The sequence below is a fragment of the Schistocerca cancellata genome, unplaced genomic scaffold (genome assembly GCF_023864275.1).
Source record: "Schistocerca cancellata isolate TAMUIC-IGC-003103 unplaced genomic scaffold, iqSchCanc2.1 HiC_scaffold_1099, whole genome shotgun sequence".
In the NCBI taxonomy this organism is placed as follows: domain Eukaryota; kingdom Metazoa; phylum Arthropoda; class Insecta; order Orthoptera; family Acrididae; genus Schistocerca; species Schistocerca cancellata.
This window is the reverse complement of record NW_026047098.1, coordinates 1-71,373: the sequence shown is the minus strand read 5'-3', so window position 1 is coordinate 71,373 and position 71,373 is coordinate 1. Positions and strand designations below refer to the sequence as shown.

Here is a 71,373-nt window from a genome sequence, read left to right as displayed (position 1 = left end):
AGGCCGGGAGGAAGGTGCCTAGCGTGATACATTTTCTTTCTTCGGTAAGCATTATTTTGTGTTTGATACTTTTGGTATTTTGGTTTTGATGTTGATTTTAAAATGACCTTTTTCATGTTTGAAATGTACTAACTCATTTTTTCCTCACAGCAGGTCAACGTGTGTGTGGTTGCAACATTATGGTCCCATTGAGTACATTTTTGGAGAGAGGGACATCACTTGCACCACAGGGCGGGAGGAGGGTGCCTAGCACGATACATTTTCTTTCTTCGGTAAGCATTTCTTTGTGGTTGATACTTTTGGAATTTTGGTTTTTCATGTTGATTTTAGAATGACCTTTTTCATGTTTGGAATGTACTAACTCGTTTTTTCCTCACAGCAGGTCAACGTGTGTGTGGTTCCAATATTATGGTCCCATTGAGTACATTTTTGGAGAGAGGGACATCAGTTGCACCACAGGGCGGGAAGTGGCTGCCTAGGACGATACATTTTCTTTCTTCGGTAAGCATTATTTTGTGTTTGATACTTTTGGATTTTTTGTTTTTCATGTTGATTTTAAAATGACCTTCTTCATGTTTGGAGTATACTAACTCGTTTTTTCCTCACAGCAGGTCAACGTGTGTGTGGTTGCAACTTTATGGTCCCATTGAATACATTTTTGGAGAGAGGGACATCAGTTGCACCGCAGGGCGGGTGGATGGTGCCTAGCACGATACATTTTCTTTCTTCGGTAAGCATTATATTGTGATTGATACTTTTGGAATTTTGGTTTCTCATGTTAATTTTAAAATGACCTTTTTCATGTTTGGAATGTACTGACTCGTTTTTTCCTCACAGCATGTCAACGTGTGTGTGCTGGCAACATTATACAATTTTGAAGAGAGGGGCATCAGTTGCACCACAGGGTTTGAGGAGGGTGCCTAGAACGATACATTTTCTTTCTTCGGTATGCATTTTTTTTGTGTTTGATACTTTTGGAATTTTGGTTTTTCATGTTGATTTTAAAACGACCTTTTTCATGTTTGGAATGTACTAACTCGTTTTTTCCTCACAGCAGGTCAACGTGTGTGTGGTTGCAATATTATTGTCCCATTGAGTACTTTTTGGAGAGAGGGACATCAGTTGCACCACAGGGCGGAAGGAGGGTGACTAGCACAATACATTTTCTTTCTTCAGTAAGCATTATTTTGTGTTTGCTACTTTTATAATTAGGATTCATCATGTTGATTTTAAAATGACCTTCTTCATGTTTGAAATGTACTAACTTGTTTTTTCCTCACAGCAAGTCAACGTGTGTGTGGTTGCAACATTATGGTCCCATGGAGTACATTTTTGGAGAGAGGGACATCAGTTGCACCACAGGGCGGGAAGAGGGTGCCTAGCACGATACATTTTCTTTCTTCGGTAAGCATTATTTTGTGTTTGATACTTTTGGAATTTTGGTTTTTCATGGTGTTTTTAAAATGAACTTTTTCATGTTTGGAATATACTAACTCGTTTTTTCCTCACAGCAGGTCAACGTCTGTGTGTTGTTGCAACATTATTGTCGCATTGAGTACATTTTTGGAGAGGGACATCAGTTGCACCACAGGGCGGGAGGATGGTGCCTAGCACGATACATTTTCTTTCTTCGGTAAGCATTTTTTTGTGTTTGATACTTTTGGAATTTTGGTTTTCCATGTTGATTTTAAAATGACCTTTTTCATGTTTGGAATGTACTAACTCGTTTTTTCCTCACAGCAGGTCAACGTGTGTGTGGTTGCAACATTATACATTTTTGAAGAGAGGGACATCAGTTGCACCACAGGGCGGGAGGAGGGTGCCTAGCACGATACATTTTCTTTCTTCGGTAAGCATTATTTTGTGTTTGATACTTTTGGAATTTTGGTTTTTCAAGTTGATTTTAAAATAAACTTTTTCATGTTTAGAATGTACTAACTCGTTTTTTCCTCACAGCAGGTCAACGTGTTTGTGGTTGCAACATTATGTTCCCATTGAGTACATTTTTGGAGAGAGGGACATCAGTCAATACAGGGCGGGAGGAGGGTGCCTAGCACGATACATTTTCTTTCTTCGGTAAGCATTATCTTGTGTTTGATACTTTTGGAATTTTGGTTTTTCAAGTTGATTTTAAAATAAACTTTTTCATGTTTGGAATGTACTAACTCGTTTTTTCCTCACAGCAGGTCAACGTGTGTGTGGTTGCAACATTATGGTCCCATTGAGTACATTTTTGGAGAGAGGGACATCAGTCAATACAGGGCGGGAGGAGGGTGCCTAGCACGATACATTTTCTTTCTTCGGTAAGCATTATTTTGTGTTTGATACTTTTGGAATTTTGGTTTTTCATGGTGTTTTTAAAATGAACTTTTTCATGTTTGGAATATACTAACTCGTTTTTTCCTCACAGCAGGTCAACGTGTGTGTGTTGTTGCAACATTATTGTCGCATTGAGTACATTTTTGGAGAGGGACATCAGTTGCACCACAGGGCGGGAGGATGGTGCCTAGCACGATACATTTTCTTTCTTCGGTAAGCATTTTTTTGTGTTTGATACTTTTGGAATTTTGGTTTTCCATGTTGATTTTAAAATGACCTTTTTCATGTTTGGAATGTACTAACTCGTTTTTCCCTCACAGCAGGTCAACGTGTGTGTGGTTGCAACATTATACATTTTTGAAGAGAGGGACATCAGTTGCACCACATGGCGGGAGGAGGGTGCCTAGCACGATACATTTTCTTTCTTCGGTAAGCATTACTTTGCGTTTGATACTTTTGGAATTTTGGTTTTTCAAGTTGATTTTAAAATAAACTTTTTCATGTTTGGAATGTACTAACTCGTTTTTTCCTCACAGCAGGTCAACGTGTTTGTGGTTGCAACATTATGTTCCCATTGAGTACATTTTTGGAGAGAGGGACATCAGTCAATACAGGGCGGGAGGAGGGTGCCTAGCACGATACATTTTCTTTCTTCGGTAAGCATTATTTTGTGTTTGATACTTTTGGAATTTTGGTTTTTCAAGTTGATTTTAAAATAAACTTTTTCATGTTTGGAATGTACTAACTCGTTTTTTCCTCACAGCAGGTCAACGTGTGTGTGGTTGCAACATTATGGTCCCATTGAGTACATTTTTGGAGAGAGGGACATCAGTCAATACAGGGCGGGAGGAGGGTGCCTAGCACGATACATTTTCTTTCTTCGGTAAGCATTATTTTGTGTTTGATACTTTTGGTATTTTGGTTTTTCATGTTGATTTTAAAATGACCTTATTCATGTTTGAAATGGACTAACTCGTTTTTTCCTCACAGCAGGTCAACGTGTGTGTTGTTGCAACATTGTGGTCCCATTGAGTACATTTTTGGAGAGAGGGACATCACTTGCACCACAGGGCGAAAGGAGGGTGTCTAGCACGATACATTTTCTTTCTTCGGTAAGCATTTTTTTGTGTTTGATACTTTTGGAATTTTGGTTTTTCATGTTGATTTTAAAATGACCTTTTTCATGTTTGGAATGTACTAACTCGTTTTTTCCTCACACAGGTCAGCGTGTGTGTGGTTCCAACATTATGGTCCCATTGAGTACATTTTTGGTGAGAGGGACATCACTTGCACCACAGAGCGGGAGGAGGGTGCCTAGAACGATACATTTTCTTTCTTTGGTAAGAATTATTTTGTGTTTGATACTTTTGGAATTTTGGTTTTTCATGTTGATTTTAAAATGTCCTTTTCATGTTTGAAATGTACTAACTCGTTTTTTCTTCACAGTAAGTCAACGTCTGTGTGGTTGCAACATTATGGTCCCATTGAGTACATTTTTGGAGAGAGGGACATCATTTGCACCACAGGGCGGGAAGAGGGTGCCTAGCACGATACATTTTCTTTCTTCGGTAAGCATTATTTTGTGTTTGATACTTTTGGTATTTTGGTTTTTCATGTTGATTTTAAAATGACTTTTTTCATGTTTGAAATGTACTAATTCGTTTTTTCCTCATTGCAGGTCAACGTTTGTGTGGTTGCAACATTAAGGTCCCATTGTGTACGTTTTTGGAGAGAGGGGCATCAGTTGCACCACAGGGTGGGAGGAGGGTGCCTAGCACGATACATTTTCTTTCTTCGGTATGCATTTTTTTTTTGTTTGATACTCTTGGAATTTTGGTTTTTCATGTTGATTTTAAAATGACCTTTTTCATTTTTGGAATGTACTAACTCGTATTTTCCTCACAGCAGGTCAACGTGTGTGTGGTTGCAACATTTTGGTCCCATTGAGTACATTTTTGGAGAGAGTGACATCACTTGCACCACAGGGCAGAAGGAGAGTGCCTAGCACAATACTTTTTCTTTCTTCGGTAAGCATTATTTTGTGTTTGATACTTTTGGAATTAGGGTTCATCATGTTGATCTTAAAATGACCTTCTTTATGTTTGAAATGTACTAACTCGTTTTTTCCTCACACTAGGTCAACGTGTGTGTGGTTGCAACATTATGGTCCCATTGAGTACATTTTTGAGAGAGGGACATCAGTTGCACCACAGGGCGGGAAGAGGGTGCCTAGCACGATACATTTTCTTTCTTCGGTAAGCATTATTTTGTGTTTGATACTTTTGGAATTTTGGTTTTACATGGTGTTTTTAAAATGAACTTTTTCATGTTTGGAATATACTAACTCGTTTTTTCCTCACAGCAGGTCAACGTGTGTGTGGTTGCAACATTATACATTTTTGAAGAGAGGGACATCAGTTGCACCACAGGGCGTGAGGAGGGTGCCTAGCACGATACATTTTCTTCTTCGGTTAGCATTATTTTGTGTTTGATACTTTTGGAATTTTGGTTTTTCAAGTTGATTTTAAAATAAACTTTTTCATGTTTGGAATGTACTAACTCGTTTTTTCCTCACAGCAGGTCAACGTGTTTGTGGTTGCAACATTATGTTCCCATTGAGTACATTTTTGGAGAGAGGGACATCAGTCAATACAGGGCGGGAGGAGGGTGCCTAGCACGATACATTTTCTTTCTTCGGTAAGCATTATTTTGTGCTTGATACTTTTGGAATTTTGGTTTTTCAAGTTGATTTTAAAATAAACTTTTTCATGTTTGGAATGTACTAACTCGTTTTTTCCTCACAGCAGGTCAACGTGTGTGTGGTTGCAACATTATGGTCCCATTGAGTACATTTTTGAGAGAGGGACATCAGTTGCACCACAGGGCGGGAAGAGGGTGCCTAGCACGATACATTTTCTTTCTTCGGTAAGCATTATTTTGTGTTTGATACTTTTGGAATTTTGGTTTTTCATGGTGTTTTTAAAATGAACTTTTTCATGTTAGGAATATACTAACTCGTTTTTTCCTCACAGCAGGTCAACGTGTGTGTGTTGTTGCAACATTATTGTCGCATTGAGTACATTTTTGGAGAGGGACATCAGTTGCACCACAGGGCGGGAGGATGGTGCCTAGCACGATACATTTTCTTTCTTCGGTAAGCATTATTTTGTGTTTGATACTTTTGGAATTTTGGTTTTTCAAGTTGATTTTAAAATAAACTTTTTCATGTTTGGAATGTACTAACTCGTTTTTTCCTCACAGCAGGTCAACGTGTGTGTGGTTGCAACATTATGGTCCCATTGAGTACATTTTTGGAGAGAGGGACATCAGTCAATACAGGGCGGGAGGAGGGTGCCTAGCACGATACATTTTCTTTCTTCGGTAAGCATTATTTTGTGTTTGATACTTTTGGTATTTTGGTTTTTCATGTTGATTTTAAAATGACCTTATTCATGTTTGAAATGTACTAACTCGTTTTTTCCTCACACTAGGTCAACGTGTGTGTGGTTGCAACATTATGGTCCCATTGAGTACATTTTTGGAGAGAGGGACAACACTTGCACCACCGGGCGAAAGGAGGGTGTCTAGCACGATACATTTTCTTTCTTCGGTAAGCATTTTTTTGTGTTTGATACTTTTGGAATTTTGGTTTTTCATGTTGATTTTAAAATGACCTTTTTCATGTTTGAAATGTACTAACCCATTTTTTCCTCACAGTAGGTCAACGTGTGTGTGGTTGCAACATTATGGTCCCATTGAGTACATTTTTGGAGAGAGGGACATCACTTGCACCACAGGGCGGGAGGAGGGTGCCTAGCACGATACATTTTCTTTCTTCAGTAAGCATTATTTTGTGTTTCATACTTTTGGAATTTTGGTTTTCATGTTGATTTTAAAATGACCTTTTCCATGTTTGGAATGTACTAACTCGTTTTTTCCTCACAGCAGGTCAACGTGTGTGTGGTTCCAACATTATGGTCCCATTGAGTACATTTTTGGAGAGAGTGACATCACTTGCACCACAGGGCAGAAGGAGAGTGCCTAGCACAATACATTTTCTTTCTTCGGTAAGCATTATTTTGTGTTTGATACTTTTGGAATTAGGGTTCATCATGTTGATTTTAAAATGACCTTCTTTATGTTTGAAATGTACTAACTCGTTTTTTCCTCACACTAGGTCAACGTGTGTGTGGTTGCAACATTATGGTCCCATTGAGTACATTTTTGGAGAGAGGGACATCACTTGCACAACAGGGCGGGAGGAGGGTGCCTAGCACCATAGATTTTCTTTCTTCGGTAAGCGTTTTTTTGTGTTTGATACTTTTGGAATTTTGGTTTTTCATGTCGATTTTAAAATGACCTTTCTCATGTTTGAAATGTACTAACTCGTTTTTTCCTCACAGCAGGTCAACGTGTGTGTGGTTCCAACATTATGGTCCCATTGAGTACATTTTTGAGAGAGGGACATCAGTTGCACCACAGGGCGGGAAGAGGGTGCCTAGCACGATACATTTTCTTTCTTCGGTAAGCATTATTTTGTGTTTGATACTTTAGGAATTTTGGTTTTTCATGGTGTTTTTAAAATGAACTTTTTCATGTTTGGAATATACTAACTCGTTTTTTCCTCACAGCAGGTCAACGTGTGTGTGGTTGCAACATTATTGTCCCATTGAGTACATTTTTGGAGAGGGACATCACTTGCACCACAGGGCGGGAGGATGGTGCCTAGCACGATACATTTTCTTTCTTCGGTAAGCATTTTTTTGTGTTTGATACTTTTGGAATTTTGGTTTTCCATGTTGATTTTAAAATGACCTTTTCCATGTTTGGAATGTACTAACTCGTTTTTTCCTCACAGCAGGTCAACGTGTGTGTGGTTGCAACATTATACATTTTTGAAGAGAGGGACATCAGTTGCACCACAGGGCGGGAGGAGGGTGCCTAGCACGATATATTTTCTTTCTTCGGTAAGCATTATTTTGTGTTTGATACTTTTGGAATTTTGGTTTTTCAAGTTGATTTTAAAATAAACTTTTTAATGTTTGGAATGTACTAACTCGTTTTTTCCTCACAGCAGGTCAACGTGTTTGTGGTTGCAACATTATGGTCCCATTGAGTACATTTTTGGAGAGAGGGACATCTGTCAATACAGGGCGGGAGGAGGGTGCCTAGCACGATACATTATGTTTCTTCGGTAAGCATTATTTTGTGTTTGATACTTTTGGAATTTTGGTTTTTCATGTTGATTTTAAAATGACCTTTCTCATGTTTGAAATGTACTAACTCGTTTTTTCCTCACAACAGGTCAACGTGTGTGTGGTTCCAACATTATGGTCCCATTGAGTATATTTTTGGAGAGAGGGACATCGGTTGCACCACAGGGCGGGAAGAGGGTGCCTAGCACGATACATTTTCTTTCTTCGGTAAGCATTATTTTGTGTTTGATACTTTTGGAATTTTGGTTTTTCATGGTGTTTTTAAAATGACCTTTTTCATGTTTGGAATATACTAACTCGTTTTTTCCTCACAGCAGGTCAACGTGTGTGTGGTTGCAACTTTATGGTCCCATTGAGTACATTTTTGGAGAGAGGGACATCAGTTGCACCACAGGGCGGAAGGATGGTGGCTAGCACGATATATTTTCTTTCTTCGGTAAGCATTATATTGTGTTTGATACTTTTGGAATTTTGGTTTTTCATGTTGATTTTAAAATGACCGTTTTCATGTTTGGAATGTACTAACTCGTTTTTTCCTCACAGCAGGTCAACGTGTGTGTGGTTGCAACATTATACATTTTTGAAGAGAGGGACATCAGTTGCACCACAGGGCGGGAGGAGGGTGCCTAGCAAGATACATTTGCTTTCTTCGGTAAGCATTATTTTGTGTTTGATACTTTTGGAAATTTGGTTTTTCATGTTGATTTTAAAATAAACTTTTCCATGTTTGGAATGTACTAACTCGTTTTTTCCTGACAGCAGGTCAACGTGTGTGTGGTTGCAACATTAGGGTCCCATTGAGTACATTTTTGGAGAGAGGGACATCACTTGCACCACAGGGCGGGAGGAAGGTGCCTAGCACCATACATTTTCTTCCTTCGGTAAGCACTTTTTGTGTTTGATACTTTTGGAACATTTGGTTTCTCTTGTTGATTTTAAAATGACCTTTTTCATTTTTGAAATGTACTAACTCATTTTTTCCTCACAGCAGGTCAACGTGTGTGTGGTCGCAACATTATGGTACCATTGAGTACATTTTTGGAGAGAGGGACATCAGTTGCACCACAGGGCGGGAGGAGGGTGCTTAGCACGATACATTTTCTTTCTTCGGTAAGCATTATTTTGTGTTTGATACTTTTGGAATTTTGGTTCTTCATGTTGATTTTAAAATGACCTTTGTCATGTTTGAAATGTACTAACTCGTTTTGCCCTCACAGCAGGTCAACGTGTGTGTGGTTGCAACATTATGGTCCCATTGCATACATTTTGGGAGAGAGGGAAATCACTTGCACCACAGGGCGGGAGGAGGGTGCCTAGCACGATACATTTTCTTTCTTCGGTAAGCATTATTTTGTGTTTGATACATTTGGAATGATTGTTCTTCATGTTGATTTTAAAACGACCTTTTTCATGTTTGAAATGTAGTAACTCGTTTTTTCCTCACAGCAGGTCAACGTGTGTGTGGTTCCAACATTATGGTCCCATTGAGTACATTTTTGGAGAGAGGGACATCACTTGCACCACAGGGCAGGAGGATGGTGCCTAGCACGATACATTTTCTTTATTCGGTAAGCATATTTTTGTGTTTGATACTTTTGGAATTTTGGTTCTTCATGTTGATTTTAAAATAAACTTTTTAATGTTTGGAATGTACTAACTCGTTTTTTCCTCACAGCAGGTCAACGTGTGTGTGGTTGCAACATTATGGTCCCATTGAGTACAATTTTGGAGAGAGGGACATCTGTCAATACAGGGCGGGAGGAGGGTGCCTAGCACGATACATTTTGTTTCTTCGGTAAGCATTATTTTGTGTTTGATACTTTTGGAATTTTGGTTTTTCATGTTGATTTTTAAATGACCTTTCTCATGTTTGAAATGTACTAACTCGTTTTTTCCTCACAGCAGGTCAACGTGTGTGTGGTTGCTACATTATACATTTTTGAAGAGAGGGACATCAGTTGCACCACAGGGCGGGAGGAGGGTGCCTAGCACGATACATTTTCTTTCTTCGGTAAGCATTATTTTGTGTTTGATACTTTTGGAATTTTGGTTTTTCATGTTGATTTTAAAATAAACTTTTCCATGTTTGGAATGTACTAACTCGTTTTTTCCTGACAGCATGTCAACGTGTGTGTGGTTGCAACATTAGGGTCCCATTGAGTACATTTTTGGAGAGAGGGACATCACTTGCTCCACAGGGCGGGAGGAAGGTGCCTAGCACCATACATTTTCTTCCTTCGGTAAGCACTTTTTGTGTTTGATACTTTTGGAACATTTGGTTTCTCTTGTTGATTTTAAAATGACCTTTTTCATTTTTGAAATGTACTAACTCATTTTTTCCTCACAGCAGGTCAACGTGTGTGTGGTCACAACATTATGGTACCATTGAGTACATTTTTGGAGAGAGGGACATCAGTTGCACCACAGGGCGGGAGGAGGGTGCTTAGCACAATACATTTTCTTTCTTCGGTAAGCATTATTTTGTGTTTGATACTTTTGGAATTTTGGTTCTTCATGTTGATTTTAATATGACCTTTGTCATGTTTGAAATGTACTAACTCGTTTTTCCCTCACAGCAGGTCAACGTGTGTGTGGTTGCAACATTATGGTCCGATTGAGTACATTTTTGGAGAGAGGGAAATCACTAGCACCAAAGGGGAAGAGGAGGGTGCTTAGCACGATACACTTTCTTTATTCGGTAAGCATTTTTTTTGTGTTTGATACTTTTGGAATTTTGGTTCTTTATGTTGATTTTAAAATGACCTTCTTCATGTTTGAAATGTCCTAAGTCGTTTTTTCCTCACAGCAGGGCAACGTATGTGTGGTTGCAACATTATGGTCCCATTGAGTACATTTTTGGAGAGAGGGACATCAGTTGCAACACATGGCGGGACAAGGGTGCTTAGCATGATACACTTTCTTTCTTCGGTAAGCATTTTTTTGTGTTTGATACTTTTGGAATTTTGGTTTTTCATGTTGATTTTAAAATGACCTTTTTCATGTTTGGAATGTACTAACTCGTTTTTTCCTCACAGCAGGTCAACGTGTGTGTGATTGCAACATTATGGTCCGATTGAGTACATTTTTGGAGAGAGGGACATCACTTGCACCACAGGGCGGGAGGAGGGTGCTTAGCACGATCCATTTTCTTTCTTCAGTCAGCATTTTTTTTGTGTGTGATACTTTTGGAATTTTGGTTCTTCATGTTGATTTTAAAATGACCTTTTTCATGTTTGAAATGTACCAACTCGTTTTTTCCTCACAGCAGGTCAACGTGAGTGTGGTTCCAACATTATGGTCCCATTGAGTACATTTTTGGAGAGAGGGAAATCACTTGCACCACAGGGCGGGAGGAGGGTGCCTAGCACGATACATTTTCTTTCTTCGGTAAGCATTATTTTGTGTTTGATACATTTGGAATGTTGGTTCTTCTTGTTGATTTTAAAACGACCTTTTTCATGTTTGAAATGTAGTAACTCGTTTTTTCCTCACAGCAGGTCAACGTGTGTGTGGTTGCTACATTATACATTTTTGAAGAGAGGGACATCAGTTGCACCACAGGGCGGGAGGAGGGTGCCTAGCACGATACATTTTCTTTCTTCGGTAAGCATTAATTTGTGTTTGATACTTTTGGAATTTTGGTTTTTCATGTTGATTTTAAAATAAACTTTTCCATGTTTGGAATGTACTAACTCGTTTTTTCCTGACAGCAGGTCAACGTGTGTGTGGTTGCAACATTAGGGTCCCATTGAGTACATTTTTGGAGAGAGGGACATCACTTGCTCCACAGGGCGGGAGGAAGGTGCCTAGCACCATACATTTTCTTCCTTCGGTAAGCACTTTTTGTGTTTGATACTTTTGGAACATTTGGTTTCTCTTGTTGATTTTAAAATGACCTTTTTCATTTTTGAAATGTACTAACTCATTTTTTCCTCACAGCAGGTCAACGTGTGTGTGGTCGCAACATTATGGTACCATTGAGTACATTTTTGGAGAGAGGGACATCAGTTGCACCACAGGGCGGGAGGAGGGTGCTTAGCACAATACATTTTCTTTATTCGGTAAGCATTTTTTTTGTGTTTGATACTTTTGGAATTTTGGTTCTTTATGTTGATTTTAAAATGACCTTCTTCTTGTTTGAAATGTCCTAAGTCGTTTTTTCCACACAGCAGGGCAACGTATGTGTGGTTGCAACATTATGGTCCCATTAAGTACATTTTTGGAGAGAGGGACATCAGTTGCACCACATGGCGGGACAAGGGTGCTTAGCATGATACATTTTCTTTCTTCGGTAAGCATTTTTTTGTGTTTGATACTTTTGGAATTTTGGTTTTTCATGTTGATTTTAAAATGACCTTTTTCATGTTTGGAATGTACTAACTCGTTTTTTCCTCACAGCAGGTCAACGTGTGTGTGATTGCAACATTATGGTCCGATTGAGTACATTTTTGGAGAGAGGGACTTCACTTGCACCACAGGGCGGGAGGAGGGTGCTTAGCACGATCCATTTTCTATCTTCAGTAAGCATTTTTTTTGTGTGTGATACATTTGGAATTTTGGTTCTTCATGTTGATTTTAAAATGACCTTTTTCATGTTTGAAATGTACCAACTCGTTTTTTCCTCACAGCAGGTCAACGTGAGTGTGGTTCCAACATTATGGTCCCATTGAGTACATTTTTGGAGAGAGGGAAATCACTTGCACCACAGGGCGGGAGGAGGGTGCCTAGCACGATACATTTTCTTTCTTCGGTAAGCATTATTTTGTGTTTGATACATTTGGAATGTTGGTTCTTCATGTTGATTTTAAAACGACCTTTTTCATGTTTGAAATGTAGTAACTCGTTTTTTCCTCACAGCAGGTCAACGTGTGTGTGGTTCCAACATTATGGTCCCATTGAGTACATTTTTGGAGAGAGGGACATCACTTGCACCACAGGGCAGGAGGATGGTGCCTAGCACGATACATTTTCTTTCTTCAGTAAGCATTTTTTTGTGTTTGATACTTTTGGAATTTTGGTTCATCATGTTGATTTTAAAATGACCTTTTTCATGTTTGAAATGTACTAACTCGTTTTTTCCTCACAGCAAGTCAACGTGTGTGTGGTTCCAACATTATGGTCCCATTGCGTACATTTTTGGGGAGAGGGACATCACATGCACCACAGGGGGGGAGGAGGGTGCTTAGCACGATACATTTTCTTTATTCGGTAAGCATATTTTTGTGTTTGATACTTTTGGAATTTTGGTTCATCATGTTGATTTTAAAATGACCTTTTTCATGTTTGAAATGTACTAACTCGTTTTTTCCTCACAGCAGGTCAACGTGTGTGTGGTTGCAACATTATGGTGCCATTGAGTACATTTTTGGAGAGAGGGACATCTGTCAATACAGGGCGGGAGGAGGGTGCCTAGCACGATACATTTTGTTTCTTCGGTAAGCATTATTTTGTGTTTGATACTTTTGGAATTTTGGTTTTTCATGTTGATTTTTAAATGACCTTTCTCATGTTTGAAATGTACTAACTCGTTTTTTCCTCACAGCAGGTCAACGTGTGTGTGGTTGCTACATTATACATTTTTGAAGAGAGGGACATCAGTTGCACCACAGGGCGGGAGGAGGGTGCCTAGCACGATACATTTTCTTTCTTCGGTAAGCATTATTTTGTGTTTGATACTTTTGGAATTTTGGTTTTTCATGTTGATTTTAAAATAAACTTTTCCATGTTTGGAATGTACTAACTCGTTTTTTCCTGACAGCAGGTCAACGTGTGTGTGGTTTCAACATTAGGGTCCCATTGAGTACATTTTTGGAGAGAGGGACATCACTTGCTCCACAGGGCGGGAGGAAGGTGCCTAGCACCATACATTTTCTTCCTTCGGTAAGCACTTTTTGTGTTTGATACTTTTGGAACATTTGGTTTCTCTTGTTGATTTTAAAATGACCTTTTTCATTTTTGAAATGTACTAACTCATTTTTTCCTCACAGCAGGTCAACGTGTGTGTGGTCGCAACATTATGGTACCATTGAGTACATTTTTGGAGAGAGGGACATCAGTTGCACCACAGGGCGGGAGGAGGGTGCTTAGCACAATACATTTTCTTTATTCGGTAAGCATTTTTTTTGTGTTTGATACTTTTGGAATTTTGGTTCTTTATGTTGATTTTAAAATGACCTTCTTCTTGTTTGAAATGTCCTAAGTCGTTTTTTCCACACAGCAGGGCAACGTATGTGTGGTTGCAACATTATGGTCCCATTAAGTACATTTTTGGAGAGAGGGACATCAGTTGCACCACATGGCGGGACAAGGGTGCTTAGCATGATACATTTTCTTTCTTCGGTAAGCATTTTTTTGTGTTTGATACTTTTGGAATTTTGGTTTTTCATGTTGATTTTAAAATGACCTTTTTCATGTTTGGAATGTACTAACTCGTTTTTTCCTCACAGCAGGTCAACGTGTGTGTGATTGCAACATTATGGTCCGATTGAGTACATTTTTGGAGAGAGGGACATCACTTGCACCACAGGGCGGGAGGAGGGTGCTTAGCACGATCCATTTTCTATCTTCAGTAAGCATTTTTTTTGTGTGTGATACATTTGGAATTTTGGTTCTTCATGTTGATTTTAAAATGACCTTTTTCATGTTTGAAATGTACCAACTCGTTTTTTCCTCACAGCAGGTCAACGTGAGTGTGGTTCCAACATTATGGTCCGATTGAGTACATTTTTGGAGAGAGGGACATCACTTGCACAACAGGGCGGGAGGAGGGTGCTTGGCACGATACATTTTCTTTCTTCAGTAAGCATTTTTTTGTGTCTGATACTTTTGGAATTTTGGTTCTTCATGTTGATTTTAAAATGACCTTCTTCATGTTTGAAATGTACTAACTTGTTTTTTCCTCACAGCAGTTCAACGTGTGTGTGGTTGCAACATTATCGTCCGATTGAGTACATTTTTGGAGAGAGGGACATCACTTGCACCACAGGGCGGGAGGAGGGTGCTTGGCACGATACATTTTCTTTCCTCAGTAAGCATTATTTTGTGTTTGATATTCTTGGAATTTTGGTTTTTCATGTTGATTTTAAAATGACCTTTTTCATGTTTGGAATGTACTAACTGGTTTTTTCCTCACAGCATGTCAACGTGTGAGTGGTTGCAACATTATGGTCCCATTGAGTACATTTTTGGAGAGAGGGACATCACTTGCACCACAGGGCGGTAGGAGGGTGCTTAGCACGATACATTTTCTTTATTCGGTAAGCATTTCTTTGTGTTTGATACTTTTGGAATTTTGGTTCTTTATGTTGATTTTAAAATCACCTTCTTCATGTTTGAAATGACTAACTCGTTTTTTCCTCACAGCAGGGCAACGTGTGTGTGGTTGCAACATTATGGTCCCATTGAGTACATTTTTGGAGAGAGGGACATTAGTTGCACCACAGGGCGGGACGAGGGTGCTTAGCATGATACATTTTCTTTCTTCGGTAAGCATTTTTTTGTGTTTGTTACTTTTGGAATTTTGGTTTTTCATGTTGATTTTAAAATGACCTTCTTCATGTTTGGAATGTAATAACCCGTTTTTTCTTCACAGCAGGTCAACGAGTGTCTGGATGCAACATTATGGTCCCATTGAGTACATTTTTGGGGAGAGGTACTTCACTTGCACCACAGGGCGGAGGAGGTTGTTTAGCACGATACATTTTCTTTCTTCGGTAAGTATTTATTTGTTTTTGATACTTTTGGAATTTTGGTTCTTCATGTTGATTTTAAAATGACCTTCTTCATGTATAAAATGTACTAACTCGTTTTTTCCTCACAGCAGGTCAACGTGTGTGTGGTTGCAACATTATGGTCCCATTGAGTACATTTTTGGAGGGAGGGACATCAGTTGCACCACAGGGCGGGAAAAGGGTGCGGAGAACGATACATTTTCTTTCTTCGGTAAGCATTATTTTGTGTTTGATACCTTTGGAATTTTGGTTTTTCATGTTGATTTTAAAATGACCTTTGTCATGTTCGAAATATACTAACTCGTTTTTTCCTCACAGCAGGTCAACGTGTGTGTTGTTGCAACATTCAGGTCCCATTGAGTACATTTTTGGAGAGAGGGACATGAGTTGCACCACAGGGCGGGAGGAGGGTGCCTAGAACGATACATTTTCTTTCTTCGGTAAGCATTATTTTGTGTTTGATACTTTTGTAATTTTGGTTTTTCATGTTGATTTTAAAATGACCTTTTTCATATTTGAAATGTAGTAACTCGTTCTTTCCTCACAGCAGGTCAATGTGTGCGTGGTTGCAACATTACGGTCCCATTGAGTACATTTTGGAGAGAGGGACATTAGTTGCACCACAGGGCGGGAGGAGGGTGCCTAGGACGATACAATATCTTCCTTCGGTAAGCATTTTTTTGTGTTTGATACGTTTGGAATTTTGGTTCTTCATGTTGATTTTAAAATGTCCTTTTTCATGTTTGAAATGTACTAACTCATTTTTTCTTCACAGCAGGTCATTGTGTGTGTGGTTGCAACATTAAGGTCCCATTGCGTACATTTTTGGAGAGAGGGACATCACTTGCACTACAGGGAGGCAGGAGGGTGCTTAGCACGATACATTTTCTTTATTCAGTAAGCATTTTTTTGTGTTTGATACTTTTGGAATTTTGGTTCTTCATTTTGATTTTAAAATGACCTTCTTCATGTTTGAAACGTACTAACTCGTTTTTCCTCACAGCGGGTCAACGTGTGTGTGGTTCCAACATTATGGCCCCATTGAGTACATTTTTGGAGAGAGGGACAACACTTGCACCACAGGGCGGGAGGAGGGTGCCTAGCACGATACGTTTTCTTTCTTCGGTAAGCATTTTTTTGTGTTTGATACTTTTGGAATTTTGGTTTTTCATGTTGATTTTAAAATGATCTTTTTCATGTTTGAAATGTACTAACTCGTTTTTTCCTCACAGCAGTTCAACGTGTGTGTGGTTGCAACATTATGGTCCGATTGAGTACATTTTTGGATAGAGGGACATCACTTGTACCACAGGGCGGGAGGAGGGTTATTAGCACGATACATTTTCTTTCTTCGGTAAGCATTTTTTTGTGTTTGATACTTTTGGAATTTTGGTTTTTCATGTTGATTTTAAAATTACCTCCTTCATGTTTGAAATGTACTAACTCGTTTTTTCCTCACAGCAGGTCAACGTGTGTGTGGTTGCAACATTATGGTCCCATTGAGTACATTTTTGGAGGGAGGGACATCAGTTGCACCACAGAACGGGAGGAGGGTGTCGAGCACGATACATTTTCTTTCTTCAGTAACCTTTTTTTTGTGTTTGATACCTTTGGAATTTTGGTTTTTCATGTTGACTTTAAAGTGACCTTTTTCATGTTTGTAATGTACTAACTCGTTTTTTCCTCACAGCAGGTCAACGTGTGTGTGGTTGCAACATTACGGTCCCATTGAGTACATTTTTGGAGAGAGGGACATCACTAGCACCACAGGGCGGAAGGAGGGTGATTAGTACGATGCATTTTCTTTCTTCGGTAAGCATTTTTTTGTGTTTGATACTTTTGGAATTTTGGTTTTTCATGTTGATTTTAAAATGACCTTCTTCATGTATGAAATGTACTAACTCGTTTTTTCCTCACAGCAGGTCAACGTGTGTGTGGTTGCAACATTATGGTCCCATTGAGTACATTTTTGGAGGGAGGGACACCAGTTGCACCACAGGGCAGGTGGAGGGTGCCTAGCACGATACATTTTCTTTCTTCGGTAAGCATTATTTTGTGTTTGATACTTTTGGAAATTTGGTTTTTCATGTTGATTTTAAAATGACCTTTCTCATGTTTGAAATGTACTAACTCGTTCTTTCCTCACAGCAGGTCAACGTGTGCGTGGTTGCAACATTACGGTCCCATTGAGTACATTTTTGGAGAGAGGGACTTCAGTTGCACCACAGGGCGGGAGGAGGGTGCCTAGGACGTTACATTTTCTGTCTTCGGTAAGCATTTTTTTGTTTTTGATACTTTTGGAATTTTGGTTCTTCATGTTTATTTTAAAATGACCTTCTTCATGTTTGAAATGTACTAACTCGTTTTTTCCTCACAGCAGCTCAACGTGTGTGTGGTTCCAACATTATGGTCCCATTGAGTACAATTTTGGAGATAGGGACATCACTTGCACCACAGGGCGGGAGGAGGGTGCCTAGCACGATACATTTTCTTTCTTCGGAAAGTTTTTTTTTGTGTTTGATACTTTTGGAATTTTGGTTTTTCATGTTGATTTTAAACTGACCTTTTTCATGTTTGAAATGTACTAACTCGTTTTTTCCTCACAGCAGGTTAACGTGTGTGTGGTTGCAACATTATGGTCCCATTGCGTACATTTTTGGAGAGAGGGACATCCCTTGCACCACACGGCGGGAGGAGGGTGCTTAGCACGATACATTTTCTTTATTCGGTAAGCATTTTTTTGTGTTTGATACTTTTGGAATTTTGGTTCTTCATGTTGATTTTAAAATGACCTTCTTCATGTTTGAAACGTACTAACTCGTTTTTCCTCACAGCAGGTCTACCATTGTGTGGTTCCAACATTATGGTCCCATTGAGTACATTTTTGGAGAGAGGGACAACACTTGCACCACAGGGCAGGAGGAGGGTGCCTGCACGATACATTTTCTTTCTTCGGTAAGCATTTTTTTGTGTTTTATACTTTTGGAATTTTGGTTTTTCATGTTGATTATAAAATGACCTTTTTCATGTTTGAAATGTACTAACTCGTTTTTTCTTCACAGCAGGTCAACGTGTGTGTGGATGCAACATTATGGTCCCATTGAGTACATTTTTGGAGAGAGGTACTTCACTTGCACCACAGGGCGGAGGAGGTTGTTTAGCATGATACATTTTCTTTCTTCGGTAAGTATTTATTTGTTTTTGATACTTTTGGAATTTTGGTTCTTCATGTTGATTTTAAAATGACCTTCTTCATGTATAAAATGTACTAACTCGTTTTTTCCTCACAGCAGGTCAACGTGTGTGTGGTTGCAACATTATGGTCCCATTGAGTACATTTTTGGAGGGAGGGACATCAGTTGCACCACAGGGCGGGAAAAGGGTGCGGAGAACGATACATTTTCTTTCTTCAGTAAGCATTATTTTGTGTTTGATACCTTTGGAATTTTGGTTTTTCATGTTGATTTTAAAATGACCTTTGTCATGTTTGAAATATACTAACTCGTTTTTTCCTCACAGCAGGTCAACGTGTGTGTTGTTGCAACATTCAGGTCCCATTGAGTACATTTTTGGAGAGAGGGACATGAGTTGCACCACAGGGCGGGAGGAGTGTGCCTAGAACGATACATTTTCTTTCTTCGGTAAGCATTATTTTGTGTTTGATACTTTTGTAATTTTGGTTTTTCATGTTGATTTTAAAATGACCTTTTTCATATTTGAAATGTACTAACTCGTTCTTTCCTCACAGCAGGTCAATGTGTGCGTGGTTGCAACATTACGGTCCCATTGAGTACATTTTGGAGAGAGGGACATTAGTTGCACCACAGGGCGGGAGGAGGGTGCCTAGGACGATACATTATCTTCCTTCGGTAAGCATTTTTTTGTGTTTGATACGTTTGGAATTTTGGTTCTTCATGTTGATTTTAAAATGTCCTTTTTCATGTTTGAAATATACTAACTCATTTTTTCTTCACAGCAGGTCATTGTGTGTGTGGTTGCAACATTAAGGTCCCATTGCGTACATTTTTGGAGAGAGGGACATCACTTGCACTACAGGGAGGCAGGAGGGTGCTTAGCACGATACATTTTCTTTATTCAGTAAGCATTTTCTTGTGTTTGATACTTTTGGAATTTTGGTTCTTCATTTTGATTTTAAAATGACCTTCTTCATGTTTGAAACGTACTAACTCGTTTTTCCTCACAGCAGGTCAACGTGTGTGTGGTTCCAACATTATGGCCCCATTGAGTACTTTTTTGGAGAGAGGGACAACACTTGCACCACAGGGCGGGATGAGGGTGCCTAGCACGATACGTTTTCTTTCTTCGGTAAGCATTTTTTTGTGTTTGATACTTTTGGAATTTTGGTTTTTCATGTTGATTTTAAAATGACCTTTTTCATGTTTGAAATGTACTAACTCGTTTTTTCCTCACAGCAGGTCAACGTGTGTGTGGTTGCAACATTATGGTCCCATTGAGTACATTTTTGGAGGGAGGGACATCAGTTGCACCACAGAACGGGAGGAGGGTGTGGAGCACGATACATTTTCTTTCTTCAGTAAGCATTATTTTGTGTTTGATACCTTTGGAATTTTGGTTTTTCATGTTGATTTTAAAGTGACCTTTTTCATGTTTGTAATCTACTAACTCGTTTTTTCCTCACAGCAGGTCAACGTGTGTGTGGTTGCAACATTACGGTCCCATTGAGTACATTTTTGGAGAGAGGGACATCACTTGCACCACAGGGCGGAAGAAGGGTGATTAGTACGATGCATTTTCTTTCTTCGGTAAGCATTTTTTTGTGTTTGATACTTTTGGAATTTTGGTTTTTCATGTTGATTTTAAAATGACCTTCTTCATGTATGAAATGTACTAACTCGTTTTTTCCTCACAGCAGGTCAACGTGTGTGTGGTTGCAACATTATGGTCCCATTGAGTACATTTTTGGAGGGAGGGACACCTGTTGCACCACAGGGCAGGTGGAGGGTGCCTAGCACGATACATTTTCTTTCTTCGGTAAGCATTATTTTGTGTTTGATACTTTTGGAAATTTGGTTTTTCATGTTGATTTTAAAATGACCTTTCTCATGTTTGAAATGTACTAACTCGTTCTTTCCTCACAGCAGGTCAACGTGTGCGTGGTTGCAACATTACGGTCCCATTGAGTACATTTTTGGAGAGAGGGACTTCAGTTGCACCACAGGGCGGGAGGAGGGTGCCTAGGACGTTACATTTTCTGTCTTCGGTAAGCATTTTTTTGTTTTTGATACTTTTGGAATTTTGGTTCTTCATGTTTATTTTAAAATGACCTTCTTCATGTTTGAAATGTACTAACTCGTTTTTTCCTCACAGCAGCTCAACGTGTGTGTGGTTCCAACATTATGGTCCCATTGAGTACAATTTTGGAGATAGGGACATCACTTGCACCACAGGGCGGGAGGAGGGTGCCTAGCACGATACATTTTCTTTCTTCGGAAAGTTTTTTTTTGTGTTTGATACTTTTGGAATTTTGGTTTTTCATGTTGATTTTAAACTGACCTTTTTCATGTTTGAAATGTACTAACTCGTTTTTTCCTCACAGCAGGTTAACGTGTGTGTGGTTGCAACATTATGGTCCCATTGCGTACATTTTTGGAGAGAGGGACATCACTTGCACCACACGGCGGGAGGAGGGTGCTTAGCACGATACATTTTCTTTATTCGGTAAGCATTTTTTTGTGTTTGATACTTTTGGAATTTTGGTTCTTCATGTTGATTTTAAAATGACCTTCTTCATGTTTGAAACGTACTAACTCGTTTTTCCTCACAGCAGGTCTACCATTGTGTGGTTCCAACATTATGGTCCCATTGAGTACATTTTTGGAGAGAGGGACAACACTTGCACCACAGGGCAGGAGGAGGGTGCCTGCACGATACATTTTCTTTCTTCGGTAAGCATTTTTTTGTGTTTTATACTTTTGGAATTTTGGTTTTTCATGTTGATTATAAAATGACCTTTTTCATGTTTGAAATGTACTAACTCGTTTTTTCTTCACAGCAGGTCAACGTGTGTGTGGATGCAACATTATGGTCCCATTGAGTACATTTTTGGAGAGAGGTACTTCACTTGCACCACAGGGCGGAGGAGGTTGTTTAGCACGATACATTTTCTTTCTTCGGTAAGTATTTATTTGTTTTTGATACTTTTGGAATTTTGGTTCTTCATGTTGATTTTAAAATGACCTTCTTCATGTATAAAATGTACTAACTCGTTTTTTCCTCACAGCAGGTCAACGTGTGTGTGGTTGCAACATTATGGTCCCATTGAGTACATTTTTGGAGGGAGGGACATCAGTTGCACCACAGGGCGGGAAAAGGGTGCGGAGAACGATACATTTTCTTTCTTCAGTAAGCATTATTTTGTGTTTGATACCTTTGGAATTTTGGTTTTTCATGTTGATTTTAAAATGACCTTTGTCATGTTTGAAATATACTAACTCGTTTTTTCCTCACAGCAGGTCAACGTGTGTGTTGTTGCAACATTCAGGTCCCATTGAGTACATTTTTGGAGAGAGGGACATGAGTTCCACCACAGGGCGGGAGGAGTGTGCCTAGAACGATACATTTTCTTTTTTCGGTAAGCATTATTTTGTGTTTGATACTTTTGTAATTTTGGTTTTTCATGTTGATTTTAAAATGACCTTTTTCATATTTGAAATGTTCTAACTCGTTCTTTCCTCACAGCAGGTCAATGTGTGCGTGGTTGCAACATTACGGTCCCATTGAGTACATTTTGGAGAGAGGGACATTAGTTGCACCACAGGGCGGGAGGAGGGTGCCTAGGACGATACATTATCTTCCTTCGGTAAGCATTTTTTTGTGTTTGATACGTTTGGAATTTTGGTTCTTCATGTTGATTTTAAAATGTCCTTTTTCATGTTTGAAATGTACTAACTCATTTTTTCTTCACAGCAGGTCATTGTGTGTGTGGTTGCAACATTAAGGTCCCATTGCGTACATTTTTGGAGAGAGGGACATCACTTGCACTACAGGGAGGCAGGAGGGTGCTTAGCACGATACATTTTCTTTATTCAGTAAGCATTTTTTTGTGTTTGATACTTTTGGAATTTTGGTTCTTCATTTTGATTTTAAAATGACCTTCTTCATGTTTGAAACGTACTAACTCGTTTTTCCTCACAGCAGGTCAACGTGTGTGTGGTTCCAACATTATGGCCCCATTGAGTACTTTTTTGGAGAGAGGGACAACACTTGCACCACAGGGCGGGAGGAGGGTGCCTAGCACGATACGTTTTCTTTCTTCGGTAAGCATTTTTTTGTGTTTGATACTTTTGGAATTTTGGTTTTTCATGTTGATTTTAAAATGACCTTTTTCATGTTTGAAATGTACTAACTCGTTTTTTCCTCACAGCAGGTCAACGTGTGTGTGGTTGCAACATTATGGTCCGATTGAGTACATTTTTGGATAGAGGGACATCACTTGTACCACAGGGCGGGAGGAGGGTTATTAGCACGATACATTTTCTTTCTTCGGTAAGCATTTTTTTGTGTTTGATACTTTTGGAATTTTGGTTTTTCATGTTATTTTTAAATTACCTCCTTCATGTTTGAAATGTACTAACTCGTTTTTTCCTCACAGCAGGTCAACGTGTGTGTGGTTGCAACATTATGGTCCCATTGAGTACATTTTTGGAGGGAGGGACATCAGTTGCACCACAGAACGGGAGGAGGGTGTGGAGCACGATACATTTTCTTTCTTCAGTAAGCATTATTTTGTGTTTGATACCTTTGGAATTTTGGTTTTTCATGTTGATTTTAAAGTGACCTTTTTCATGTTTGTAATGTACTAACTCGTTTTTTCCTCACAGCAGGTCAACGTGTGTGTGGTTGCAACATTACGGTCCCATTGAGTACATTTTTGGAGAGAGGGACATCACTTGCACCACAGGGCGGAAGGAGGGTGATTAGTACGATGCATTTTCTTTCTTCGGTAAGCATTTTTTTGTGTTTGATACTTTTGGAATTTTGGTTTTTCATGTTGATTTTAAAATGACCTTCTTCATGTATGAAATGTACTAACTCGTTTTTTCCTCACAGCAGGTCAACGTGTGTGTGGTTGCAACATTATGGTCCCATTGAGTACATTTTTGGAGGGAGGGACACCAGTTGCACCACAGGGCAGGTGGAGGGTGCCTAGCACGATACATATTCTTTCTTCGGTAAGCATTATTTTGTGTTTGATACTTTTGGAAATTTGGTTTTTCATGTTGATTTTAAAATGACCTTTCTCATGTTTGAAATGTACTAACTCGTTTTTTCCTCACAGCAGGTCAACGTGTGTGTGCTGCAACATATGGTCCGATTGAGTACATTTTTGGAGAGGGGGACATCACTTGTATCACAGGGCGGTAGGAGGGTGATTAGCACGATACATTTTCTTTCTTCGGTAACGATTTTTTTGTGTTTGATACTTTTGGAATTTCGGTTCTTCATGTTGATTTTAAAATGACCTTCTTTATGTTTGAAATGTACAAACTCGTTTTTTCATCACAGCAGGTCAACGTGTGTGTGGTTGCAACATTATGGTACCATTGAGTACATTTTTGGAGAGAGGGACTTCAGTTGCACCACAGGGCGGGAGGAGGGTGCCTAGGATGATACATTTTCTTCCTTCGGTAAGCATTTTTTGTGTTTGATACTTTTGGAATTTTGGTTTTTCATGTTGATTTTAGATTGACCTTATTCATGTTTGAAATGTACTAACTCATTTTTTTTTCACAGCAGGACAACGTGTGTGTGGTTGCAACATTACGGTCCCATTGAGTACATTTTTGGAGAGTGGGACATCACTTGCACCACAGGGCGGGAGGAGGGTGCCTAGCACGATTCATTTTCTTTCTTCGGTAAGCATTTTTTTGTGTTTGATACTTTTGGAATTTTGGTTTTTCATGTTGATTTTAAAATGACCTTTTTCATGTTTGGAATGTACTAACTCGTTTTTTCTTCACAGCGGGTCAACATATGTGTTGTTCCAACATTATGGTCCCATTGAGTACATTTTTGGAGAGAGGGACATCATTTGCACCACAGGGCGGGAGGAGGGTGCCTAGCACGATACATTTTCTTTCTTCGGTAAGCATTTTTTTGTGTTAGATACTTTTGGAATTTTGGTTTTTCATGATGATTTTAAAATGACCTTCTTCATGTTTGAAACGTACTAACTCGATTTTCCTCACAGCAGGTCAACGTGTGTGTGGTTGCAACATTATGGTCCCATTGAGTACATTTTTGAGAGAGGGACATCACTTGCACCACAGGGCGGGAGGAGGGTGCCTAGCACGATACAATTTCTCTCTTCGGTAAGCAAAATTCCAAAAGTATCAAACACAAATAATGGTTTTTCATGTTGATTTTAAAATGACCTTTTCATGTTTGTAATGTACTAACTCGTTTTTTTCTAACAGCAGGTCAACGTGTGTGTGGTTGCAACATTATGGTCCCATTGAGTACATTTTTGGTGAGAGGGACATCACTTGCACCACAGGGCGGGAGGAGGGTTCCTAGCACGATACATTTTCTTTTTTCGGTAAGCATTTTTTTGTTTTTTATACTTTTGGAATTTTGGTTTTTCATGTGGAATTTAAAATGACCTTTTTCATGTTTGAAATGTACTAACTGGTTTTTTTTTCACAGCAGGTCAACGTGTGTGTGGTTCCAACATTATGGTCCCATTGAGTACATTTTTGGTGAGAGGGACATCACTTGCACCACAGGGCGGGAGGAGGGTGCCTAGCACGATACATTTGCTTTCTTCGGTAAGCATTATTTTGTGTTTGATACTTTTGGAATTTTGGTTATTCATGTTGATTTTAAAATGACCTTTCTCATGTTTGAAATGTACTAACTCGTTTTTTCCTCACAGCACGTCAACGTGTGTGTGGTTGCAACATTATGGTCCCATTGAGTACATTTTTGGTGAGAGGGACATCACTTGCACCACAGGGCGGGAGGAGGGTGCCTAGCACGATACATTTGCTTTCTTCGGTAAGCATTATTTTGTGTTTGATACTTTTGGAATTTTGGTTATTCATGTTGATTTTAAAATGACCTTTCTCATGTTTGAAATGTACTAACTCGTTTTTTCCTCACAGCACGTCAATGTGTGTGTGGTTGCAACATTATGGTCCCATTGAGTACATTTTTGGAGAGAGGGGCATCACTTGCACCACAGGGTGGGAGGAGGGTGCCTAGCACGATACATTTTCGTTCTTCGGTAAGCATTATTTTGTGTTTGATACTTTTGGAATTTTGGTTATTCATGTTGATTTTAAAATGACCTTTATCATGTTTGGAATGTACTAACCCGTTTTTTCTTCACAGCAGGTCAACGTGTGTGTGGTTGCAACATTATTGTCCCATTGAGTACATTTTTGGAGAGAGGGACATCACTTGCACCACAGGGTGGGAGGAGGGTGCCTAGCACGATACATTTTCTTTCTTCGGTAAGCATTTTTTTGTGTTTCATACTTTTGGAATTTTGGTTTTTCATGTTGATTTTAAAATGACCTTTTTCATGTTTGGAATGTACTAACTCGTTTTTTCCTCACAGCAGGTCAACGTGTGTGTGGTTCCAACATTATGTTCCCATTGAGTACATTTTTGGTGAGAGGGACATCACTTGCACCACAGGGCGGGAGGAGGGTGCCTAGCACGATACATTTTCTATCTTCGGAAAGCATTATTTTGTGTTTGATACATTTGGAATTTTGGTTTTTCATGTTGATTTTAAAATGACCTTTTTCATGTTTGGAATGTACTAACTCGTTTTTTCCTCACAGCAAGTCAACGTGTGTGTGGTTGCAACATTATGGTCGCATTTGAGTACATTTTTGGAGAGAGGGACATCACTTGCACCACAAGGCGGGAAGAGGGTGATTAGCACGATACATTTTGTTTCTTCAGTAAGCATTTTTTTGCGTTTGATACTTCTGGAATTTTGGTTCTTCATGTTAATTTTAAAATGACCTTCTTCATGTTTGAAATGTACTAACTCGTTTTTTCCTCACAGCAGGTCAACGTGTGTGTGGTTGCAACATTATGGTCCCATTGAGTACATTTTTGGTGAGAGGGACATCAGTTGCACCACAGCTCGGGAGGAGGGTGCCTAGCACGATACTTTTTCTTTCTTCGGTAAGCATTTTTTTGTGTTTGATACTTTTGGAATTTTGGTTTTTCATGATGATTTTAAAATGACCTTTTTCATGTTTGGAATGTACTAACTCGTTTTTTTCTAACAGCAGGTCAACGTGTGTGTGGTTGCAACATTATGGTCCCATTGAGTACATTTTTGGTGAGAGGGACATCACTTGCACCAAAGGGCGGGAGGAGGGTGCCTAGCACGATACATTTTCTTTCTACGGTAAGCATTATTTTGTGTTTGATAGTTTTGGAATTTTGGTTTTTCATGTTGATTTTAAAATGACCTTTCTCATGTTTCAAATGTACTAATTCGTTTTTTCCTCACAGCACGTCAACGAGTGTGTGGTTGCAACATTATGGTCCCATTGAGTACATTTTTGGAGGGAGGGACATCACTTGCACCACAGGGTGGGAGGAGGGTGCCTAGCACGATACATTTTCGTTCTTCGGTAAGCATTATTTTGTGTTTGATACTTTTGGAATTTTGGTTATTCATGTTGATTTTAAAATGACCTTTATCATGTTTGGAATGTACTAACTCCTTTTTTCTTCACAGCAGGTCAACGTGTGTGTGGTTGCAACATTATGGTCCCATTGAGTACATTTTTGGAGAGAGGGACATCACTTGCACCACATGGTGGGAGGAGGGTGCCTAGCACGATACATTTTCTTTCTTCGGTAAGCATTTTTTTGTGTTTCATACTTTTGGAATTTTGGTTTTTCATGTTGATTTTAAAATGACCTTTTCGATGTTTGGAATGTACTAACCCGTTTTTTCCTCACAGCAGGTGAACGTGTGTGTGGTTGCAAAATTATGGTCCCATTGAGTACATTTTTGGAGAGAGGGACATCAGTTGCACCACAGGGCGGGAGGAGGGTGCCTAGCACGATACATTTTCATTCTTCGGTAAGCATTTTTTTGTGTTTGACACTTTTGGAATTTTGGTTTTTCATGTTGATTTTAAAATGACCTTTTCCATGTTTGGAATGTACTAACTCGTTTTTTCCTCACAGCAGGTCAGCGTGTGTGTGGTTGCAACATTATACATTTTTGGAGAGAGGGACATCAGTTGCACCGCAGGGCGGGAGGAGGGTGCCTAGCACGATACATTTTCTTTCTACGGTAAGCATTATTTTGTGTTTGATACTTTTGGAATTTTTGTTTTTCATGTTGATTTTAAAATGACCTTTTTCATGTTTGAAATGTACTAACTCGTTTTTTCCTCACAGCAGGTCAACGTGTGTGTTGTTGCAACATTATGGTCCGATTGAGTACATTTTTGGAGAGAGGGACATCACTTGCACCACAGGGCGGGAGGAGGGTGATTAGCACGATATATTTTCTTTCTTCGGTAAGCATTTTTTTGTGTTTGATACTTCTGGAATTTTGGTTCTTCATGTTGATTTTAAAATGACCTTCTCCATGTTTGAAATGTACTAACTCGTTTTTTCCTCACAGCAGGTCAACGTGTGTGTGGTTGCAACATTGTGGTCCCATTGAGTACATTTTTGGTGAGAGGGACATCAGTTGCACCACAGGGCGGGAGGAGGGTGCCTAGCACGAAACATTTTCTTTCTTCGGTAAGCAGTTTTTTGTGTTTGATACTTTTGGAATTTTGGTTTTTCATGTTGATTTTAAAATGACCTTTTTCATGTTTGGAATGTACTAACTCGTTTTTTTCTAACAGCAGGTCAACGTGTGTGTGGTTGCAACATTATGGTCCCATTGAGTACATTTTTGGTGAGAGGGACATCACTTGCACCAAAGGGCGGGAGGAGGGTGCCTAGCACGATACATTTTCTTTCTTCGGTAAGCATTATTTTGTGTTTGATACTTTTGGAATTTTGGTTTTTCATGTTGAATTTAAAATGACCTTTTTCATGTTTGGAATGTAATAACTCGTTTTTTCTTCACAGCAGGTCAACGTGTGTGTGGTTGCAAGATTATGGTCCCATTGAGTACATTTTTGGAGAGAGGGACATCACTTGCACCACAGGGCGGGAGGAGGGTGCCTAGCACGATACATTTTCTTTCTTCGGTAAGCATTATTTTGTGTTTGATACTTTTGGAATTTTGGTTTTTCATGTTGATTTTAAAAAGACCTTTTTCAAGTTTGGAATGTTCTAACTCATTTTTTCCTCACAGCAGGTCAACGTGTGTGTGGTTGCAACATTATGGTGCCATTGAGTACATTTTTGGAGAGAGGGACATCACTTGCACCACAGGGCGGGAGGAGGGTGCCTAGCACGATACATTTTCATTCTTCGGTAAGCATTATTTTGTGTTTGATACTTTTGGAATTTTCATTTTTCATGTTGATTTTAAAATGACCTTTTTCATGTTTGGAATGGACTAATTCGTTTTTTACTCACAGTAGGTCAACGTGTGTGTTGTTTCAACGTTATTTTCCCATTGAGTACATTTTTGGAGAGAGGAACATCAGTTGCACCACAGGGCGGGAGGAGGGTGCCTAGCACGATACATTTTCTTTTTCGGTAAGCATTTTTTTGTGTTTGATACTTTTGGTATTTTGGTTTTTCATGTTGTTTTTAAAATGACCTTTTTCATGTTTGAAATGTAGTACCTCGTTTTTTCCTCACAGCAGGTCAACGTGTGTGTGGTTGAAACATTATGATCTCATTTTTTATTTTTTTATTTTTTTTATTTATTTCGTATTCCATTAATCCGTATTGTGATAAATCACAAGGATGTGGAATGAGTCATGATTACATACAACAGATATAATACACATATATAAAATGACAAAAATGTACCATAAGATTATGAATAAGTTTGTAGGTTAAAATCAAATCAAAGGTATAGCTCAAGTAATATAAAACAATACCTAAAAAGGAAATATAGTACATTTTCCAAATTAAACAGTTAATGTGATCTATAGCAAACAAATTTTTATCAGTATAATAAATCATTGCTTTATCTGTAGATACTCATCAAGAGAATAGAAGGAATTTACCATTAGGTATTCTCTCAATTTACATTTAAAAGTAGGTAAGACATTAATGTGATCTTTAATACCTGATGGAAGGGAGTTGAAAATTTTTGTGGCTGAATAATGAACACCTTTCTGAACAAGACTTAAATGTTTCAGATCCCTGTGTAGATCATTTTTAGACCTAGTATTATGATCATGACATTCACTATTAGTTTTAAAAAGAGATAGGTTGTTAGAAACAAAAATCATCAAAGAAAATAGGAATTGAGAGGTAAGTGTTAATATTTGTAACTTATGAAACAGACTTCTGCAAGAATATCTTGGATGAACACCACTCATGATTCTAACAGCTCTCTTCTGTGCAGTAAATATTTTTTTGGCTAAAGGCTTGTTGCCCCAAAATATTATGCCATACGACATGATAGAATGAAAATAACCAAAGTAGGCAGCTTTAGTAGCGTCCTCATCACCAATAGGGGTGATTACACGCAGAGCATAAGTTGCCACACTGAGCCTTCTATGTAGGTCTAAGATATGCTCAGACCAGTTCAGCTTGCCATCAATTAGAATGCCCAAGAACTTAGATGATTCACAGTGTAGTATATTTTGGTTACCACAGTTTAAGTGGCATACTTCATTTTCTTGTTGAGATGTGTGAAATTGCATATACTGAGTTTTCTGAATGTTTAGAGTTAGTCCGTTGCACTTAAACCAGTGTAGGATGTCAACGAGTACAGCATTACATTTATTTTCTAGGTCACTGTTAGTTCGACATTCAAGCAGAATAGTGGTGTCATTGGCAAAAAGAGTAAATTTACACTCGGTGTCTGTACAAAGTGGGAGATCATTGATGAAGATAAGGAAAAGCAAAGGTCCTAGGATGGACCCCTGAGGCACACCACACTTTAATGTGCCCCAATCAGAAGAAATGGGACTATCATTGGCACCATTAATTATCACCTTCTGTTTTCTGTTTTGCAGATATGATTCTATCCATCTACCAATGCTACCTCGCAAGCCATAAAAATTAGCCTTATGTAAGAGAATGTTGTGGTCCACACAGTCAAAGGCCTTAGACAAGTCACAAAAAATTCCAATAGGTGACATTTTATTATTTATTGACTCTAAAATTTCATTTGTGAGAGAAAAAATAGCCTGCTCAGTTGATCTACCTTTTTGGAAACCAAACTGGTTTCTGTTGAGTATGTTGTGGCTGTTAAGATGTTCTACAATTCTTGTATACATTAGTTTCTCTAATACTTTTGAGAAACAACTTAGTAGTGATATTGGACGGTAGTTAGATAAATTAGTTTTGTCACCCTTCTTGAAAAGTGGTTTCACAACGGCAAGCTTTAATCTCTCTGGGACAACACCTTGCTGGATAGACTCATTAAAAATGTGACACAGGACTTGACATATGTGGTCACTACAATGCTTCAGTATTTTTGGTGAAATGTTGTCAATACCAGTGGAATTTTTATTTTTTAAGGCCTTGATGGTATTTTTAACTTCAGTAATAGTAACTGGGGCAATACAAATTGGGTCATACGTGTTAGGGTTAGATCTGTGTAATAAATGCGTAGCAGCATTTAAGGAACCGTTACAACCTACTTGTTCTGCTGCAGTTATGAAGTGATTGTTGAATATGTTGGAAACTGTTACAGGATTATGAATAACCTCATCCTTATAGCTTATCTCTGTGGTAATAACATTCTTGTTACTCTTGCCACACTCTCTCTTTATAACATTCCAAACTGCTTTTATTTTGTTCTCAGATTTATCAATTTCAGACTTAATATACAGGCTCTTGGATTTGTTTATCACCCTTTTTAAAATTTTACAATATAACTTAAAATGAGACCTTTCAAGGGGATCATTTGATACTCTTAGTGAGGCATGTAACTCCCTCTTATTCCTGCAAGAAATTTTTATACCTCCAGTAATCCATGGTTTACTGGAAGAAACCTCATTGTTCTTTCTGACAGTTTTTTTTTTTTTTTTTGGTAAAGCCATTTCAAATACAGATATAAATTCATTTAAAAAAAGGTTAAATTTATCATTAACATCTGATGTGCTGTACACTGGATCCCAATCTATCTGTGACAAATAGTCGTTAAAGGCAGACACAGTTTCAGTGTTTATACATCTATAGGACCTATAGGTGTGGGAGATTTTATTGCACAAACTGATGTTATTTACTTTCAGAAGTTGTCCATCATGGTCAGACAGGCCATAAATTACTTTGCTCACACTAGCACTGTTGACTCTATTCTTGTCAATGAAAATATTATCTAGAAGGCTCTTGCAATTTTCTGTAACTCTAGTGGGCCAGGTAACCATCGCAGCCAAGTTGTAAGAATTCATTAAGTGGTCCAGGTCAGTTTTGAGGTTGTTATCAGTTAAGAAGTTGACATTAAAGTCACCTACAATTATTAAATTTCTAGTTTTAGAGAACAATTTGGTCAAAAGAGATTCTAACTTATTCATAAAGATGCAAAACTTCCCTGCTGGAGCTCTGTAAATTGCAAGCACAGTAAGTAACATGTCCTTTGCAGAAATTTCAGTCCCGCAAACTTCAAAATGTTGATCTACACAATACTTACTTAGATCTAAAGATTTATAAATGATTTTACTGTCTATATAAATTACAACACCACCTTTCTCCTTACTTGTTCTGCAGTAATGAGTAGCTAGATCATACCCATCAAGCTGCAGCCCATCAATTCCAACTGTTACATGATGCTCAGTAAGGCATAAAACATGAGGACGGTCAACAGTGTCCATGTCCCCTAAATTTACAGATAAAAACTCTAATTTACTTTTGAGACTTCTGATATTTTGATGAAGAATAATGAGATTCTTATAGCTACCTCTACTGTCCTTCTGCTGGTCTGCTTGTCCATTAACACCGTTAGTCCCCGTTGCACTCAAAACTGTGTTGGATACATTAAGACCTATGTCGCAGCTGGAGATTTGTTCACTAGATGTCGTTGGTGAGGTCGGGTGGGTGCTGGCCATAAAAAATCACTGTTTCTTTTTGGAATTCTTCTTTCTCTCGTAGAAAATCGGGGATTACCTTTTATCCTTGGAGATACTGCATCGGAATTATTTTCCAGTCCTTTAGGTTCTTTGGGTGGAACTTCATCATATGGTATTAATATGTCATTGGCAGTGACAGGGTGAGACACAGCTATACATCTGTTTCTTGTATTCACATTGGTTCCCTGTCTATCTTGGCATGAATTGGTTTCTACAGTACCGGTACAAAATCTGACCTTTCTTGCAGAGCTGGTTGTAAGTGTTTTTACTACATCACACCGTTTCCATGGGTTTGATACTGATGAAGCAATGTTCCTGCACAGTCTGAGCTTTCCTGTTTTGTTCAGGTGTAGTCCATGATTAGTGTAATCAGGCCTTTGCAAGAATAAATTGACATCAATTACTTTCACATTAACAAAATTAGATGACAAATTCATTATATATTCATTAAATCTGTACACTGTTTCGTTGACTTCTGGCTTGTCATAACAGTAGGGAACGGTACATAACAATAGCTTTGTATGATCAAGTGCTGCAGTCAACTTTTCTAAGTCTGGAATAAAGTTGTTTTTCTTACGAATGTCATTTATTCCTGCAAGGATAATAACTGCTTCGTCCAAATTGAAATCACTAGTAAGATCTGATGCCCCTTCAACTACACCACTGAGGCATGCATTTGGTTTAACAACAGATGATGTGTAGTACTTGGGTTTCAAAAATTCATTTAGCAATGATGCACAGTTTCGCCCATGACTGTCCGATAGTAATAAAATCTTATTCGTTGGCTGACTCTCAATTGGTCTTTTTGTCGAATTTTTAGGAACATTGTCTCGTCCTACCACCTGAGTAGATTTCTCTGTTTCATCAATTTTATCACTTAAGGCACTAAAACGGTTGCTTGTATTCAGATGATATAACTGCTGAGAAACGAGATGTTTTGGTATCTTCTTGGGCTGGTGACAATTTGTGCTCTCGTCTTGGGATTCACTTTTGTTCTGTTGACTTCTGGCAGACAATGTGACATTTTCAGCTTTCAGTCTTTGCAGTTCTTCTAACAACACGGAAATTATTTCTTCCTTGCTGTCTATAGTGCCCACTTTTACGCAATTATCACATTTCCATATCTCTTGTTTTGAGTCCACCTTTGCACAGTTATAATGATAAACAATTTTACACTTAAAGCACATAATACCTGTAACGACTTTCTTTCTGCATGAGCATAGTTTGCTGTTTGTTATTTCTTGAAGCGAAATTTCGTGGCTGTATGATGAAGTTGATGCTAAGCAAACACTGAGTTTCTCATTTTTTACTACCACCTTCATAATTAAATAACAAGAGATGCACTTCCCATCACTAAATACGTCGAACTTCTTACACTTCACACAGACTTCGGATTGTTTGCTTTTATTTGCGGAACTCATGCTGTTCTGTTTACCGATCGTCAACATGGTTTCTTTTTCACAGTTTATAGATGCATCACAGTTTTTTTCAGATACTTTTAACACAATATAACACGTAATACATAACTGGTCACAATACCAACCGACATTTCTGCAAAATGCACACTTTTCTTCATTAAATTTACATTTATTACTGGAACTAACACACTCGCGAATTTCATTCGGCGCCATCTTGCCTACACTCCATACATTTTTGGAGAGAGGGACATCAGTTGCACCACAGGGCGGGAGGGGGGTGCCTAGCACGATACATTTCCTTTCTTCGGTAAGCATTATTTTGTGTTTGATACTTTTGGAATTTTGGTTTTTCATGTTGATTTTAAAATGACCTTTTTCATGTTGAAATGTACTAAATCGTTTTTTCCTCACAGCTGGTCAACGTGTGTGTGGTTGCAACTTTATGGTCCCATTGAGTACATTTTTGGAGAGCGGGACATCAGTTGCACCACAGAGCGGGAGGAGGGTACCTAGCACGATACATTTTTTTTCTTTGGTTAGCATTTTTTTGTGTTTGATATTATGGGAATTCTGGTTTTTTATGTTGATTTTAAAATGACCTTCTTCATGTTTGGAATGTACTAACTCGTTTTTTCCTCACTGCAGGTCGACGTGTGAGTGGTTGGAACATTATGGTCCCATTGAGCACATTTTTGGAGAGAGGGACATCAGTTGCACCACAGGGCGGGAGGAGGGTGCAGAATGTTATACATTTTCTTTCTTCGGTAAGCATTTTTTTTGTGTTTGATACGTTTGGAATTTTGGTTTTTCATGTTGATTTTAAAATGGCCTTTTCAATGTTTGAAATGTACTAACTCGTTTTTTCCACACAGCAGGTCAACGTGTGTGTGGTTGCAACATTATGGTCCCATTGAGTACATTTTTGGAGAGAGGGACATCAGTTGCACCACAGGGATTGGAGGAGGGTGCCTAGCACGATACATTTTCTTTCTTCGGTAAGCATTATTTTGTGTTTGATACTTTCGGAATTTTGGTTTTTCATGTTGATTTTAAAATGACCTTTTTCATGTTTGAAATGTACTAACTCGTTTTTTCCTCACAGCAGGTCAACGTGTGTTTGGTTGCAACATTATGGTCCCATTGAGTACATTTTTGGAGAGAGGGACATCAGTTGCACCACAGGGCGGGAGGAGGCTGCCTAGCACGATACATTTTCTTTCTTCGGTAAGCATTATTTTGTGTTTGACTCTTTTGGAATTTTGGTTTTTCATGTTGATTTTAAAATGACCTTCTTCATGTTTGGAATGTACTAACTCGTTTTTTCCTCAAAGCAGGTCGACGTGTTAGTGGTTGGAACATTATGGTCCCATTGAGCACATTTTTGGAGAGAGGGACATCAGTTGCACCACTGGGCGGGAGGAGGGTGCGGAATGTTATACATTTTCTTTCTTCGGTAAGCATTTTTTTGTGTTTGATACTTTTGGAATTTTGGTTTTTCATGTTGATTTTAAAATGACCTTTTTCATGTTTGAAATGTACTAACTCGTTTTTTCCTCACAGCAGGTCAACGTGTGTTTGGTTGCAACATTATGGCCCCATTGAGTACATTTTTGGAGAGAGGGACATCAGTTGCACCACAGGGCGGGAGGAGGGTGCCTAGCACGATACATTTTCTTTCTTCGGTAAGCATTATTTTGTGTTTGATACTTTTGGAATTTTGGTTATTCATGTTGATTTTAAAATGACCTTTTTCATGTTTGAAATGTACTAACTCGTTTTTTCCTCACAGCAGGTCAACGTGTGTGTGGTCCCATTGAGTACATTTTTGGAGAGAGGGACATCAAATGCACCACAGGGATTGGAGGAAGGTGCCTAGCACAATACATTTTCTTTCTTCGGTAAGCATTATTTTGTGTTTGATACTTTGGAATTTTGGTTTTCATGTTGATTTTAAAATGACCTTTTTCATGTTTGGAATGTATTAACTCGTTTTTTCCTCACAGCAGGTCAACGTGTGTGTGGTTGCAGCATTATGGTCCCATTGAGTACATTTTTGGAGAGAGGGACATCACTTGCACCACAGGGCGGGAGGAGGGTGCCTAGCACGATACATTTTCTTTCTTCGGTAAGCATTATTTTGTGTTTGATACTTTTGGAAATTTTGTTTTTCATGTTGATTTTAAAATGACCTTTTTCATGTTTGAAATGTACTACTCGTTTTTTCCTCACAGCAGGTCAACGTGTGTGTGGTAGCAACATTATGGTCCCACTGAGTTCATTTTTGGAGAGAGGGACATCAGTTGCACCACAGGGCGGGAGGAGGGTGCTTAGCACGATACATTTTCTCTCTTCGGTAAGCATAATTTTGTGTTTGATACTTTTGGAATTTTTGTTTTTCATGTTGATTTTAAAATGGCCTTTTTCATGTTTGAAATGTACTAACTCGTTTTTTCCTCACAGCAGGTCAACGTGTGTGTGGTTGCAACATTATGGTCCCATTGAGTACATTTTTGAAGAGAGGGACATCAGTTGCTAACAGGGCGGGAGGAGGGTGCCTAGCACGATACATTTTCTTTCATTGGTAAGCATTTTTTTGTGTTTGATACTTTTGGAATTTTGGTTCTTCATGTTGATTTTAAAATGACCTTCTTCATGTTTGAAATGTACTAACTCGTTTTTTCCTCACAGCAGGTCAACGTGTGTGTTGTTGCAACATTATGGTCGCATTGAGTACATTTTTTCGAGAGAGGGACATCAGTTGCTAACAGGGCGGGAGGAGGGTGCCTAGCACGATACATTTTCTTTCTTTGGTAAGCATTTTTTTGTGTTTGATACTTTTAGAATTTTTGTTTTTCATGTTGATTTTAAAATGAACTTTTCCATGTTTGCAATGTACTAACTTGTTTTTTCCTCACAGCAGGTCAACGTGTGTGTGGTTGCAACATTATGGTCCCATTGCGTACATTTTTGGAGAGAGGGACATCACTTGCACCACAGGGGGGGGGGGGGGGGGGAGGAGGGTGCCTACTGTTAAGCAACATCGGGCCCGGTTAGTACTTGGATGGGTGACCGCCTGGGAACACCGGGTGCTGTTGGCTCTATCTCATTTTTTCATTTTTACGTCGCTACACCTGCCAGCCCTCTTTTCATACTAACTTTCAGGTGTTGACAAAGATGCTTCCACAAGCATTTTAAACTACTGTATCAAACGTAAGATACGAAATTACAGTAATGAACTCAGTTTGAGCAAGAATGCGCGAAAGAAGAGTGCTAGAACGCCTTGAAAATAACAACACACTGCGAATCGACAGATGAGTTTTGAAATACGTCAGGGCCTACTGTTTTGTAGCAGTGCTAAATTCCACAAAGAAAATAAACAAACAAAAAAAAAAAAAAGAAATAAAATCTTCCGTTCTCGTCCGATCACCGAAGTGAAGCAACGACGTTAGTAGTACTCGGAAGGGTGAGCGCCTGGGAACTCTGGCTGTCTTCATTTTTCGCTTTTCAGTCGCTACTCCTGGCAGCCAGCCTTTTTCCATATCACCTTTCTGTTGTGACAAAGAGACTTCCTCAAGCATTTTAAACGGCCGTAAGGTACGAAACTGCAGTAATTAACTCAGTTTGAAGGAGAATGTGGCAACCAAGTTTGCCAGGAAGTCTGTGAAAACGAGAAAACAGTACGAATCGGGCGGTATGCTCCGAAATACGGTAGCGCCTATCGTTCTGCAGCGGCGTACAGCTCCAAATTCGGTTTGTAATCATAAATTTATTCTTTTGTCGTCTCGCCGCCTCCCGCAGACGTTTCTCGCGCTTGTGCTGTCATATGGACCGCGACCCGAGCGGCAGCGAGCGGCAGTCGAGCGAAGTCGGGACAAGTCGGGACGGGAGTGGAGGGGGGACAGGCGCGAATGCAAATGCAGCGCGCATATTACGCAAATATCTGGAAGCGCGGCGTGTGTCAGCCAGGTGAGAAAGCCTCCGTCGGTCCAGCAGGACACTGCCACACCCCGCGGCCACACGCACCAAATGAATGACAGGCGGTGCATCGAGCAGCTGTGTTGCGCGTCTCACCCACGCTCGGCAGTCGCCTATGAGACGCCGAGGCGAGGCGAGCGCGCACTCCGCGCCACCTTCGAGGTGGAAGGACGTGCTTTGCGTCAAATGTGCCACGGAAAGCGGCGATTGCGTGTGTTGCGAGAAGAGGCGAATGCTTCTTGTGTGGTGCGGCTACAGTATAAGGACGCCAACGGCCATACCATGTTGAATACACCGGTTCTCGTCCGATCACCGAAGTTAAGCAACATCGGGCCCGGTTAGTACTTGGCTGGCTGCCCGCCTGGCAACACCTCGGTGCCGAGCGAGCAGTACTTCCGTGTGCGACTTGGCCGGCGGCGCCTCGCGTGTCGTCTGCTTCCTCTGCCTCGTGGCTTGTGTTTATACCTGACTGTAAGTAATGGAAATGATATACGATGATAGTGAGGAAAGACAGAATAACGTACAATGTGAGTTTGATCGATCCGTTGATAAACCATCGGCATTCGAAATTCACCGTTGGATATTAGAGGACTTGATGTTAAGGCATGATGACGTTCTTGGCATACAGTTTGATACGTTCCTTAATTCGGTGTTTTTGAAATTGAGATCTCCTGATATGTGTGATACTGTTGTGTCTGTCAATGACGGCGTGCGTAAATTTCGACATCTTGACGGTAAAATTAGTAATGTGACTGTGTTGCACGCCGGCTTTGGCGTTAGGCAAATTCGTATCTTTAACTTGCCTTTTGAAATACGGAATGATACTATTTCACGTTATTTGCGTCCGTACGGTACCGTTTTGTCAGTGTTTAAGGAAAAGTGGTCCTCCGCATATTTGTTTCAAGTCGAAAACGGTGTGCGGAGTGTGAAAATGGTTGTCAGACAACACATTCCGTCCTTTATTCTGGTTAACGGCCACCGTGCGTTTGTGACTTATAGTGGACAGCCTCAAACTTGTTCATTTTGTAGTGGCGTTGGTCATTACCGGCAGGACTGTCCTAAACGTAAACGGCCTGCTCAATTACCGATCGATGACGGTTTGCGCGGGGACAGCTTTGCCTCTGTCGCTGCTACGGTCTTAGGTACAGCCCCCCCCGCACCCGCGCGCCGCGTGGCCGATGCTAACCTAGCTGACGCCGCGGTTGCCATGGATGTGTCCACTCCCGATTGTGACCTTGCTTCTGTGTCTGCTGTTTCCGCGCCTGCTACGGCTACCGTGCAGGCTGACGAAAGTTTGTCTTTACCACGTGTTTCACTTGCGTCTGTGTCCGACCCCATGCCCGCGTCGGCGACTGATGTAGTGTCGGAACCTGTTTCGCAGCCTGTTACGGTATCGGAATCTTTTGATACGTTGCCTGCCTCAGTTGACATAGCTGCCGGTGCTCCTGTTCACACTGCTGTTGTGGAATCGCGGGAAATTTTTGTGGCTCCGAAACCGCGGCGTGATGAACTTCCGTCTCTCAGTTCTAGCAGGCAACGTGCTCGTAGTGTTGGTCGGTCGCCCTCCTCTGACAGGGGGTCTACACGACAGGACCGCAGTCCGTCTCCAGTTGACCGTTCGCCCGCCGCTTCCCGGCAGTCGCGGGTTGGTCGGCAGGACTCACAACAGCGTGTCGCGCGTCGGGACCCACGTGCAGACCGCGAGCGGCGGCCGTCTCCGGCTTCCGGCTGCGGGCGTCAGACACAGCAATCACAACCACAACAGCTTGCCGCTTCTCGCCCTTCGCTGCCCGACGATCTCAGCGTTGCCGATCAGAAGCGTGATATCGCTGTTCGACATTTACGCACCGTTTTAAGTCAGCAGCCCACTGGTGACGGTTCCGTTGTGCCGACCGACACAGCTTCGGCTGTGGCGACGCCGCCATTGCCGACGAAACGGAAGGCTGAAGACACCCACCAGCGTCGGGTTTGTCCTTCTGCCCTTGAGCGTGTGCCGACCTCTTCTTCCGACGTGGAGATGCCCGTCGTTGATCCTTTGTCGGCAGCCTCCGGTGGCACAGATTATGGGACCGCGTCCACCCCCACTTCCGTCCCCCCCACTGACTGGGCGGCGGATGTGGAAGGTGGTGCGGAGACTTAGTGATTTCTTTGTTGTCCCTTAATCCAGTTGACGGGAATTACACCCGTCTTTTTCGAGAACTTTTTATCCTTTTTGGTGGCTGAAATTCCGTCAATGTCTGCTGTCTGTTTTTTATGAGGAGTTTTTTGTGCTTGTGTCTTTTAATTGTGTATGGTGCCTGAGCGTTGTTCGTGGAATATTTTAACTATCACTGTTATTCTCTGTTGTTCCCTCTTCCAGTTGACGGGAATCAATTCAGTCTTTTTAGAGAAAATTTTATCCTCTTTGGTGGCTGAAATTCCGTCCATGTTTGCTGTTTGTTTTTAAATGAGGAGCGTTTTGTGCTTGTGTATTTTAATTGTGTATGGAGCCTGAGCGTTGTTCGTGGAATATTTTAACTATCAATGTCAACAAGTTGAGTAACCCGCACAAGTTGTCGGCTTTGCTCACTTTTTTACATGACTCCCACTGTCATGTGGCATTTTTACAGGAAGTTACGCGTCAGGCTCTGTTGTTTTTACTTGACGCTTCTGATTTTACTGTCGTTGATAATATAATGTCCGACGAACAGACTGGTACTGCTATCTTAATCCGTCCTGAATTCGATGTTAGCAATATTGAAATATTGCCAAATGGCCGCGCTATAGCATGTACCGTCAATGGTCTTGCCTTTGTCAATGTGTATGCTCATGCCGGTGACAAGCCAGCGCGGAATAAATTTTATGGTCAGGATCTCTGTCCACTTCTCCATCGTAATCATACTGACTTAGTGATCGGTGGTGATTTTAATGCTGTGATTGATGGTCGAGATCAGGAGCCGCGTCCTAACTGGTGCCAGGAATTACGTACGTTGGTCGACAGTTTTCGGCTCCGCGACACGTGGCGTGTGCTGCATCCGGACAAGACGCATTTCACCCACTTTTACGCCACCGGTCACAGTCGCTTAGACAGGATCTATGTGTCTTCGCCGCTCGCCGCCCACGTCCGGAAGGCGGACGTGTTGCCGGTTATTTTTTCAGACCATTGCGGTTACATGTGTCAACTCTTCCTGCCGCGTGCGCGCCCTACTCGGCGCCCCACTATTTGGAAATTTAACTGTAGCCTTTTGGACGATGCCAGTCTCACGTCTCAATTTACTGCGTTGTGGCGCAAGCTCTTGCGTGGTAAGGGAGATGGCGGCAGTACTATCGGGTGGTGGGTGGCGGTCGCCAAGCCGGCTATTCGGCGTTTTTTAATTGATTTTAGCCGCGATGCGGCGCATTGGCGTCGGTCGACGGCACGTTTTTACCAGGATTGTTTAAAGGATATCGCTCAGCGAGTCGCGACGTCACCTGAGTTGCTTCCGGTTTTTAATCAATTCAAAGCCAAGCTCCTAGATGATCTACGTCGGAAGGGTGTTGGGGCTATCGCGCGGAGCCAACCGGTGGGTGACGTGGAAGGGGAGCCGCTCTCTCTCTACCACCTGAGCCGGGAGCGCCGGCGGCGCGAGCGGTTGGCCATCCGTAAATGGATCCAGCGAGATGGCACTTCCACTTCCGATGGTGCGGCCATTGAGCGAGAAGTTCACGCACATTTTGAGACGCTCTTTCGACAGGTTGACGTCGACGCCGGGGCGCTGCGCGATTTTTTGCAGAGGGTCCCACGTGTGTTAACACGACAAGATAGAGCCAGTTTAAATGAACCTTTTACCCTTGATGACTTAGATACAGCTGTGAAACGGAGTCCTCGGGGCCGGTCCCCTGGACTGGACGGGATTCCCGCGGAATTTTATTTAAAATTTTTCAGTCTTTTAAGTGATGTTTTAATTGCCATTATGAATGAGGTCCATAACGGCGTTGCTATTCCTGCGGAATTTTCAGAAGGGCGCATTGCACTCGTCCCGAAATCGACCGCCACACCAAATCTCGACAATGTCCGTCCTATAACCTTGCTGAACGCCGACTATAAAATTATAGCGCGGTGTATCACGCACAGGTTGACGGACGTTATGCCAAAGGTGGTGAGTGACCATCAGACTTGCGCTGTCAGGGACCGTAACATATTCGATGCTGTTCTGGCGTACCGGGATTGTATCGGATATGTAAAAAGTCACAGGCTCCGGACGGCTGCGATAATGCTGGTCGACTTCAAAAACGCTTTCGATCGGATTAGTCACACCTATCTGCGGCAGGTCTTGGTCGGTTTCGGATTTGGTCCTAAACTGACGACGATGGTGCACAATATTTTAAGGAATGCCACGTCACGGGTTGTAATAAACGGAATTCCCAGTCGTGTTATACCTATTAGCCGCTCAGTTCGCCAGGGCTGCCCCTTGTCTATGTCGCTCTTCGCTTTGGCTTTGGATCCGCTCCTTCGCTATATCGCCCAGGAATGCCGGGGCATTCGCATTGGTGGCGATCAGCTGATCTGTAGAGCGTATGCCGATGACCTCGGCGTGTTCCTCGATCAGCCAGAGGACATTAACAGGCTGCATGGTGTTTTACAGCGATTTGAGAGGGCGACGGGGGCTATCGTCAATCCTCGGAAGACTGTTTTGCTCCCTCTTACACCTCGCCTGCGTATTGTTCGCGGCGACTGGTTTTGTGTCAAGCAACGACAGACAGTGCTCGGTGTCATTCTGACCGACAATCTGCAGCGTATGGAAGCTCTGAATTGGCGGTCCACGCTGTATAAGGTTAGGGCCGTTGCGAAACTGTATGCCTCTCGGAATTTGGCGCTCCGTCAACGGGTGGCCCTTATTAACACGCAGATTTTGGCCAAAGCGTGGTATCTGGCACAAGTCCTACCTGTGCCGAAACAACTGGAACGGGCCCTTCAACAGGCGGTCTATTGGTTGCTATGGAAGGGTGACATTTTTAAGGTCTCCCTGGCAACCTGTACCTTGAGTCTGGCGGAGGGGGGGCTGGGTTTCGTTGACTTTCGCAACAAGTGTGCGGCGCTCTTCGTAAAGCGGACTACCGTGGTGCTTGACAAGGGGCCGTGCAGTCCGACGGCTGCCTTGTTCCGTGCCTATCGCCCGCCATCGGTGATTGCTCCGGTATCGATCAGTCATATTCCGTCCACGTTGAACTTCGTACGCCGGTATTATGTGTATAACAGCTATCTGTGCTCGGTGATGTCCGTGCGTGCAATGTCGGTGACATTATTCGCGCTCTTCGGGGATCGCCGAGCAGGAATAAATGGGAGTATCGGCTACCTCAGCACGACTGGACGATGGTGTGGAGGAACCTCGCCGCCACCGTTATTCCTGCTGACGTTCACGGAATATGGTATAAAGTGGTCAACCGTACAATTCCGACTAATGCTAAGCTGCACTCTATCGGTCTGATTCCTTCAGGTGTCTGTGATTCGTGTCCTGAGGAGGACACTATCGAACACCGATTCGAGTGTCGGAAATTCCGTGTTGTTTGGGACTTTGCGTGTGACATGGTGCGTCTACTCAACAGAGTGGACAGGCGGCAGGTGACAGCTTTGGACGCCATCGTGCCTCAGTGTGTAGCGTATCCGGCCACCAAACGGAATGCTACTCTTTGGATTTTGGGACACACGGTTTATTGTATTTTCGCCCTGAAATTGACTGATGCCGTCGACTTTCTGTCTTACCTGTGGGCGGAACATCATTTGACCCTTGGTCGACAGGCTTATTCCTCGACTTTCGCCAATTTTTTGCATGTCGCCTTGGCCCATGCATTCACTAAATTGTCACTTTCCTGATACGACTATATACCCAATCATGACATTTTTCTTTTTCCTATCTGATACTACTGCCAATATTCCTGTTGGCGTTTATGACGAACCCTTGCTTACCACCGGTCTTCCTTTCTTGGGTAATGATTTTTTGGCTTGGTAAAGTTGTTTCTAATGGACCGTACATTAACGAAACCGTACACATGACTTACATTTATGTGAATGGCGCTTTGTCCGTCAAAAGTTCTTTTATGTTTGCTTTACTTTCTGTTCCTCCTTTATTTCTTTCTTGTTATTTGTTCTTTTCTCGCAGCGACTGAGGGGGCCGAGTCGCGGTGATCATTTTATTACAGTTGGTGTGTGTCTGAATGTGGGACTTTTTCCTAATGCAATGCGTCGACGTTTGTTTTATTCTCCGTGTACCATCCGTCGGCCGTTAGCGGAGACATGTTTTCTTTCGGACTTTCTTTTATTTGCGGTGGATTTCTTTTTTTTGGTGGCTGCCACGTGACTGTTGCTTTGGCGGGTTGTCATTGTTGTAGGTCACTGTTGATGCCAGTTGCCACGGCGTCCAGTAGCCACTTTTGTTTCTATTATTTGGCATGCAGTCTGGAAGACGGATTACCTTGCGTTTCTTTTCTTATCTTGGCGGATGCATATTCTTTTCTGATATTTGTAGTGGAAACCCACAGCATATATTCACGCCAGCACACCTCGCCGATGAAGGCAACTTTTGGAGGGCGTAAATCAGAAGCTCTTGATAAGTCAACAGCACCTTTATAGCTCGAGAAGCTCGCCAAGAGAAGGCGTTTTGTGGAGAGCGAAAAGGCCGGGCTATAAGGGGAGATGGGAGGCCCGCGAAAAAAAAAAAAAAAAAAAAAGGTGCTGTTGGCTCCCTTTTTTTTTGTTATGTCGCCAGCCCAATTTTTTTTTTTTTTTAAAAGTGCTGTTGGCTCTTTCTCATTTTTTCATTTTTACGTCGCTACACCTGCCAGCCCTCTTTTCATACTAACTTTCAGGTGTTGACAAAGATGCTTCCACAAGCATTTTAAACTACTGTATCAAACGTAAGATACGAAATTACAGTAATGAACTCAGTTTGAGCAAGAATGCGCGAAAGAAGAGTGCTAGAACGCCTTGAAAATAACAACACACTGCGAATCGACAGATGAGTTTTGAAATACGTCAGGGCCTACTGTTTTGTAGCAGTGCTAAATTCCACAAAGAAAATAAACAAACAAAAAAAAAAAAAAAGAAATAAAATCTTCCGTTCTCGTCCGATCACCGAAGTGAAGCAACGACGTTAGTAGTACTCGGAAGGGTGAGCGCCTGGGAACTCTGGCTGTCTTCATTTTTCGCTTTTCAGTCGCTACTCCTGGCAGCCAGCCTTTTTCCATATCACCTTTCTGTTGTGACAAAGAGACTTCCTCAAGCATTTTAAACGGCCGTAAGGTACGAAACTGCAGTAATTAACTCAGTTTGAAGGAGAATGTGGCAACCAAGTTTGCCAGGAAGTCTTTGAAAACGACAAAACAGCACGAATCGGGCGGTATGCTCCGAAATACGTTAGCGCCTGCCTATCGTTCTGCAGCGGCGTACAGCTCCAAATTCGATCTGTAATCATAAATTTATTCTTTTGTCGTCTCGCCTCCTCCCGCAGACGTTTCTCGCGCTTGTGCTGTCATATGGACCGCGACCCGAGCGGCAGCGAGCGGCAGCCGAGCAAAGTCGGGACAAGTCGGGACGGAAGGGGGGACAGGCGCGAATGCACCGCGCAAATTACGCAAATATCTGGAAGCGCGGCGTGTGTCAGGCAGGTGAGAAAGCTTCCGTCGGTCCAGCAGGACACTGCAACACCCCGCGCAGCCCCCCCGCCGCGCCCGGCCGCGCGCAAGCCCTGCGCCGGATAACAGGAACAAGGTGCGTCGCCAGCGAGTGTCGGAGGCCGCACGCACCAAATGAATGACAGGCGGTGCATCGAGCAGCTGTGTTGCGCGTCTCACCCACGCTCGGCAGTCGCCTATGAGACGCCGAGGCGAGGCGAGCGCGCACTCCGCGCCACCTTCGAGGTGGAAGGACGTGCTTTGCGTCAAATGTGCCACGGAAAGCGGCGATTGCGTGTGTTGGGAGAGGAGGCGAATGCTTCTTCTGTGGTGCGGCTACAGTATAAGGACGCCAACGGCCATACCATGTTGAATACACCGGTTCTCGTCCGATCACCGAAGTTAAGCAATCGGCAGCCGTGTACACTACGTCTGTGTCCAGAGATGCTGTTTCAATTACGACTGTCAGTTATCTTGCTCAGCCGCCCTGTGATAGCTCGTCAGTGCACGGCTAGCGGCCGCTCTGTTGGCATCGCCGCGTTGCGTTCCGCTGTCGAGTTTCTCTTTTTCGCGCGTTTTTCGCGTAGTTGTTAAGTAACAGTTTGAAAATGGAAAACGTAAACAGATCGAACACATTGAACGTTATTTTCGTCAAAGAAGCTGTACGCCCTACGGCATACGAAGCTCACGACTGGATTATTGACGAACTCGGCCTTACCGATACCGAAACGTACGGAGTCCAGTGGGACTTTATTACCGGAACTCTGTTTATGAAATTCAATGATGCGGAAATGTGCGAAAAAATCGTAAATGAAAACGGTGGAAAACGCAAGTTTAAATACCGTGACGGAAGCGTTTGCGACGTGACCGTGTGCCACGCGGGTTACGGTATTCGTCAAGTGCGCATTTTCAATCTCCCTTTTGAAATACCTACGCAAATGATCGCTCGTGGTCTCATGCCGTATGGGAATGTGCTTTCAGTGACGAATGAAAAATGGGGTAGTGGTTTCCGCCTACAAGTATACAACGGAGTAAGAAGTGTGCTTATTGAACTGAAACAGCACATCCCGTCCTTTCTAGTCATAGGCGGCTACAGGGCCTTTATATCGTACAATGGACAGCCACAGACGTGCTCGTACTGCAATGCAACCGATCATTTTCGACAAAATTGTCCGAACAGACGTCGGCCTGTGCAGCTCCCGCTCGGCGGTGATAGCGCACAAGCGCAGAAAAACTCGTATGCGTCTGTAGCGTTGGGTGTTGCTCCGATTCGGCCCTCGTCACTCCCTGTGACAGAGGCTGTGTGCGAATCGTCTGCGACCCCAGCGAACACGGACAATGTCATGGACGTAACAGAAATTGATGAAAAAGCCGCCATTCCAGAAAATTCTCTCGGCAATAATACGACAAACGTCACGGTTGTGGCTGACGTTCACCCCGAGCCGCCAAACAGTGACGATACTGCATCAGATATTTTTCCGAGCAACACGCAAAATTCAGAGCGTGGGCGCAGCCCTGCTGCTGTCCCCTCAGAAATGCGTGTTTCACGTAAAGACCCCAGTCCATCCCCGAGTAGGAGGTCGGTGAGCCATTCACCGAATAAATCTTCGAAAAGGAAACATCGACGCGGCCGTGGAAACGGAAATTCGGATGCAACTTCTAAATCCGATCAACAATGCCCCGTGACAGTCGTCCCTGTTGCGTCGCCTGAAACAGAAGCAGAACGCCGGCGCGAGGCAACTGTTCGACATCTAAGGGAATTTTTAAATAAGCAAGAGAAAGAAAAAGAAATCAGCGTACAACCGCTCGTAACTGAGGCCGTAATATCAGCGCCAATTAAAAGAAAGGCAGAGGAAATGCACGAGTGTCGTGCTCGGCACACAGCCCACGTCCCGACGGGCGACATTCGTGCCGTCCATGCCATGCAAATCGATTCGCCACATATGCACGTACCGATGGAAACCAACAATGATCTCTCCCGCTCAGATCAACAACGCAATACTGTTTGGTCCGACGACGTTTAAGTACAAACTCGGTTGAAAATCTGTTTGCAATAGTCGTCACATAACAAAACTAACCATTCGCAGAATGAAATTATCTCCATTTATACCCTGTCTCCCTTAGTTCATGTTACTCTGTTTCTTTCTTCACTTCCAATGCCTGTCTGTCATACGCAAATAAAAGATTTATCTATTCTTACCTTAAATATAAACGGGATTTCTGCAGCTCACAAAATTCTGTCCCTAGTGGACTTTGTACATTACAATAGTTTTGACGTAATTTTCCTCCAGGAAGTTACCGCAAACATCCTCCATAACATAAATGGATATGATGTTATTTATAATGTTAACAATAACATTAAATGCGGTACCGCGATTTTATACAAAAATTCCCTAGAGCCAGACAATGTCCAAACGTTGCCGAGCGGACGCGCAATTGCGTGCAATATACAAGGCAAGAGATTTATCAATATTTACGCCCCCTCAGGCACAGATAATAGACGAATGCGCGCAGCATTTTTCAGCCACGAAATAATTCCCTTGTTTGATACCACACGTCCAATAATTCTCGGTGGCGATTTTAACTGTGTAACAGACACATCCGACCAGCACCCTACGGCCACTATGTGTCCTGAATTAGTGAAACTATTGACCGCCAAAGATCTGCGAGACACGTGGCGCCTCCTTAACCCACACACAACGCAGTATACGCACATATACAATAGTGGAGCAAGCAGAATAGACCGCATATACGTCTCTCAACAGATTGCAAACAACCTAAATAGTGTAGACATCATTCCTGTCGCGTTTAGCGACCATTGTGGTTATGTGGCTGCCATTCACCTACAGCGTACAAATGAAACACCTACTCCCAGGTTGTGGAAGCTTAATACGAAACATCTTGCCGCGACAGACTTCCGCTCGAAAATGCAATCTGTATGGCAGCATTGCCTGCAAAAAGAGAAGAACTACAGCTCAGCACTAGAGTGGTGGACTTTGTACGCAAAGCCGCAAATTAGGATGATTGCTCAATGTTACAGCCAGGAGGTATCCTTCTGGACGCATCGCACAACAGAATTTTACCAACAATGCCTCAAAGACGCGTTAAACGCCCCCGTCGGACCAAATGAAAATCTCCGCCTTCGCTTAAACCGTATTAAAGCAAAGATTCTCCGTATACATAACGAAAAGGCAAAAGGAATTTTGGTCCGAAGTCGCGCCTTGTGCGCTTTGGACGACGAAGAACCGTCGTCCTATCATCTCGCGCGTGAAAAAACACGGGCAAGACGGAAACACGTAGAATCGATAACGACTGCGTCAGGCGAGCGCCTTACGCGGAAAACAGACATTCTCCAACATATTACAGCCCACTACACGGACTTATTTCGAGACGTTGCGACAGACGACGTGGCGCTAAATTATTTGTTATGCGACCTGCAGACTGAGATTTCGGACGCGGAAAGAGAACAGTTGATAGCAGAGATGACAGTACAAAACACAAAACCTATCGTACAGTCGTGCCCTAAAGGAAAGTCGCCGGGACCTGATGGCCTGCCAATTGAATTCTATCAGGTCTACTGGGATATCTTTGGGCAAAAACTTACCGACATAGTAAATGAAGTAATTCGTGGCACGGAAATTCCCGCAAAATTTCTGGAAGGTCGAGTTGTGCTCGTCCCTAAAACGCAACATACATGTAGTATTCAAGATTTCCGACCCATTACGTTACTCAATACCGATTATAAAATCGTTGCAAGGTGCCTTGCAGCGAAGATGAAGCCAGTCATGAACAAAGCTATCAGCTCCTACCAAACGTGCGGAGTAACACACCACAATATTTTCCACGCAGCGTCCTTATACCGAGACATAGTGGCTCACACGGCAGTCCATAAATTATCGACAGCTATTCTATCCATCGACTTTGCGAATGCTTTCGATCGAATAAGCCACAAATACTTGCTACAGGTCATGACAAAAATGGGATTCGGCCGAGAATTTACTAAAATTATTGAAAATATTCTCACGAGAGCAAGATCAATAGTCACATTAAATGGATGGCAAACTAAACCGATCCCTATTTGCCGCTCTGTCAGGCAAGGATGTCCGCTGTCAATGTTCTTATTCGTGATCGCCATAGACCCGCTTCTCAGAACTATAGGCAGGACGTCAAAAGGAGTACAAATACACAATGCTTCCATTAAATGTGTGGCATACGCAGATGACGTAGGCGCTTTCCTTGACCACACAGCAGACATAGACTCGATACGCGCCTCCCTTCACCAGTATGAACGTGCGTCTGGAGCAGCGATAAATACTTTTAAAACTGTTCTACTCCCACTGGGTCTGCTAGCCACCGATATTGTCCGCCCGTGGTACAGAGTCGTGAGAGACCATCAAGTATTGGGTCTAGACATAACCGCGTGCCCGCAGCGTATGCAAGCACGAAATTGGAGAAGAATTCTCAACTCCATTAAGGGCCTCTGCAAAAGCCACGCAACCCGGCACCTTAACTTGCACCAGAAAGTCAAGCTAATCAATTCCTTTATCCTCACTAAGGCGTGGTATATGGCTCAGTTGCTTAGCGTGCCGAAACAAATAGGACGCGCTATATCTCAAGCAGTATACTGGTTACTCTGGCGTCACGAAATTTTTAAAGTGCGAGCAACAGTTTGTGTCTTAGACCCGTCACGTGGAGGACTCGGGCTAGTAGACTTCAGTCGCAAATGTGCAGCGTTGCTCGTCAACCGCACCGCTGAAATGCAGGCCGGCTTTCCCGATGGATCGACAGCATCCCTGCTGGAAATGTATCGGCCAGAATCAGAAAGCGCCCCAGTATCGGTGGCCAACATCCCTTACCGTATGACCTTTGTACGAGAGTATATCCTAAATAGAAGCTACGTCCTCCGTACGGCCACAGATCCACACAGGACTGCACGGCAGCTCTATATTGAATTGATGGGACAACCTCCCATTAGTAAATTGGAAGTCCGCTTACCTACCGTAAACTGGAAGCAAGTGTGGTCAAATGTCAATAGCAGTATTCTGCCGTCCGATGTGTCTGCGTTGTGGTACAAACTAGTCAACAACACGCTGCCCACCAATCAGCGTTTAGCCGACATTCAGCTTCTCGCCTCCCCCAACTGTGGCAGGTGTGGCGTGCTTGACACCAGAGAACACCGCCTGCAATGTCAAGCTGTTTCCGACGTGTGGAGGACTTGCCAGTTAATGGTGGCTCTCATCACGCGAACTACGCCGGCGCACGTCTCAGTTGATAGTGTCATTGTACCGGATTTTAAATACTTCCCCCGTGCAAAACACAATACTGCTGTGTGGTTGTTGGGCCACACTGCCTACGCCCTTATCGACCAGCAAATTCATGATGCACTCACCTTTTTGACTCATATTTGGGACCAATATTCTAAGATCAAAAATAGTAATAAACACAAAGAACATTTTGCCAATTTCTTATCATCTGCATTGCATCACGCGTATGCGAAACAACTATAAGATGTGTGCGAGCCCCTCTTATTTGCATCAATTGTCTTTCAGTTTTGCAATTGAGTTTTGATGATACTTACACTGATCTCCTTCTTGCGTCATACATGCAGTTCTCTCAAAAATAAGTTTAGATATATGTAATGAGTGTCCGCTGGAAAATATAACCAGTCTCCATTTATTTGTCTATCTTTTGTCATGTGCCGACCTGTAAACTAGTATACCTAAGATCATTTTTGGAAAAAAAAAAGAAATAAAATAAAGTTACAGAAAGAGAGTAACTGAGTAAAAGGATGAGGTTCCAAGTTTAATCAACTTGAAAAAAAAGAAAAAAAAAAAGAAAAAAAAAAAGAGCAAAACAACTGACCTGAAATAGCTGACAACTTGTAACAGTAGGCTGACGTACATTTATGACCAGTTGCAGCTTATTTTTGGGTAAAAAAAAAAATTAAAAAAAAAAAAGAAAAAAAAAATAAAAAAATAAAAAAAAATAAAAAAAAAGAAAAAAAAAACAAGAGAAAAAAAAAATAAAAAAAAAATAAAAAAAGGAACAAAAACAAAAAAGAAAAAAAAAGAAAAAAAAAGACAATAAAAAAAAAACAAAAAAAAAAAAGAAAAAAAAAACAAAATACACCGGTTCTCGTCCGATCACCGAAGTTAAGCAACATCGGGCCCGGTTAGTACTTGGATGGGTGACCGCCTGGGAACACCGGGTGCTGTTGGCTCTATCTCATTTTTTCATTTTTACGTCGCTACACCTGCCAGCCCTCTTTTCATACTAACTTTCAGGTGTCGACAAAGATGCTTCCACAAGTATTTTAAACTACTGTATCAAACGTCAGATACGAAATTACAGTAATGAACTCAGTTTGAGCAAGAATGCGCGAAAGAAGAGAGTGCTAGAACGCCTCGGAAAGAACAACACACTACGAATCGACAGATGAGTTCTGAAACAAGTCAGGGCCTACTGTTTTGTAGCAGTGCTAAATTCCACAAAGTAAATAAACAAAAAAAAAAAAAAAAAAAAAGAAATAAAATCTTCCGTTCTCGTCCGATCACCGAAGTGAAGCAACAACGTTAGTACTACTCGGAAGGGTGAGCGCCTGGGAACTCTGGCTGTGTTCATTTTTCGCTTTTCAGTCGCTACTCCTGGCAGCCAGCCTTTTTCCATATCACCTTTCTGTTGTGACAAAGAGACTTCCTCAAGCAAAAATGAAAAAAAAAGTAAAAAAAAAAAAAAAAGGAAAAAAAAAAGAAAAGAAAAAAAAAAAATAAAAAATAAAAAAAAAGGAAATAACAAAAGAAAAAAAAAAAAGAAATAAAAAAAAAAAAGAAAAAAAAAACAAAAAGAAAAGAAAAAAAAAGAAAGAAAAAAAAAAAAAAAAATACACCGGTTCTCGTCCGATCACCGAAGTTAAGCAACATCGGGCCCGGTTAGTACTTGGATGGGTGACCGCCTGGGAACACCGGGTGCTGTTGGCTCTATCTCATTTTTTCATTTTTACGTCGCTACACCTGCCAGGCCTCTTTTTCATACTAACTATCAGGTGTGACAAAGATGCTTCCACAAGCATTTTCAACTACTGTATCAAACGTAAGATACGAAATTACGGTAATGAACTCGGTTTGAGTAAGAATGCGCGAAGGAAGACTGCTAGGAACTCGTTGAAAATGACGAAACACTACCAATCGACAGATGTGTTCTTGAAATGCGTCAGAGCCTACTGTTACGTAGCAGTGCTAAATTCCGAAAACTAACTAAATATATATAAAAAAAAAAAAATCAACCGTTCTCGAGCCATCACCCAAGTTAAACAACAACGTTAGTAATCGGATCGGTGACTGCCTGGGACCTCTGGCTGTCTTCATATTTTGCTTTCTTGTCGCCACCCCCGCCAGCCCTCTCTTCATGCTACCTTTCCGATGCGACGAAGATGTTTCCACAATGACTTAAATCTGTTGTAATAAGCAACAGATACGATATTAGGGAACTCAGTTTGAAGAAGCGTGTGCCAAGGAAGATTTCCAAAGTGTCTCTGGAAATAACAAAACAGTATGAAGCGGCAGAAATGTTGCGAAATACGTCAGGGCTTATTGTTTTGTAGCAGTGTACATGCGCAAATTTGTAAACAAAAATTTATCTTTCGTCGCAACAAGAGATGGATGCTTTGTCGAACCGCCTGTGTCTTCTGTGCTTGATTTCGCACCTTTCCACGGCACGGCACAGCGCTGCTCTAGTAGCTCCGAACGGCCGCCCACGGCGTCTCGGACACGCCGGTCAGGCCCGCGCCCGTCTCGCAGATGTTTCTCGTGCTTGTGCTATCATATGGGCCGCGACCCGAGCGGCAGCGAGCGGCAGTCGAGCAAAGTCGGGACAAGTCGGGACGGGAGGGGGGACAGGCGCGAATGCAAATGCACCGCGCAAATTACGCATAAATCTGGAAGCGCGGCGTGTGTCAGGCAGGTGAGAAAGCTTCCGTCGGTCCAGCAGGACACGGCAACACCCCGCGCAGTCCCCCCGCCGCCCGGCCGCGCGCAAGCCCTGCGCCGGATAACAGGAACAAGGTGCGTCGCCAGCGGGTGTCGGAGGCCGCACGCACCAAACGAATGACAGGCGGTGCATCGAGCAGCTGTGTTGTGCGTCTCACCTACGTTCGGCAGTCGCCTATGAGACGCCGAGGCGAGCGCGCACTCCGCGCCACCTTCGAGGTGGAAAGACGCGCTTTGCGTCAAATGTGCCACGGAAAGCAGCGATTGCGTGTGTTGGGAGAAGAGGCGAATGCTTCTTCTGTGGTGCGGCTACAGTATAAGGACGCCAACGGCCATACCATGTTGAATACACCGGTTCTCGTCCGATCACCGAAGTTAAGCAACATCGGGCCCGGTTAGTACTTGGATGGGTGACCGCCTGGGAACACCGGGTGCTGTTGGCTCTATCTCATTTTTTCATTTTTACGTCGCTACACCTGCCAGGCCTCTTTTTCATACTAACTATCAGGTGTGACAAAGATGCTTCCACAAGCATTTTCAACTACTGTATCAAACGTAAGATACGAAATTACGGTAATGAACTCGGTTTGAGTAAGAATGCGCGAAGGAAGACTGCTAGGAACTCGTTGAAAATGACAAAACACTACCAATCGACAGATGTGTTCTTGAAATGCGTCAGAGCCTACTGTTACGTAGCAGTGCTAAATTCCGAAAACTAACTAAATATATATAAAAAAAAAAAAATCAACCGTTCTCGAGCCATCACCCAAGTTAAACAACAACGTTAGTAATCGGATCGGTGACTGCCTGGGACCTCTGGCTGTCTTCATATTTTGCTTTCTTGTCGCCACCCCCGCCAGCCCTCTCTTCATGCTACCTTTCCGATGCGACGAAGATGTTTCCACAATGACTTAAATCTGTTGTAATAAGCAACAGATACGATATTAGGGAACTCAGTTTGAAGAAGCGTGTGCCAAGGAAGATTTCCAAAGTGTCTCTGGAAATAACAAAACAGTATGAAGCGGCAGAAATGTTGCGAAATACGTCAGGGCTTATTGTTTTGTAGCAGTGTACATGCGCAAATTTGTAAACAAAAATTTATCTTTCGTCGCAACAAGAGATGGATGCTTTGTCGAACCGCCTGTGTCTTCTGTGCTTGATTTCGCACCTTTCCACGGCACGGCACAGCGCTGCTCTAGTAGCTCCGAACGGCCGCCCACGGCGTCTCGGACACGCCGGTCAGGCCCGCGCCCGTCTCGCAGATGTTTCTCGTGCTTGTGCTATCATATGGGCCGCGACCCGAGCGGCAGCGAGCGGCAGTCGAGCAAAGTCGGGACAAGTCGGGACGGGAGGGGGGACAGGCGCGAATGCAAATGCACCGCGCAAATTACGCATAAATCTGGAAGCGCGGCGTGTGTCAGGCAGGTGAGAAAGCTTCCGTCGGTCCAGCAGGACACGGCAACACCCCGCGCAGTCCCCCCGCCGCCCGGCCGCGCGCAAGCCCTGCGCCGGATAACAGGAACAAGGTGCGTCGCCAGCGGGTGTCGGAGGCCGCACGCACCAAACGAATGACAGGCGGTGCATCGAGCAGCTGTGTTGTGCGTCTCACCTACGTTCGGCAGTCGCCTATGAGACGCCGAGGCGAGCGCGCACTCCGCGCCACCTTCGAGGTGGAAAGACGCGCTTTGCGTCAAATGTGCCACGGAAAGCAGCGATTGCGTGTGTTGGGAGAAGAGGCGAATGCTTCTTCTGTGGTGCGGCTACAGTATAAGGACGCCAACGGCCATACCATGTTGAATACACCGGTTCTCGTCCGATCACCGAAGTTAAGCAACATCGGGCCCGGTTAGTACTTGGATGGGTGACCGCCTGGGAACACCGGGTGCTGTTGGCTCTATCTCATTTTTTCATTTTTACGTCGCTACACCTGCCAGGCCTCTTTTTCATACTAACTATCAGGTGTGACAAAGATGCTTCCACAAGCATTTTCAACTACTGTATCAAACGTAAGATACGAAATTACGGTAATGAACTCGGTTTGAGTAAGAATGCGCGAAGGAAGACTGCTAGGAACTCGTTGAAAATGACAAAACACTACCAATCGACAGATGTGTTCTTGAAATGCGTCAGAGCCTACTGTTACGTAGCAGTGCTAAATTCCGAAAACTAACTAAATATATATAAAAAAAAAAAAATCAACCGTTCTCGAGCCATCACCCAAGTTAAACAACAACGTTAGTAATCGGATCGGTGACTGCCTGGGACCTCTGGCTGTCTTCATATTTTGCTTTCTTGTCGCCACCCCCGCCAGCCCTCTCTTCATGCTACCTTTCCGATGCGACGAAGATGTTTCCACAATGACTTAAATCTGTTGTAATAAGCAACAGATACGATATTAGGGAACTCAGTTTGAAGAAGCGTGTGCCAAGGAAGATTTCCAAAGTGTCTCTGGAAATAACAAAACAGTATGAAGCGGCAGAAATGTTGCGAAATACGTCAGGGCTTATTGTTTTGTAGCAGTGTACATGCGCAAATTTGTAAACAAAAATTTATCTTTCGTCGCAACAAGAGATGGATGCTTTGTCGAACCGCCTGTGTCTTCTGTGCTTGATTTCGCACCTTTCCACGGCACGGCACAGCGCTGCTCTAGTAGCTCCGAACGGCCGCCCACGGCGTCTCGGACACGCCGGTCAGGCCCGCGCCCGTCTCGCAGATGTTTCTCGTGCTTGTGCTATCATATGGGCCGCGACCCGAGCGGCAGCGAGCGGCAGTCGAGCAAAGTCGGGACAAGTCGGGACGGGAGGGGGGACAGGCGCGAATGCAAATGCACCGCGCAAATTACGCATAAATCTGGAAGCGCGGCGTGTGTCAGGCAGGTGAGAAAGCTTCCGTCGGTCCAGCAGGACACGGCAACACCCCGCGCAGTCCCCCCGCCGCCCGGCCGCGCGCAAGCCCTGCGCCGGATAACAGGAACAAGGTGCGTCGCCAGCGGGTGTCGGAGGCCGCACGCACCAAACGAATGACAGGCGGTGCATCGAGCAGCTGTGTTGTGCGTCTCACCTACGTTCGGCAGTCGCCTATGAGACGCCGAGGCGAGCGCGCACTCCGCGCCACCTTCGAGGTGGAAAGACGCGCTTTGCGTCAAATGTGCCACGGAAAGCAGCGATTGCGTGTGTTGGGAGAAGAGGCGAATGCTTCTTCTGTGGTGCGGCTACAGTATAAGGACGCCAACGGCCATACCATGTTGAATACACCGGTTCTCGTCCGATCACCGAAGTTAAGCAACATCGGGCCCGGTTAGTACTTGGATGGGTGACCGCCTGGGAACACCGGGTGCTGTTGGCTCTATCTCATTTTTTCATTTTTACGTCGCTACACCTGCCAGGCCTCTTTTTCATACTAACTATCAGGTGTGACAAAGATGCTTCCACAAGCATTTTCAACTACTGTATCAAACGTAAGATACGAAATTACGGTAATGAACTCGGTTTGAGTAAGAATGCGCGAAGGAAGACTGCTAGGAACTCGTTGAAAATGACAAAACACTACCAATCGACAGATGTGTTCTTGAAATGCGTCAGAGCCTACTGTTACGTAGCAGTGCTAAATTCCGAAAACTAACTAAATATATATAAAAAAAAAAAAATCAACCGTTCTCGAGCCATCACCCAAGTTAAACAACAACGTTAGTAATCGGATCGGTGACTGCCTGGGACCTCTGGCTGTCTTCATATTTTGCTTTCTTGTCGCCACCCCCGCCAGCCCTCTCTTCATGCTACCTTTCCGATGCGACGAAGATGTTTCCACAATGACTTAAATCTGTTGTAATAAGCAACAGATACGATATTAGGGAACTCAGTTTGAAGAAGCGTGTGCCAAGGAAGATTTCCAAAGTGTCTCTGGAAATAACAAAACAGTATGAAGCGGCAGAAATGTTGCGAAATACGTCAGGGCTTATTGTTTTGTAGCAGTGTACATGCGCAAATTTGTAAACAAAAATTTATCTTTCGTCGCAACAAGAGATGGATGCTTTGTCGAACCGCCTGTGTCTTCTGTGCTTGATTTCGCACCTTTCCACGGCACGGCACAGCGCTGCTCTAGTAGCTCCGAACGGCCGCCCACGGCGTCTCGGACACGCCGGTCAGGCCCGCGCCCGTCTCGCAGATGTTTCTCGTGCTTGTGCTATCATATGGGCCGCGACCCGAGCGGCAGCGAGCGGCAGTCGAGCAAAGTCGGGACAAGTCGGGACGGGAGGGGGGACAGGCGCGAATGCAAATGCACCGCGCAAATTACGCATAAATCTGGAAGCGCGGCGTGTGTCAGGCAGGTGAGAAAGCTTCCGTCGGTCCAGCAGGACACGGCAACACCCCGCGCAGTCCCCCCGCCGCCCGGCCGCGCGCAAGCCCTGCGCCGGATAACAGGAACAAGGTGCGTCGCCAGCGGGTGTCGGAGGCCGCACGCACCAAACGAATGACAGGCGGTGCATCGAGCAGCTGTGTTGTGCGTCTCACCTACGTTCGGCAGTCGCCTATGAGACGCCGAGGCGAGCGCGCACTCCGCGCCACCTTCGAGGTGGAAAGACGCGCTTTGCGTCAAATGTGCCACGGAAAGCAGCGATTGCGTGTGTTGGGAGAAGAGGCGAATGCTTCTTCTGTGGTGCGGCTACAGTATAAGGACGCCAACGGCCATACCATGTTGAATACACCGGTTCTCGTCCGATCACCGAAGTTAAGCAACATCGGGCCCGGTTAGTACTTGGATGGGTGACCGCCTGGGAACACCGGGTGCTGTTGGCTCTATCTCATTTTTTCATTTTTACGTCGCTACACCTGCCAGGCCTCTTTTTCATACTAACTATCAGGTGTGACAAAGATGCTTCCACAAGCATTTTCAACTACTGTATCAAACGTAAGATACGAAATTACGGTAATGAACTCGGTTTGAGTAAGAATGCGCGAAGGAAGACTGCTAGGAACTCGTTGAAAATGACAAAACACTACCAATCGACAGATGTGTTCTTGAAATGCGTCAGAGCCTACTGTTACGTAGCAGTGCTAAATTCCGAAAACTAACTAAATATATATAAAAAAAAAAAAATCAACCGTTCTCGAGCCATCACCCAAGTTAAACAACAACGTTAGTAATCGGATCGGTGACTGCCTGGGACCTCTGGCTGTCTTCATATTTTGCTTTCTTGTCGCCACCCCCGCCAGCCCTCTCTTCATGCTACCTTTCCGATGCGACGAAGATGTTTCCACAATGACTTAAATCTGTTGTAATAAGCAACAGATACGATATTAGGGAACTCAGTTTGAAGAAGCGTGTGCCAAGGAAGATTTCCAAAGTGTCTCTGGAAATAACAAAACAGTATGAAGCGGCAGAAATGTTGCGAAATACGTCAGGGCTTATTGTTTTGTAGCAGTGTACATGCGCAAATTTGTAAACAAAAATTTATCTTTCGTCGCAACAAGAGATGGATGCTTTGTCGAACCGCCTGTGTCTTCTGTGCTTGATTTCGCACCTTTCCACGGCACGGCACAGCGCTGCTCTAGTAGCTCCGAACGGCCGCCCACGGCGTCTCGGACACGCCGGTCAGGCCCGCGCCCGTCTCGCAGATGTTTCTCGTGCTTGTGCTATCATATGGGCCGCGACCCGAGCGGCAGCGAGCGGCAGTCGAGCAAAGTCGGGACAAGTCGGGACGGGAGGGGGGACAGGCGCGAATGCAAATGCACCGCGCAAATTACGCATAAATCTGGAAGCGCGGCGTGTGTCAGGCAGGTGAGAAAGCTTCCGTCGGTCCAGCAGGACACGGCAACACCCCGCGCAGTCCCCCCGCCGCCCGGCCGCGCGCAAGCCCTGCGCCGGATAACAGGAACAAGGTGCGTCGCCAGCGGGTGTCGGAGGCCGCACGCACCAAACGAATGACAGGCGGTGCATCGAGCAGCTGTGTTGTGCGTCTCACCTACGTTCGGCAGTCGCCTATGAGACGCCGAGGCGAGCGCGCACTCCGCGCCACCTTCGAGGTGGAAAGACGCGCTTTGCGTCAAATGTGCCACGGAAAGCAGCGATTGCGTGTGTTGGGAGAAGAGGCGAATGCTTCTTCTGTGGTGCGGCTACAGTATAAGGACGCCAACGGCCATACCATGTTGAATACACCGGTTCTCGTCCGATCACCGAAGTTAAGCAACATCGGGCCCGGTTAGTACTTGGATGGGTGACCGCCTGGGAACACCGGGTGCTGTTGGCTCTATCTCATTTTTTCATTTTTACGTCGCTACACCTGCCAGGCCTCTTTTTCATACTAACTATCAGGTGTGACAAAGATGCTTCCACAAGCATTTTCAACTACTGTATCAAACGTAAGATACGAAATTACGGTAATGAACTCGGTTTGAGTAAGAATGCGCGAAGGAAGACTGCTAGGAACTCGTTGAAAATGACAAAACACTACCAATCGACAGATGTGTTCTTGAAATGCGTCAGAGCCTACTGTTACGTAGCAGTGCTAAATTCCGAAAACTAACTAAATATATATAAAAAAAAAAAAATCAACCGTTCTCGAGCCATCACCCAAGTTAAACAACAACGTTAGTAATCGGATCGGTGACTGCCTGGGACCTCTGGCTGTCTTCATATTTTGCTTTCTTGTCGCCACCCCCGCCAGCCCTCTCTTCATGCTACCTTTCCGATGCGACGAAGATGTTTCCACAATGACTTAAATCTGTTGTAATAAGCAACAGATACGATATTAGGGAACTCAGTTTGAAGAAGCGTGTGCCAAGGAAGATTTCCAAAGTGTCTCTGGAAATAACAAAACAGTATGAAGCGGCAGAAATGTTGCGAAATACGTCAGGGCTTATTGTTTTGTAGCAGTGTACATGCGCAAATTTGTAAACAAAAATTTATCTTTCGTCGCAACAAGAGATGGATGCTTTGTCGAACCGCCTGTGTCTTCTGTGCTTGATTTCGCACCTTTCCACGGCACGGCACAGCGCTGCTCTAGTAGCTCCGAACGGCCGCCCACGGCGTCTCGGACACGCCGGTCAGGCCCGCGCCCGTCTCGCAGATGTTTCTCGTGCTTGTGCTATCATATGGGCCGCGACCCGAGCGGCAGCGAGCGGCAGTCGAGCAAAGTCGGGACAAGTCGGGACGGGAGGGGGGGACAGGCGCGAATGCAAATGCACCGCGCAAATTACGCATAAATCTGGAAGCGCGGCGTGTGTCAGGCAGGTGAGAAAGCTTCCGTCGGTCCAGCAGGACACGGCAACACCCCGCGCAGTCCCCCCGCCGCCCGGCCGCGCGCAAGCCCTGCGCCGGATAACAGGAACAAGGTGCGTCGCCAGCGGGTGTCGGAGGCCGCACGCACCAAACGAATGACAGGCGGTGCATCGAGCAGCTGTGTTGTGCGTCTCACCTACGTTCGGCAGTCGCCTATGAGACGCCGAGGCGAGCGCGCACTCCGCGCCACCTTCGAGGTGGAAAGACGCGCTTTGCGTCAAATGTGCCACGGAAAGCAGCGATTGCGTGTGTTGGGAGAAGAGGCGAATGCTTCTTCTGTGGTGCGGCTACAGTATAAGGACGCCAACGGCCATACCATGTTGAATACACCGGTTCTCGTCCGATCACCGAAGTTAAGCAACATCGGGCCCGGTTAGTACTTGGATGGGTGACCGCCTGGGAACACCGGGTGCTGTTGGCTCTATCTCATTTTTTCATTTTTACGTCGCTACACCTGCCAGGCCTCTTTTTCATACTAACTATCAGGTGTGACAAAGATGCTTCCACAAGCATTTTCAACTACTGTATCAAACGTAAGATACGAAATTACGGTAATGAACTCGGTTTGAGTAAGAATGCGCGAAGGAAGACTGCTAGGAACTCGTTGAAAATGACAAAACACTACCAATCGACAGATGTGTTCTTGAAATGCGTCAGAGCTACTGTTACGTAGCAGTGCTAAATTCCGAAAACTAACTAAATATATATAAAAAAAAAAAAATCAACCGTTCTCGAGCCATCACCCAAGTTAAACAACAACGTTAGTAATCGGATCGGTGACTGCCTGGGACCTCTGGCTGTCTTCATATTTTGCTTTCTTGTCGCCACCCCCGCCAGCCCTCTCTTCATGCTACCTTTCCGATGCGACGAAGATGTTTCCACAATGACTTAAATCTGTTGTAATAAGCAACAGATACGATATTAGGGAACTCAGTTTGAAGAAGCGTGTGCCAAGGAAGATTTCCAAAGTGTCTCTGGAAATAACAAAACAGTATGAAGCGGCAGAAATGTTGCGAAATACGTCAGGGCTTATTGTTTTGTAGCAGTGTACATGCGCAAATTTGTAAACAAAAATTTATCTTTCGTCGCAACAAGAGATGGATGCTTTGTCGAACCGCCTGTGTCTTCTGTGCTTGATTTCGCACCTTTCCACGGCACGGCACAGCGCTGCTCTAGTAGCTCCGAACGGCCGCCCACGGCGTCTCGGACACGCCGGTCAGGCCCGCGCCCGTCTCGCAGATGTTTCTCGTGCTTGTGCTATCATATGGGCCGCGACCCGAGCGGCAGCGAGCGGCAGTCGAGCAAAGTCGGGACAAGTCGGGACGGGAGGGGGGACAGGCGCGAATGCAAATGCACCGCGCAAATTACGCATAAATCTGGAAGCGCGGCGTGTGTCAGGCAGGTGAGAAAGCTTCCGTCGGTCCAGCAGGACACGGCAACACCCCGCGCAGTCCCCCCGCCGCCCGGCCGCGCGCAAGCCCTGCGCCGGATAACAGGAACAAGGTGCGTCGCCAGCGGGTGTCGGAGGCCGCACGCACCAAACGAATGACAGGCGGTGCATCGAGCAGCTGTGTTGTGCGTCTCACCTACGTTCGGCAGTCGCCTATGAGACGCCGAGGCGAGCGCGCACTCCGCGCCACCTTCGAGGTGGAAAGACGCGCTTTGCGTCAAATGTGCCACGGAAAGCAGCGATTGCGTGTGTTGGGAGAAGAGGCGAATGCTTCTTCTGTGGTGCGGCTACAGTATAAGGACGCCAACGGCCATACCATGTTGAATACACCGGTTCTCGTCCGATCACCGAAGTTAAGCAACATCGGGCCCGGTTAGTACTTGGATGGGTGACCGCCTGGGAACACCGGGTGCTGTTGGCTCTATCTCATTTTTTCATTTTTACGTCGCTACACCTGCCAGGCCTCTTTTTCATACTAACTATCAGGTGTGACAAAGATGCTTCCACAAGCATTTTCAACTACTGTATCAAACGTAAGATACGAAATTACGGTAATGAACTCGGTTTGAGTAAGAATGCGCGAAGGAAGACTGCTAGGAACTCGTTGAAAATGACAAAACACTACCAATCGACAGATGTGTTCTTGAAATGCGTCAGAGCCTACTGTTACGTAGCAGTGCTAAATTCCGAAAACTAACTAAATATATATAAAAAAAAAAAAATCAACCGTTCTCGAGCCATCACCCAAGTTAAACAACAACGTTAGTAATCGGATCGGTGACTGCCTGGGACCTCTGGCTGTCTTCATATTTTGCTTTCTTGTCGCCACCCCCGCCAGCCCTCTCTTCATGCTACCTTTCCGATGCGACGAAGATGTTTCCACAATGACTTAAATCTGTTGTAATAAGCAACAGATACGATATTAGGGAACTCAGTTTGAAGAAGCGTGTGCCAAGGAAGATTTCCAAAGTGTCTCTGGAAATAACAAAACAGTATGAAGCGGCAGAAATGTTGCGAAATACGTCAGGGCTTATTGTTTTGTAGCAGTGTACATGCGCAAATTTGTAAACAAAAATTTATCTTTCGTCGCAACAAGAGATGGATGCTTTGTCGAACCGCCTGTGTCTTCTGTGCTTGATTTCGCACCTTTCCACGGCACGGCACAGCGCTGCTCTAGTAGCTCCGAACGGCCGCCCACGGCGTCTCGGACACGCCGGTCAGGCCCGCGCCCGTCTCGCAGATGTTTCTCGTGCTTGTGCTATCATATGGGCCGCGACCCGAGCGGCAGCGAGCGGCAGTCGAGCAAAGTCGGGACAAGTCGGGACGGGAGGGGGGACAGGCGCGAATGCAAATGCACCGCGCAAATTACGCATAAATCTGGAAGCGCGGCGTGTGTCAGGCAGGTGAGAAAGCTTCCGTCGGTCCAGCAGGACACGGCAACACCCCGCGCAGTCCCCCCGCCGCCCGGCCGCGCGCAAGCCCTGCGCCGGATAACAGGAACAAGGTGCGTCGCCAGCGGGTGTCGGAGGCCGCACGCACCAAACGAATGACAGGCGGTGCATCGAGCAGCTGTGTTGTGCGTCTCACCTACGTTCGGCAGTCGCCTATGAGACGCCGAGGCGAGCGCGCACTCCGCGCCACCTTCGAGGTGGAAAGACGCGCTTTGCGTCAAATGTGCCACGGAAAGCAGCGATTGCGTGTGTTGGGAGAAGAGGCGAATGCTTCTTCTGTGGTGCGGCTACAGTATAAGGACGCCAACGGCCATACCATGTTGAATACACCGGTTCTCGTCCGATCACCGAAGTTAAGCAACATCGGGCCCGGTTAGTACTTGGATGGGTGACCGCCTGGGAACACCGGGTGCTGTTGGCTCTATCTCATTTTTTCATTTTTACGTCGCTACACCTGCCAGGCCTCTTTTTCATACTAACTATCAGGTGTGACAAAGATGCTTCCACAAGCATTTTCAACTACTGTATCAAACGTAAGATACGAAATTACGGTAATGAACTCGGTTTGAGTAAGAATGCGCGAAGGAAGACTGCTAGGAACTCGTTGAAAATGACAAAACACTACCAATCGACAGATGTGTTCTTGAAATGCGTCAGAGCCTACTGTTACGTAGCAGTGCTAAATTCCGAAAACTAACTAAATATATATAAAAAAAAAAAAATCAACCGTTCTCGAGCCATCACCCAAGTTAAACAACAACGTTAGTAATCGGATCGGTGACTGCCTGGGACCTCTGGCTGTCTTCATATTTTGCTTTCTTGTCGCCACCCCCGCCAGCCCTCTCTTCATGCTACCTTTCCGATGCGACGAAGATGTTTCCACAATGACTTAAATCTGTTGTAATAAGCAACAGATACGATATTAGGGAACTCAGTTTGAAGAAGCGTGTGCCAAGGAAGATTTCCAAAGTGTCTCTGGAAATAACAAAACAGTATGAAGCGGCAGAAATGTTGCGAAATACGTCAGGGCTTATTGTTTTGTAGCAGTGTACATGCGCAAATTTGTAAACAAAAATTTATCTTTCGTCGCAACAAGAGATGGATGCTTTGTCGAACCGCCTGTGTCTTCTGTGCTTGATTTCGCACCTTTCCACGGCACGGCACAGCGCTGCTCTAGTAGCTCCGAACGGCCGCCCACGGCGTCTCGGACACGCCGGTCAGGCCCGCGCCCGTCTCGCAGATGTTTCTCGTGCTTGTGCTATCATATGGGCCGCGACCCGAGCGGCAGCGAGCGGCAGTCGAGCAAAGTCGGGACAAGTCGGGACGGGAGGGGGGACAGGCGCGAATGCAAATGCACCGCGCAAATTACGCATAAATCTGGAAGCGCGGCGTGTGTCAGGCAGGTGAGAAAGCTTCCGTCGGTCCAGCAGGACACGGCAACACCCCGCGCAGTCCCCCCGCCGCCCGGCCGCGCGCAAGCCCTGCGCCGGATAACAGGAACAAGGTGCGTCGCCAGCGGGTGTCGGAGGCCGCACGCACCAAACGAATGACAGGCGGTGCATCGAGCAGCTGTGTTGTGCGTCTCACCTACGTTCGGCAGTCGCCTATGAGACGCCGAGGCGAGCGCGCACTCCGCGCCACCTTCGAGGTGGAAAGACGCGCTTTGCGTCAAATGTGCCACGGAAAGCAGCGATTGCGTGTGTTGGGAGAAGAGGCGAATGCTTCTTCTGTGGTGCGGCTACAGTATAAGGACGCCAACGGCCATACCATGTTGAATACACCGGTTCTCGTCCGATCACCGAAGTTAAGCAACATCGGGCCCGGTTAGTACTTGGATGGGTGACCGCCTGGGAACACCGGGTGCTGTTGGCTCTATCTCATTTTTTCATTTTTACGTCGCTACACCTGCCAGGCCTCTTTTTCATACTAACTATCAGGTGTGACAAAGATGCTTCCACAAGCATTTTCAACTACTGTATCAAACGTAAGATACGAAATTACGGTAATGAACTCGGTTTGAGTAAGAATGCGCGAAGGAAGACTGCTAGGAACTCGTTGAAAATGACAAAACACTACCAATCGACAGATGTGTTCTTGAAATGCGTCAGAGCCTACTGTTACGTAGCAGTGCTAAATTCCGAAAACTAACTAAATATATATAAAAAAAAAAAAATCAACCGTTCTCGAGCCATCACCCAAGTTAAACAACAACGTTAGTAATCGGATCGGTGACTGCCTGGGACCTCTGGCTGTCTTCATATTTTGCTTTCTTGTCGCCACCCCCGCCAGCCCTCTCTTCATGCTACCTTTCCGATGCGACGAAGATGTTTCCACAATGACTTAAATCTGTTGTAATAAGCAACAGATACGATATTAGGGAACTCAGTTTGAAGAAGCGTGTGCCAAGGAAGATTTCCAAAGTGTCTCTGGAAATAACAAAACAGTATGAAGCGGCAGAAATGTTGCGAAATACGTCAGGGCTTATTGTTTTGTAGCAGTGTACATGCGCAAATTTGTAAACAAAAATTTATCTTTCGTCGCAACAAGAGATGGATGCTTTGTCGAACCGCCTGTGTCTTCTGTGCTTGATTTCGCACCTTTCCACGGCACGGCACAGCGCTGCTCTAGTAGCTCCGAACGGCCGCCCACGGCGTCTCGGACACGCCGGTCAGGCCCGCGCCCGTCTCGCAGATGTTTCTCGTGCTTGTGCTATCATATGGGCCGCGACCCGAGCGGCAGCGAGCGGCAGTCGAGCAAAGTCGGGACAAGTCGGGACGGGAGGGGGGACAGGCGCGAATGCAAATGCACCGCGCAAATTACGCATAAATCTGGAAGCGCGGCGTGTGTCAGGCAGGTGAGAAAGCTTCCGTCGGTCCAGCAGGACACGGCAACACCCCGCGCAGTCCCCCGCGCCGCCCGGCGCGCGCGCAAGCCCTGCGCCGGATAACAGGAACAAGGTGCGTCGCCAGCGGGTGTCGGAGGCCGCACGCACCAAACGAATGACAGGCGGTGCATCGAGCAGCTGTGTTGTGCGTCTCACCTACGTTCGGCAGTCGCCTATGAGACGCCGAGGCGAGCGCGCACTCCGCGCCACCTTCGAGGTGGAAAGACGCGCTTTGCGTCAAATGTGCCACGGAAAGCAGCGATTGCGTGTGTTGGGAGAAGAGGCGAATGCTTCTTCTGTGGTGCGGCTACAGTATAAGGACGCCAACGGCCATACCATGTTGAATACACCGGTTCTCGTCCGATCACCGAAGTTAAGCAACATCGGGCCCGGTTAGTACTTGGATGGGTGACCGCCTGGGAACACCGGGTGCTGTTGGCTCTATCTCATTTTTTCATTTTTACGTCGCTACACCTGCCAGGCCTCTTTTTCATACTAACTATCAGGTGTGACAAAGATGCTTCCACAAGCATTTTCAACTACTGTATCAAACGTAAGATACGAAATTACGGTAATGAACTCGGTTTGAGTAAGAATGCGCGAAGGAAGACTGCTAGGAACTCGTTGAAAATGACAAAACACTACCAATCGACAGATGTGTTCTTGAAATGCGTCAGAGCCTACTGTTACGTAGCAGTGCTAAATTCCGAAAACTAACTAAATATATATAAAAAAAAAAAAATCAACCGTTCTCGAGCCATCACCCAAGTTAAACAACAACGTTAGTAATCGGATCGGTGACTGCCTGGGACCTCTGGCTGTCTTCATATTTTGCTTTCTTGTCGCCACCCCCGCCAGCCCTCTCTTCATGCTACCTTTCCGATGCGACGAAGATGTTTCCACAATGACTTAAATCTGTTGTAATAAGCAACAGATACGATATTAGGGAACTCAGTTTGAAGAAGCGTGTGCCAAGGAAGATTTCCAAAGTGTCTCTGGAAATAACAAAACAGTATGAAGCGGCAGAAATGTTGCGAAATACGTCAGGGCTTATTGTTTTGTAGCAGTGTACATGCGCAAATTTGTAAACAAAAATTTATCTTTCGTCGCAACAAGAGATGGATGCTTTGTCGAACCGCCTGTGTCTTCTGTGCTTGATTTCGCACCTTTCCACGGCACGGCACAGCGCTGCTCTAGTAGCTCCGAACGGCCGCCCACGGCGTCTCGGACACGCCGGTCAGGCCCGCGCCCGTCTCGCAGATGTTTCTCGTGCTTGTGCTATCATATGGGCCGCGACCCGAGCGGCAGCGAGCGGCAGTCGAGCAAAGTCGGGACAAGTCGGGACGGGAGGGGGGACAGGCGCGAATGCAAATGCACCGCGCAAATTACGCATAAATCTGGAAGCGCGGCGTGTGTCAGGCAGGTGAGAAAGCTTCCGTCGGTCCAGCAGGACACGGCAACACCCCGCGCAGTCCCCCCGCCGCCCGGCCGCGCGCAAGCCCTGCGCCGGATAACAGGAACAAGGTGCGTCGCCAGCGGGTGTCGGAGGCCGCACGCACCAAACGAATGACAGGCGGTGCATCGAGCAGCTGTGTTGTGCGTCTCACCTACGTTCGGCAGTCGCCTATGAGACGCCGAGGCGAGCGCGCACTCCGCGCCACCTTCGAGGTGGAAAGACGCGCTTTGCGTCAAATGTGCCACGGAAAGCAGCGATTGCGTGTGTTGGGAGAAGAGGCGAATGCTTCTTCTGTGGTGCGGCTACAGTATAAGGACGCCAACGGCCATACCATGTTGAATACACCGGTTCTCGTCCGATCACCGAAGTTAAGCAACATCGGGCCCGGTTAGTACTTGGATGGGTGACCGCCTGGGAACACCGGGTGCTGTTGGCTCTATCTCATTTTTTCATTTTTACGTCGCTACACCTGCCAGGCCTCTTTTTCATACTAACTATCAGGTGTGACAAAGATGCTTCCACAAGCATTTTCAACTACTGTATCAAACGTAAGATACGAAATTACGGTAATGAACTCGGTTTGAGTAAGAATGCGCGAAGGAAGACTGCTAGGAACTCGTTGAAAATGACAAAACACTACCAATCGACAGATGTGTTCTTGAAATGCGTCAGAGCCTACTGTTACGTAGCAGTGCTAAATTCCGAAAACTAACTAAATATATATAAAAAAAAAAAAATCAACCGTTCTCGAGCCATCACCCAAGTTAAACAACAACGTTAGTAATCGGATCGGTGACTGCCTGGGACCTCTGGCTGTCTTCATATTTTGCTTTCTTGTCGCCACCCCCGCCAGCCCTCTCTTCATGCTACCTTTCCGATGCGACGAAGATGTTTCCACAATGACTTAAATCTGTTGTAATAAGCAACAGATACGATATTAGGGAACTCAGTTTGAAGAAGCGTGTGCCAAGGAAGATTTCCAAAGTGTCTCTGGAAATAACAAAACAGTATGAAGCGGCAGAAATGTTGCGAAATACGTCAGGGCTTATTGTTTTGTAGCAGTGTACATGCGCAAATTTGTAAACAAAAATTTATCTTTCGTCGCAACAAGAGATGGATGCTTTGTCGAACCGCCTGTGTCTTCTGTGCTTGATTTCGCACCTTTCCACGGCACGGCACAGCGCTGCTCTAGTAGCTCCGAACGGCCGCCCACGGCGTCTCGGACACGCCGGTCAGGCCCGCGCCCGTCTCGCAGATGTTTCTCGTGCTTGTGCTATCATATGGGCCGCGACCCGAGCGGCAGCGAGCGGCAGTCGAGCAAAGTCGGGACAAGTCGGGACGGGAGGGGGGACAGGCGCGAATGCAAATGCACCGCGCAAATTACGCATAAATCTGGAAGCGCGGCGTGTGTCAGGCAGGTGAGAAAGCTTCCGTCGGTCCAGCAGGACACGGCAACACCCCGCGCAGTCCCCCCGCCGCCCGGCCGCGCGCAAGCCCTGCGCCGGATAACAGGAACAAGGTGCGTCGCCAGCGGGTGTCGGAGGCCGCACGCACCAAACGAATGACAGGCGGTGCATCGAGCAGCTGTGTTGTGCGTCTCACCTACGTTCGGCAGTCGCCTATGAGACGCCGAGGCGAGCGCGCACTCCGCGCCACCTTCGAGGTGGAAAGACGCGCTTTGCGTCAAATGTGCCACGGAAAGCAGCGATTGCGTGTGTTGGGAGAAGAGGCGAATGCTTCTTCTGTGGTGCGGCTACAGTATAAGGACGCCAACGGCCATACCATGTTGAATACACCGGTTCTCGTCCGATCACCGAAGTTAAGCAACATCGGGCCCGGTTAGTACTTGGATGGGTGACCGCCTGGGAACACCGGGTGCTGTTGGCTCTATCTCATTTTTTCATTTTTACGTCGCTACACCTGCCAGGCCTCTTTTTCATACTAACTATCAGGTGTGACAAAGATGCTTCCACAAGCATTTTCAACTACTGTATCAAACGTAAGATACGAAATTACGGTAATGAACTCGGTTTGAGTAAGAATGCGCGAAGGAAGACTGCTAGGAACTCGTTGAAAATGACAAAACACTACCAATCGACAGATGTGTTCTTGAAATGCGTCAGAGCCTACTGTTACGTAGCAGTGCTAAATTCCGAAAACTAACTAAATATATATAAAAAAAAAAAAATCAACCGTTCTCGAGCCATCACCCAAGTTAAACAACAACGTTAGTAATCGGATCGGTGACTGCCTGGGACCTCTGGCTGTCTTCATATTTTGCTTTCTTGTCGCCACCCCCGCCAGCCCTCTCTTCATGCTACCTTTCCGATGCGACGAAGATGTTTCCACAATGACTTAAATCTGTTGTAATAAGCAACAGATACGATATTAGGGAACTCAGTTTGAAGAAGCGTGTGCCAAGGAAGATTTCCAAAGTGTCTCTGGAAATAACAAAACAGTATGAAGCGGCAGAAATGTTGCGAAATACGTCAGGGCTTATTGTTTTGTAGCAGTGTACATGCGCAAATTTGTAAACAAAAATTTATCTTTCGTCGCAACAAGAGATGGATGCTTTGTCGAACCGCCTGTGTCTTCTGTGCTTGATTTCGCACCTTTCCACGGCACGGCACAGCGCTGCTCTAGTAGCTCCGAACGGCCGCCCACGGCGTCTCGGACACGCCGGTCAGGCCCGCGCCCGTCTCGCAGATGTTTCTCGTGCTTGTGCTATCATATGGGCCGCGACCCGAGCGGCAGCGAGCGGCAGTCGAGCAAAGTCGGGACAAGTCGGGACGGGAGGGGGGGACAGGCGCGAATGCAAATGCACCGCGCAAATTACGCATAAATCTGGAAGCGCGGCGTGTGTCAGGCAGGTGAGAAAGCTTCCGTCGGTCCAGCAGGACACGGCAACACCCCGCGCAGTCCCCCCGCCGCCCGGCCGCGCGCAAGCCCTGCGCCGGATAACAGGAACAAGGTGCGTCGCCAGCGGGTGTCGGAGGCCGCACGCACCAAACGAATGACAGGCGGTGCATCGAGCAGCTGTGTTGTGCGTCTCACCTACGTTCGGCAGTCGCCTATGAGACGCCGAGGCGAGCGCGCACTCCGCGCCACCTTCGAGGTGGAAAGACGCGCTTTGCGTCAAATGTGCCACGGAAAGCAGCGATTGCGTGTGTTGGGAGAAGAGGCGAATGCTTCTTCTGTGGTGCGGCTACAGTATAAGGACGCCAACGGCCATACCATGTTGAATACACCGGTTCTCGTCCGATCACCGAAGTTAAGCAACATCGGGCCCGGTTAGTACTTGGATGGGTGACCGCCTGGGAACACCGGGTGCTGTTGGCTCTATCTCATTTTTTCATTTTTACGTCGCTACACCTGCCAGGCCTCTTTTTCATACTA

At 44.3% G+C, this 71,373-nt stretch overlaps 13 non-coding genes and 1 pseudogene across 13 annotated transcripts; all 14 read left to right on the top strand.

The window, feature by feature from the left end:
• Positions 1-38,111: 38,111 nt before the first annotated feature.
• On the top strand, positions 38,112-38,229 carry LOC126154627 (5S ribosomal RNA; annotated as a pseudogene).
• Positions 38,230-53,782: 15,553 nt separating this feature from the next.
• LOC126154626 (5S ribosomal RNA) lies at positions 53,783-53,901 on the top strand. The gene has a single exon (XR_007532183.1). It is a non-coding gene; the product is annotated as a 5S ribosomal RNA (ribosomal RNA).
• A 1,332-nt stretch (positions 53,902-55,233) lies between these two features.
• LOC126154625 (5S ribosomal RNA) lies at positions 55,234-55,352 on the top strand. Its single transcript, XR_007532182.1, has one exon. It is a non-coding gene; the product is annotated as a 5S ribosomal RNA (ribosomal RNA).
• Positions 55,353-56,684: 1,332 nt separating this feature from the next.
• Positions 56,685-56,803, top strand: LOC126154624 (5S ribosomal RNA). Its single transcript, XR_007532181.1, has one exon. It is a non-coding gene; the product is annotated as a 5S ribosomal RNA (ribosomal RNA).
• Positions 56,804-58,135: 1,332 nt separating this feature from the next.
• On the top strand, positions 58,136-58,254 carry LOC126154623 (5S ribosomal RNA). The gene has a single exon (XR_007532180.1). It is a non-coding gene; the product is annotated as a 5S ribosomal RNA (ribosomal RNA).
• A 1,332-nt stretch (positions 58,255-59,586) lies between these two features.
• LOC126154622 (5S ribosomal RNA) lies at positions 59,587-59,705 on the top strand. The gene has a single exon (XR_007532179.1). It is a non-coding gene; the product is annotated as a 5S ribosomal RNA (ribosomal RNA).
• A 1,333-nt stretch (positions 59,706-61,038) lies between these two features.
• Positions 61,039-61,157, top strand: LOC126154621 (5S ribosomal RNA). The gene has a single exon (XR_007532178.1). It is a non-coding gene; the product is annotated as a 5S ribosomal RNA (ribosomal RNA).
• Positions 61,158-62,488: 1,331 nt separating this feature from the next.
• Positions 62,489-62,607, top strand: LOC126154620 (5S ribosomal RNA). The gene has a single exon (XR_007532177.1). It is a non-coding gene; the product is annotated as a 5S ribosomal RNA (ribosomal RNA).
• Positions 62,608-63,939: 1,332 nt separating this feature from the next.
• Positions 63,940-64,058, top strand: LOC126154619 (5S ribosomal RNA). Its single transcript, XR_007532176.1, has one exon. It is a non-coding gene; the product is annotated as a 5S ribosomal RNA (ribosomal RNA).
• A 1,332-nt stretch (positions 64,059-65,390) lies between these two features.
• Positions 65,391-65,509, top strand: LOC126154631 (5S ribosomal RNA). Its single transcript, XR_007532187.1, has one exon. It is a non-coding gene; the product is annotated as a 5S ribosomal RNA (ribosomal RNA).
• A 1,334-nt stretch (positions 65,510-66,843) lies between these two features.
• On the top strand, positions 66,844-66,962 carry LOC126154630 (5S ribosomal RNA). Its single transcript, XR_007532186.1, has one exon. It is a non-coding gene; the product is annotated as a 5S ribosomal RNA (ribosomal RNA).
• A 1,332-nt stretch (positions 66,963-68,294) lies between these two features.
• LOC126154629 (5S ribosomal RNA) lies at positions 68,295-68,413 on the top strand. Its single transcript, XR_007532185.1, has one exon. It is a non-coding gene; the product is annotated as a 5S ribosomal RNA (ribosomal RNA).
• A 1,332-nt stretch (positions 68,414-69,745) lies between these two features.
• On the top strand, positions 69,746-69,864 carry LOC126154628 (5S ribosomal RNA). The gene has a single exon (XR_007532184.1). It is a non-coding gene; the product is annotated as a 5S ribosomal RNA (ribosomal RNA).
• A 1,333-nt stretch (positions 69,865-71,197) lies between these two features.
• On the top strand, positions 71,198-71,316 carry LOC126154617 (5S ribosomal RNA). Its single transcript, XR_007532175.1, has one exon. It is a non-coding gene; the product is annotated as a 5S ribosomal RNA (ribosomal RNA).
• The last annotated feature ends 57 nt before the right edge of the window (positions 71,317-71,373 follow it).